A 71,711-nucleotide genomic window follows, 5' to 3' on the forward strand; every position below is an offset into this window, starting at 1 on the left:
CCAACTGGAAGAGCTAGCAGGCAGCCCTTCGGGCTACGCATTAGACTATAGTCATAGTTGAAGTCACCCCCGTGACAGCCAACACCGTAAGGCTTCAGGCTTCGGGGGCTGCTGAGGGTGTTGCATGTACCCTTCATCGCCCCCGAGCACCACCACCAGACGCTCGACATGCGGCTAAGCCCTATGTTTGTCGACACAAAGCTCTGCTCCTGGACTCTGACTCACCCCTGCAGGAGGGCCTGCAGGCTATGCCCTTCCTAGACGGGTTCCAGACCCCCAAACTTCCTAAATCTAGGGGCGATTCGGACCCAAAGGAGTTTGTCTGCTCATACATTCTCGACATCAAGGCCAATGGAGGCGGGTAGGCCACAATAGCCAAGTGTTTCCACCTCGCCTTAGAGGGGGTGGCCCTCTAGCGGTTCTGCGCATTGGAGTCGGGGTCCATTTACGCCTGGTCTCACCTCCTGCAATAACTTCCAGACGATCTTTGTTGAGCCAGTGATCTTAGGCAGCCTATTCACCGTCAAGCAACAACTGGGTGAAACCCTCCGAGATTACTTTTGGAGGTTCACCGAGACCAAGGCCCAGATAAAGGGCATATCGAAGTCTTCAGTCATAGATGCGGTGACCTAGGGCCTGGGATCCGACCCACTCTTCAATTGGTTGCACCAGTGCCTGGTGCGCATGGAAAATGCCCTCATGTTCAAGTTCAAGAAACGCTAGAGCTGCGGAGGAGCTGCTCCACCGTGATACCGCAGAGGCTGTCTTGGACATCTTTGTCACACCTACATGATCAAGTTCGCAAGTAGGGTCATCCCAGGCCCCTCCATTTTCTCCGACGAAAAGGAGCTCTGAGGAGGTGGAGGGCTCCAGAGGGCGCAGGCCCCGGTGGTGCCCACGACTTGGCATCCACAACATAGACCACACCTGAGGGGCTCCGACCCCACCATGGGCCAGGGGATGTGGCCACAGAAGCCTCGATGTTATCCCCTTGTGGCAACGTGCCCTCGACCAGTAGCCTGAAAAAGGGTACTAGTGCACCCTGCATGAGGTCGGGTGAGCCCACAACACACAGGACTCCCAAATCCTTATGACATTCTAAAGGGAATACCTCGAGCAGCAGGCCACACGTGCAGTAGGAGATAGGCCTGGAGACGAGCAAGCTGCAGGTCGTAGGCCTGTAATGAAGCCACCAAGTAGATCACCTGGCCTTGCCAAACCCTCCTCAGTTGGCCTTGTCCCATCCGCCTCTACAACCCACGGTACATCATGTAAAAGGAGGGGACCGGATCAGAAACATGGTCCTGCCCATAACGGGAGGAGGAACCTCTGGGGGGCTAGTCGAAGCGGCAAAGGCAGGACTACGTGCATGATTTCAACCATGTCATGATAACCAGTGCTCATCGTGAAGACCTGGAATGGGACGAAGCCCCCGCGAATTTCACCCTCAACGATGCTGATAGGGTGAAATTCCCCCACACCGATGCCCTTTTCGTCATTGTCAACATTGCCGACATCGAAGTCCAAATGGCACTAGTTGATCGTGGGAGCTCCATCGATCTTCTCTTCATGCATGCCTTTGACCAGCTCTGCATTATGCGAGACCAGTTCATTCCGTCCCGAAGGACCCTTCAAGGGTTTAACAGCCCCCCCTGGACGCCACAGGACATATAGAATTTCCAGTCACCTTCGGCGGATGCCCAGTTCGCAGACCGAGACAATCACATTTGACGTGGTGAATGTACCCTACGCGTACAACGCTATCCTAGGCAGGGGGACTCTGAACAAGTTCGATGCAATTCTCCATCACAACTACCTTTGCATGATGGTACCTGGTCCTCAGGGGCTAATCTCTATCCACGACTATCAAGACATGGCCAGACACATAGAGTACAAGCACCCTGCCCCGCTCAACAACCGTAATGTCCATAATGTAGCCAAGGAGCCATTCGAAGACCCCCCTCCAACATACCGGAGGCAGTAGAGCGCCCTAAGGCCACGACCGAAGGGGGACGTCAAGCAAGTTTTATCGGGTTCAGGCTATCCTGACCGAACTCGGGGCGAACCTCGCTCCGAAGCAGGAAGCTTGACTCCTAACCATCCTATGGGACACCATCAATGTCTTTGCATGGTCTCTGTAGGACCTCCCCGACGTCGACCACCGCATTATCAAGCATGTCCTTTGAGTTGACCTGTAGGCCAAGACTATGCGCTAGGGGCTCCACAAGCTATCCTTTGAACAGGCTGCGGCCGCCAAGGAGGAAATCCAAAAACTGCTAAAAGTCAACGTCATCTACATGGTCATCCACTGTGAATGGCTATTAAACCCTGTCCTAGTCAAGAAGTCCAATGGGAAGTGGCGCATGTGCATCGACTTCACAACGCTCAACAAAGCATGCCCCCGAGATTCGTATCCACTCCCTCGCACTGACCAGCTCGTGGATTCCACCGCCAGCTGCGAGTTGCTAAGCTTCCCAGATGCATACTCCGGTGGTAATACTCCGAATACCACCAGGTGTTGATGGCTGCAGAGGGCGAGAGCAAGACTAGTTCCATTACCCTCTTTGGGGTATATTGTTACGTTCAGATGCCTTTTGGTCTCCAAAATGTTGGAGCCACATTCTCCCGCCTGGTACACAAAATCTTGTAGCAGCAGCTAGGCCGCAACATGGAGGCCATGTGGACAACATTGTTGTGAAAAGAAAGCTCGAGGTCGACCACATTACTGACCTCCAAGAAACATTTGATAGCCTCCGGGCCACAGGCGTACGACTCAACATAGAGATGTGTGTATTTGGCACCAAAGCTGGCAGATTGCTGGGGTACCTAGTCTCCAGAAGTGGCATTGAGGCTAACCCTGGTAAAATCCATACCATCAGAGAAATGTCACCCCCAACGATGCGAAATGGGTCCAGCACCTGGCAGGCCACCTCACAGCCCTCAGTCATTTCCTCGCCAAGTTTGCTGAGCACAATCTTCCATTTTTTAAAACACTACGGGGCTTCGAACCTTTCCAGTGGACGATAGAGTGCCAGGCCTCCTTCAAGGCCCTCAAGGCTCACCTCGCTGACCTCAAGACATTGGCTATACCCCTCTCGATGAAGGGCCCCTCTTGTACTTATCGCCTTTGCCTCCACGATAAGTGTGGTACTCGTGAGGGAAGAGGAGAGTGAGGGCCACTCTTAGAAAAGTGCAGTCTACTATATTTTGGAGGACTTGGCTGGGACTAAAATGCGCTACACCGAGCTCGAGAAGATGACGTATGCACTCCTGAGGACCTCACGCAAGCTCCGACATTACTTCCTCGCCCATGACATCATAATACCAACCTCGTACCCATTAGGTGATATGTTCTGTAATCGTGAGGTGATGGGACATATAGGCAAGTGGGCTGTGGAATTAGCACCCTTCGCGATGATGTTTGTGGCTCGTTCAGCCATCAAGTCGTTGATCCTAGCTGACTTCGTTGCTGAATGGACTCCCCCAATGTGGGGCCCCTAACAACCCCTCCCCAAGATATATGAACGATATACATCGATGAGGCATATGCATCCACCGACGCGGGGCCGGAGCAGTCCTCATCTCCCGAATTGGCCCATAAGCTGCATTCACTGCCCTCTTGAAATTCAAGACAACCAACACCATCATCGAGTATGAAACCATCATGTTGGGTCTCCGGAAGGCCCAGGCCTTAGGAACCACCAGGCTCCTCATCAAAACAGACCCTCAAATTGTCACCGGGCATATTGACAAGAGCTTCCAGGCACGACATCTAGACCTTATGAATTTCCTCGTGGCCATATGCAAAGCTGAGGTATCCTTTCGTGGCATCTCAATGCAAAGCATATCACACACGAATAATCAAGAAGTTGATGCCCTAGCGAAGGCTACTGTTGGGAGCAGAGCCCTACCGAAGGGGACCTTCTTCGAAGTCCTCCACAACCTAGCGACAGGTACCCCTGACGAGGCTACCACCACCATCCTCCCCATTACACCCCAGACTGGAGAGCCAAACTCCTCTCTTTCCTAAATAGAACAGAGGAGCCTGACGACCCCATCAAGCTTTGCCACACCAGGCAACGCGCCCGTGGCTACCTCCTGGTTGATGGAGCCCTCTATAAGGATAGAATTTGCACCCCTCCTCTATTGTGTCGCCAGGGGGTAGGGGTTGACCTCCTTCGACAAATCCATGAAGACCTATGTGGAAGCCACCGCGCACCTCGAACCCTGGCCGGGCACTCCACCAGGGGCTATATTGGCCCACTATCATGATTGATGCGGAGGACCTCGTCCGCACCTACCAAGGATGCTAGTCGATGGGGCACCAAAGCCTCCGGCCTCCGACTCCTTTGTAGCCAATCACTCCCGTTTAATCCCTAGCACGTTACAGAATGGACTTGATCGGCCCATTCCCCCGTGCCACGGGCAACCTGCGATATGCCATGCTAACCCTAGAGTACTTTTCCAAATGGATCGATGTAACATCCTGAGTTTTAGCGTGTAAATTTATTATGAAATTCACTCCAAATTAAAAAATTCTAATTATTTAAACCAATATAAAACCAAGCAGTATATATTTGAAATATTTATGCTCGTATGTATATATTCAAATATATTTTGGGCTAAGTATTCCAAATAGTACCAAGACAATTTCTGAAGTAATCCCTGCCTTATTTTGCTTCATATGCTTTGGTTTGTGACCTTTATGGTTCTTTGTGTGGAGATTTGAATTTGAATGTAAATCAAATTCAAATCTACTTTTAGATTCTATTCGGCTCAAATCTAATTAAAATTCAAATTCCTTGATTCAAATCCTCCTAGGAAGATCAAGATTCAAGTTCAAATCAAAATTCAAATATATTTATTTGAAATTATCCAAATCCTAAGTTAAATTTGAATTCAAATCTCTCATTTGAATTTAATCCCAAAACCAAAATTTCCTTCCTTTTCTCCTATTCACCCTAGGCTCAATCTCTCTCTCTCTCCCTCACTATTTTGGCCCAAGCACACTCGGCCCAATCTCCTCTTCTCTCTCTCCCGGCACAGCTCTCCCACGCACTCTCCCGGCCCAACTCTCTCGCGCGCTTTCCCGGCCCAGCTCTTCCGCGCCATGTCGACCCACTCCCGTGCGCTCGTCCGTGCACCGCTCGGCCGTCCACGCGTCGCATGTTGATTGGCCACCGCCGGCCTCCTTCCTCCTTCCCCTTTCCAGCGTGACACTCGTCGACAGCCGTTCCTCCTCTCTGGGAAATATCCGGCGTTCAACCAACCTCCGTTTTTCTCGTTCTCTCTGCTCTCTCTCTCTCTTCTCTCTTCGCCCATGCTCGCGTTGCCCATGCCTCTGTGCTGCGCGATTTTCGCGCCCACGCACGCGCGTGGACGGTGCAGGCGCCCATGCCACTGGAAACGTGGCGAGCTTATCCTGCCACCTCGCCGTCGATGACCCCGTGACACCCATGAACGCACCGTCTCTCTCGAACTCCCTCTTTCGTCTATAAATAGAGCGCCCGACTCCTTCTCCTCACCCTTTTCCCTATTCACCGCCACCACAGCACTGCCTCCACCGTCATTCCTGCCGCTGTGACCTCGTCGTCTCTAATCCGCCATCCATGTGCTGCTGAGGAGCATCAGGGAGCCCTCATCAACCCTGTGGCACCATCCGTTCGCTAGAAGCCCGACAGGAGCCCGCCCGTGCCAGTAGCCGAACAGCGCCGCCACCGCCTCTTCGACGGGTCACAGGCCGCCGCCCCACTCGTCGTCGTTCTTGTGCTTGGTGAGCCTCCCAATCCCCTTGTGCATCCAAGTAGGTAACATGTAGTCACCCTGAGCTGTTGATTAGCGTGTAGCCGCGTGCTGCCGCATGTGTTTGTCTCCACCACCGTGCAAGCGTCGCCACCAGGGTGCGCTTTCCTCTGTGATGTGCCCGGCCATCGTGCCGCGATGCCTTGAGGCGCTAGGCCCCATTTCCTTGCAAGATTGGCCCCTCCCCATGCAGGGGAGGTGCTTCCCAATCCTTCCCATGCCGTTGTCTCCTCTCCGACCATCATCTAGTGCTGCCTCCGTCGCCGGCCGCCGTCAAAGCCCCTAGCTGAGTCTGCGGTATCGTGCTGATGGCCGGCGTCCATTCGTCGTCAATGAACTCCGGCAAGAACCTCCCTCTGACGAGCTTCCCAGGGCTGCGCCACCGCGATCCCTCAATGGAGTTCTCTTTTCCCCTTCCTCCGCCGAGCGCCCCCGTGCACGTGCAGCCCGGCCGTCGTCCGTGCACGTGCATGGAAAACAGCCTTGGGACGTGGCTCGACCTAGCCAGTCCAGCCGCCCAGTGGCTGCGCCCCATGGCCGGCCCAGCTTCCAAGCCTGATAGCCAGTTAGCCCAAGACCCGAGCAGGCCTGCACTGTGCAAGCCCGGCTCATCCGAACCCAAGCCTGGCCCATCCAGGCCCAGGTTGAGCCCAACTTGGCCCAAACTAGTACTGTTCATGTAGGTCCCATCGAGTCACTATTCATGTAGGTCCTACCAAGTCACTGTTCATGTGGCCCCACCTGTGGGATCCACCTATGAATAGTGTTATTTTGTCATTTCTCGATTTAATTTTTGATTAAATCTTTTGGGAGCCATAACTTCTCCGTTTTGGCTCCGATTTCGGCGTTTCTTTCACTATAATTCATATAAATTCACGATCTACTCATCTATCACATTGTGATATCTTTTAGGGCTCATTTGGATTTCCATTTGGTGTTATTTGATTCTTCTCTAGTATAGCCATTATTGATCGTAGTCTCAGAGCAACCAGAGTTCTGCGAGTGTTGTGCGGGAAGTGTCAGGAGCAAGGAGGATCCCTGCTACAACCAAGAACTCGAAGAGAACTTCAGAGAAGGTAAGTCGCATCTCCTTGATCGTATTGAAACTTTGTTTTCAAATAATCTACATGATCAACTTAAAACTAGACTTATTATCGTATGTGCTATGTATTGTGCTATTTCTAAACTACTTGCAATAGTTAAATCCTATCAACATTTGCCATGCCTTAAATGTCATCATCCAAAATACATATCATCATAGGATTACCTGTTATTATTTATATTAATGACAGACGACGTCTTGATATCTAGCATGTTTATGATTGAATACATCTCCTTGGAAACGTCGCTTTTAAAACACTTCTCCTCAGAGATAAGATTTATTGTTATCAATGATAACTCATATACCATGAATCCTTGATGGTTGTGAATTTCATGATGGTTGCGAAATCCTTGATGTCGTGTGCGATACGGTGGGACATGTGTAAAAATAGGTGAAAACTGCTTTGGCAGGGGCAGGTAGAGTAGTACTCTGGACGAGGATGCTCTTGGGGGTTTGAGTTACCTTTGTGGTATTCATTGCTGGAAGATACCTTCCCTGGTCATTTAAGGACCGGGTCATTTCGTAGCCATGCCTTAGCAACCCCCATGCAACCGTGCGTCATGAATGGGCAGGACTTGACTTCTCCTTCATCAGACTGAGTTGGGCATCATACTAGGAGGCTGGGAGTAGCGAGCAGTCAAGTGGCCATCTGTCCCTCTGTTTGGAGGTTGCTAGTACCAGCCTAGGCTTAAAAAAGGGACTGTCCTTCAATACATGGACTCTGACGATTGGCAGTAAATCTCGTAGAAAAGCCCAGCAGGAAAGGTGGTTGAAGTGTCTCGGTATGATTCACTCCTCTGCTTGCAATAGTTGGAGGCTGAGCATATCACGTGGATAAAGTTGTACAACCTCTGCAGAGTGTAAATCTATTCGAATAGTTGTGTCCACGGTCATGGACATGCGAATGTAGAACCTTTTTTTACTAGACTCTGGTACGTGTGTCTTGATGAGTGAGTGTGTGGACTAGATGTCCGTGTGATGAGGTTGCTAGCTGAATCCGCCAGGATCTATGTGGTACTAGAGGTACACCAGATGTGATGAAAGGTACTGTGGAGTGAGGTGTAGCCCCTCCCATGGCCGATAAAAGCCCAGATATAGCTTGTTACTTAGTTTTGAACTATTTAAACTATTTTATAGTCAATCATAGATGATACAATTGGATATCTGCATAAACTACTTTACATTTAGAACTAAACCTTAAAGCCTTATCCTTGAATCACTCCTTTATGCATCTATCAAACACCTTGAAGTAGTATAGGGCTTGCTGACTACCTTCCATACTCATTCTTGCTATTATTCAGATGAGGAAGCCGATGATGACTTCACCAGAGGTGAAGGCAAGGATAAAGAATAGTTTTAGAAGTCGCGCCCGAACCCTAAGCTTCTTGTGGCTTTGGTTTTTACTTTCTGTTGTGTTATGTTGGCCTCTCGACTAGGTTTGTAATATTCAGTACGGTTTTTTAACTTTTATACTATGTAACCTTAATAATTATGTTTGAAGTTTGACTGTGATACTACAACTGTTATACTGTGCATATTAGCTACTTAATCCAGAGACTGATATTGGAGGCACAGAAGACCCCAGGTTTGGGGTCTTACAATCGAGGTTGAACCCCTCACGGCAACATCCAACAATGTCCAGAAATTATTTTGGAAAAACACCATATGCCTCTACGGCGTACTGCGTTAGCTCACCGTCGATAATAGGAAGCAATTTGACTCCGGCCCGTTCCGGAAGTTCTGCACCAACCACGGTATCAAACTATGCTTCGCATCGATTCGCCACCTGCAGTCCAACAGGGCCATTGAGCGCACCAACAGAAACATCCTCTCAGCCTTAACCAGTGCTTCGTTGGCCTCGCTAAAGGCCTATGGGTTGAGGAGCTACCAAAGGTCCTATGGTCCCTCCACACCATGGTCACGTGTCCCACCGGCTTCACCCCTTTCAAACACTAATTTGGCGACAATGTTATGACTCCAACAGAAATCAATTGATGATCCCTCCGGGTGCAACTCTTGGAGACCACCGGAGAAAGGGAACTCTCCCTTGAGGCCTCGACCTCATTAAGGGAACAAGGCTCCATGCTGTTCAAAACCTCGACCACTACATCGCCGAGACCAAGGCATGGTATAATCTCAAGGTCGCATCATGAACCTTTGCACCGGGAGACTTGGTCCTCCGGCACGCACTAGCTTCAGGCGAACTGCGGAACAAATGGGAAGGCCCCTACTTTTTCCTCGAATCCAACAGGCCTAGCTCCTATCGTTTGGCTAACATAGAAGGGACCCTCATCAATCACACTTGAAATGTGGAGGCACTCTGCAAGTACTACGTGTGAAAAACCTCCCATGATATATGTACAGAGGGGGCCAATAGGTGACAACAGTAATGTAACCAGGAAAAACCCTTGGCCACATTTTGTAATACAAGGAGCATTACCCAAGTCTTTCCTAGCTACCTTGACCTCTAAGGCCTCAAGCCTCGGTCGCGTTAAGACTCTAAACCCCGCCAACCAGAAGACCAAAGGACATGCAATGAGCCCAGCATGACTCGAAGGTACGCCCCACCGTTGCCCTCTCCAGTTCAGCATTAGTTGTTTAAATTCGACCTTTACATGGCATAATAAAAGCCTAGGTTGGTGTGTGCTAACATTAGCGATCGAGGTATGTAACCGAGGAACTAATACACACACACACACACACATCACACAGTAGAAAACAAGTAATCCAAAAGATTCATAGAAATCACCACGCTGGTGGTATGTGCATCTAGAGGACGCTTACATAAGCAGGTCAACCCTCTGGGTTCCTGGCTTTAAATAAAACTATGAGGCCCTAAGGGCGATGCAACCGCTTTAGCTGTGTCCCACCTCGTAGGCTGATGTAGTAGCCGACCCCTGAGCCACCGTAGCCATTAGAAGATGAAGACGAACTAGGGGACTCCTCCTTGAACTCCTCTATCGCCTCCCCCCCCTTCTCCTCCTCATCGGCCTCCTTCTCTAGGAGATCCAAGTCAATCTCCTCTTCATTGTCAGATATTTCGATGATTTCGACTGGAGAGACCGCTTGGGTTGGAGATAGGGGGAACGATGGGAGGCACTCCCCTCTGCAAGGACAGATGCACCAAGAGGCGCGCCAGATTCGATCCTGGACACGGGCCCTTGGTAGCCCCCGCCTGTGGTAGCACTACTACCAGTAGAGTCAGCGACGACATCAAGGGTAACCCAGCCCCGGTTGGATCACCTACTCCTAGAGTGGAAAGAGATGCCATGGTCAAACTAAGGAGGATCGCTCTCTTACTCAAAACTAGATGGCTACCAAGGTAAACTTCTGGTTATATAGCCCACCAGCTCGGCCAGTCATTGGGAGAGTCCCGAGGCTTTTTCATTTACTACTCTAGGGTGCGTGGCAATGACCTAACTTTTGCACACATGTCCCATTGCAATTATTGCTCAAATTGCTTTCGGCGTGCGAAAGCGTAGCAAGCGCAAGACCACAAGAGTTAGGCGGAAGCTGTTCCTCTAACATAGCCCCACCTGTGATATGGTCCCTGACATGCGAGGCTCACGGTAAGGCAGCCCACATAATAACAACCACATCACGGTGCTAGTGCAGCAGGAAAATCTCACTGATATCAGGCGTGCTACCATTTTTTTTGCGTCATCATGTCCTTACGCTAGGAAAAAAAACAACAGAATATCTCACCACCACACGGGATCCCTGCTGAGACGATTCAAGGCACGCAAGCCACATGCGTCGAGTTCCAAAAGCATCCGCACCTCAAAGGCATCTGCCTCAATCGCAACGAGGTTCAAACTCTCTGCCATATGTGTCGAGGTTCGAACCCTCCGTCACACACGTCGAGGTCCAAAACCCTCTGCACCTCGAAGGCATCGGCCTCAGTCGCATTGAGGTCCAAACTCTCCGTCATATGTTTCGAGGTCCAAACCCTCCGACATATGTACCGGGGTCAAACCCTCTGCCACAGGTGTCAAGATCCAAAACTCTCCGCACCTCAAAGGCATTGGCCTCGATTGAATCAAGGTCAAAACCCTCCTCCACAAGCGTCGAGGTTCAAAACCCTCCACCACAAGCGTCGAGGTTCCAAACTTCGCACCTAAAAGGCATTGGCCTCAGTCACGATGAGGTTCAAACCCTCTGCCATATGCGTCGAGGTCCAAACTCTCCTCGACACACGTCGAGGTCCAAAATCCTCCGCACCTCGAAGGCATTGGCCTTGGTCGCATCAAGGCTCAAACCCTCCACCACAGGTGTCAAGGTCCAAAACCCGCCGTGCCTCGAAGGCATCGACCGCAGTTGTGTCAAGGTCCAAACCCTCTATCACATGTGTCAAGGTCCAAACCCTCTGCCACACACGTCGATGTCCAAAACCCTCTGCACCTCAAAGGCATCGGCCTCGGTCACACCAAGGTCCAAACCCTCCACCATATGCGTCGAGGTTCAAGCCCTCCACAACAAACATTGTAGTCCAAAACCCTTTGCACCTTGAAGGTATCGGCCTCGATTGCGTCGAGGTCCAAACCCGCTGTCACATGTGTCGAGGTCCAAAACCCTCCGTACCTAGAAGGCATCAGCCTCGCTTGAATCGAGGTCCAAAACCCTTCACATCTCGAAGGTATTGGCCTTGGTTGCGTCAAGGTCCAAACCATCTGCCACAGAAGTTGAGGTCCAAAACCTCCGCCATAGGCATTGAGGTCCAAAACCATCCGCGCCTCGAAGGCATCGGCCTCGGTCGCGTCGAGGTCCAAACCGTCTGCCAGGGGCATCGAGGTCCAAGACCCTCCGCACCTTGAAGGCATCGGCCTCAGTTGCATCAAGGTCTAAACCCTCCACCATATGCATCAAGATCTAAACCCTCTGCCTTGATTGCGTCGAGGCTCGTCGAGGTATAGATATATTCAAGCATCGATGTGAGGCCAACTCCCTCTAAGTTGCATTGAAGACACCTAAGTGTACATCTAGTCGCACCCTCTGGCCGCTAACGACCACAATGTGTGAGGAGGGCAGGGGAATGGGAGGCAACCGAAGCGTCACGAGCAAGGCTAAATGGCAGAAAGGAAAGAAAAGTCAAAATATAAAGAATCTTATTCTTATATGATAGGTACATACATTATGCTCAGCAAATTGCCTTACAATCGATCTAGGCCTAACAAGCGCGCTAAGCCGCCACACCTCCTCGAAACATGATGAGATACGGAGGTACGACTCCGCGAACTAGAGCCGACTGATGCACACCAATAGCAGCGCACGGAGCAATGATGCGGGTAACCTCGGCGTGAAGACCGACCGCTGAAGATAGAATCTCCCTGAACCTGAGGCAACGAAGGTTCCGCTTGGAAGGGGTAGGAGTTGAAGGCCATAAAATCTAGCTCCACCGACAAAGGCGATGCCTCTGCATCCTCCGTCTTGATCTGAGCCATGACGTCCTCAAGGATATTTGCTAGCACCAATCCGTCAGGGCCACGTGGGAGAATAAAACACCGAGAGTCATGCAGGCCAGCAGCCTCAAAGGCCCTCCACCACTCATATACCCCTACGGAACTTGGGCCAACCTCCGAAGAAGAAGAAGGAGGATCCTCCGGCTCCACCTTAACCAAGATGTCAATGACCAGCTCAGAGTCCACGTGCCCTTGGGAATCACAAGGAAGGATGAAGCGCTCCCACCGTAAGGAAGGTAGCAAAGGCCCGAAGGATCAAGGCATGCTGGGCCATCCTCTGGAAGTGGCAGTGCGAGCACTTGGAAACGTCCCCATGGCCTCGGGTCGCCAAACTTAAATACACAAATCCTGCTCAAAAGTTAGTCATGTGGCAATCACATTCTAGCACCACATATAGATGAGCAGATAAAAGCTTGAAGGGGACATAGCTCCATAAGTTTGGTGAGCGCGGTCAAGATACACGAAGCCGGAGGGACGAGTTAACACGCCAAGACTCCGACCCCCATGCAAAAAAAGAAGAGAAACAAAAGATAAAGCCAACCCAGGGCTACACCTCTTGGGGACGATCCTACAAAGCACCACCCAAGGGCACCGACTATCCTTGCAAAGCGGTGTTCGGACAAGGAGGACGCCCAGGTGGTGATAGTGTGCCGGAGGAGGCGTCTGGACGCGGAGCTTGTACTCCCAAACAGGGAGCCCCTCGGGCACCTGACTTCACGCGTTCTGCCATGAAACGCAGTGTCGCAGGCCGGTTGTGCCTCGCTCATACTCCCTGGTGGAAGCCGCCCAAGGTGGCACGAATCTGCACCGAAGGTGCGTCAGGCCAGACGTCCTCGACCGCCAAGCTTGGGTCTGGCTGCTCCAGTGCGCCGAACTGGTAGACACCCTCTCGGTGCAGAAGTGCCAATTGGAGCACCAAGGCAACCCTAACGCTTGAGCTAGCGTAGGTTTTGGCAGCACTAGTCATCGCTCTTGTCATGGACCAGAGCCAACGGAGCGTCGAGACCAGTACACCCGAGTCGTAGGGAAATGGTGGGACTTTAGCCCCTAGGCCATGCAAGGCACTTTCAATGGCATGAGCCGCCTACATAGCGCACTCGGCCAACCCTTGGTGCTCCGCACGCAACGCATCCTCCGTTGCCCGGTCCTCCCTCTGCTCTTGTTGAGCCACGACCATCGCAATCCGAAGGTCCTAGGCTTCTCCTACGGCTGCCATGTGACCCGCGATGACCTTATCAATAGCCTCTGTCACAACTGGCGGGCTTCGATAGCCTCTCGGACAGTGGCCTCAACGCGCTCTCGGCACGTCGTCTCTTCCTGCAAGCGACCCTCTGCTGACTCTACTTGCTTCACAGCCTCCTCTAGGGCTCATCAGAACCCTGCCTCTTCCTCCTGAGCAACGTCTTGGGCTACCTCAAGGGCCTAGCATTGAGAGCAGCTCAGCACCTTCGCCAGTAGCAATTGCTGTAAAAATACAAAGAAGGACCAATAAGACAACAGTCCAAGGCTCGGAGCTAAAAAGACCTACCTCCAGGACATACCTACTAGGCCACCGCTTCTAGGCGCGCCTCAACCTCCTCGAGGGGCCTCCGAGCAAGGGATAGTTTGATTTCTCTACTCCTAAGGATAGATGAGGTTGAAGCAAAGGCGCTCAACGCCTCCAGGTGGAGAGCAAAATCATCCGGAATCAGGGCCTCGAAGCCCAAGCTCCTCCCTGAGGGTGCAAAGGATGTCGTCACAGAGGGTTCAACTCCTCCTGCGCCCGCCACAAGGGCCAGATTGTGGTCTGATGCAATGCCTCGAGGCGTCAACATCGTCTCTTCCGGAGTAGTTGCTAGGAGGACCTCTAGGGTGGTCATTGGATTCTCTGAGGTTGCCTGAACCTCAAGGGCAGGAGCAGAGGCCGGGTCAGCGGCCTCTGAATACTAGAAGAAACACAAAAATCATGAGCCTCAAACTTCGGAGAACCGGAACAAAAATAGAGGGCAAACTAGGATCACACCTTACCCGTGCCGCCAGTCATCACATTGTCGGGGCCTGTGACATCCTCAACATCGAAGGGATCGACAAATTCCCACGCATCGAGGGAGACCTCGCCCTCTCCTTCCATCTAGCCATGGTCAGCTAGGTATAGAGGAGCCGAAGTCCTCCCGGTATCACCACCACCGTATTATGCCTCGTTGTCAGCTACGCAGCCCGTGAACCCTGCGCCCACTGCAAGCCTCTAACGCTTCATTCTGTCCGACGCAACCTCAAAGGACTTGTCCATCGAGCTAGCACACGAGCCCGTGGGACCAGGTGGAGCTCAGGCTCGGAGAGGGATCACGAGCGTCATGGAGGTCACGACACTAACAACCAAGCGCCCTCGCCTTCCGATGACACAAGACTCCACTTGGTCTAGCCAGGCCATACGCTGGTCACGCTTCATAGCAGAGCGCTGGTCGAGGAATTTTTTCACGATCTCGACCGCTTGGTCCAGCATGAGACAATTCTCTGAAACAAAGAGGCGTCTCACATCTGCGAATTCGAAGCTAGACAACATAGTGGAATCACCAGAGTGGATGGTGGGCCCGGAATACGCACTTGGCTCATCCTCCTCACCTTGCTTGAACGCATGATCCCAAACTGCCCAGAGGGACCTGATACATAGCATCGTGAACTCCTCCGTGAGGTCACACATGCTCATCTTCCGAGCGACCCTCCGAAGGAGCGCTACCCTCGAGGCCAACTGAGCCTCAGAAATGTCCACCGTCGGGGTCCAGACGTAATGGATGCCGTGGTTAGTTGAGCAGAGGGGAACTCGGAGCCTACGTCATACTATAACTAACCCTTCGATCACCCTGTGTACCACTGTTCGTTGATGGCCTTCGACAGGTGTAGCGAAAATGGTCCTATTAGACCATGATTGTGATTTTGGTGATTAATGACAAAATAGTCATTGGGACTAACATGTTTGTTAAGAATATATGTTAGTAGGTCACATGGATGCAATACATGAAGAAGCCACCAAAACTGGGATAAAGTTTAGATTGAATTAAACAAGTCCCAGGAAAAATGACCTTACCGGGTAGTCCAGTGCTCAGGACTTTGTACGCACCAGGGTATTCCTTTCAGGTGTGTATACTCATCGGATGGTCCGGTGATGGGAACAAAAGCACACCGGAGTATTTAACAGAAGGGTTGATCTTCGAAGGAAACTGAAGTTAAGTACACTGGATGATTCGGTGTTAGAAGAATAAGTATACCGAGCATTTAATATAAGCTGTGCAAATGAGGGAAGGAAATATTTCAACACACTGGATGGTCTGGTGATGAAGAAGCCAACACACCGGAGTGTTTTACAAGAAGATGTCAAAGCAAATGAAGGTCAACAGACCGGAAGGTCCGATGATCAGAGGGTTTACACACCGGACTAATTGCATAGAGAAGAAGTGGCTCTAGGTGCTACAACTTAGAGAGTGAATCAATGAGTGATCTAACCATATACCGAGAGGTACGCTAGTGCCTTGGAGTCTTGGTGACTCACCGGTAACTTGTTGACTCTCTGACTTGGTATGGAGCAGCAGCAAGAAGATTGTGCAGGGACATAGAGACCCTTATCTTTGTGACTAAAGCTTTGAAGTGAAGACGGTGCATAAGTGACCGAAATAGGTTGGTAGTGAGACCTCGTCTTGGTGGTTTGGTGGCTCATCGTGTTTGAGACCTTGCATTGGTGGCTTATTATCTCAAGAGTCATGACCGAAAGCATATCCTTTGTGGAACTCCAACGTGGACTAGGGGTGACTTGTGAGCCATCGATACCATAGGATAAAAATCCCTTGTACCGAGTTTCCTCTACCTTATTTACGTTTCCATATTTACATACTTGCAATTTACCTTGCTAGAGTAGGTTGCAATTCTCTTGAGCGGTACTAGATAAACCTAGAGCATATTTAAATAGAAATTGAGATAGTTTATCATGTGAAGGTTTTAGAGCCATTAATTTCTAAGTGTCCTAATTTATCCCCTCTCTTAGGACGTCACCATTTCTCACAACGGGAACGCTCACTGGTACTCCTTTCGGAGCTAGAAGTTCATGCTGCCGAAGTGGAGGATCCTTATCTCTCTGTCCTTCATCTGGGTCTTCGACTGGCAGCTGGTCTCATGGATGGCAGTGAAAAGCTCCACTCGTCCCTTGCAGCCCTCCGCCCGTATGGCCCATTCAAAGATGGCCAGACGAGCGATAGCATTGGCCAAGAGTTGGGGGAGTTTCACGTAAAAGTGACGAAGCACCTCTTCAAGGAGCAGCATGGCTGAGAAACCTAGGCGCGTGTCGAAGAAGGCCTCGAAGACCACAGTCTCGTGGCCCCATAGTGCTGGAACTGATTCCCCCCGAGGGGCTTGAGTGGTGGATCTTGAGGAGATCTTCCCCTCCTCAACCATCCAGTCGAGCTCAGCCTCGGTAATGGTGGACGCCCCCGGCACACTGGTCTGCTGGGGGTACTTCTTGCGGGCACGACGAAGGTCCACGCCCGATAGCGGCCCGGGCAGCGATGGAGGAATAGACGCTGCCATAGTCTCCGCCGGCGTGCGCACGTCAGCGGCCCCGCTTGTCACCAGCGCACTCTGACCAACAACGGTGGAGGCCGCTTCCGTGCGACGAGAGGTGGTAGCCAAAGTTGACGACACGACGATGGAGTCCCCTGATGCCGCGCGACCCCCCGTCAGGGAACTGGCTCCACCACGAGTACCAGAGCGAGCCATGAAAGATCCTTAAGGGCGGCAAGGGCACTCGTTGGCAATGGAAGATGGGACATAATATTCAACGGACGCGCGCTTACTAAAACAAAGATAGCTGGAGAACAGGAGCGTCAAATCAGACCGCCGTTTGGCCGGGACCCCGCCTTATAAAGCTAAGGGAGCGGTTATCATCTCCTCGAGGCATGTGCGCACACCCTTCCCGTCACCCATGATCACGGGGAAACGTAACTGCCCCCACGACTCTCCAATGTCGGGACACCACGTGTCACACTACCAACGCCAAAAGGTGACCGCGCCACTAACCGCATATTGCATTTAATGCCCTCTCTCGTAGGTGGCGTTAGGCGTTTGGCTCGACCGTTGGGTTAGCGTTTCAACCGGCTCAAAATAAATGAAGGGTCGTGGGCCTATAGCAACGGAGCCAAGGATCGTCAAAGGCCCTACTTCGAGAACCACGGGGACGGGCGCTCCTCTGCCCATCCTCGTGAAGGGTTGTTGTTGGGGGTTGCCATTAAGGACCCCGTCACCCCTTGACTTCGCGAGCTTAAGATCAAAGGCCATCAAACTCAAGACCCTTCTGGAGCCCCTAGGGTGCGAAGGGGTCTCGACAACCCAAGCCTTCGGAGCCTTCCGGAGGTTACTAACCATTGGAGGCTATAGACCTCTGGAGGCTTAGGGAAGGACGAGGGCCCCCTAGTAAGACCAGCAAGGCCGAATCCAACAACCATGTGGTATCTGCCATGACATGACTAGCATTTAATGCCCGTCAAGTGGCGGTCACCCTGACATATTGGTGCAAATGGTGGTCACCATGATATGCCAAACAAAACTAGCGTCGCAGTTGGCAACCAACCAAGCACAATGGCCACTCGCCACTGTGTAACTGCCACAATTAGGTGATGCTATCAACATGTCGATATTTTAGCCTCTTGCCTGGGCGATATAGTACGAAAGTAGCCCTATAACACAGTTGTACTAGTAGTAGCTCGTGCCTCACTGAGAGGAGCATGTCTGTAACCTTACGCTTAGAAAAACAATATAAATACCGTCTACAGGCACACGGTGCCAGGGACAAAAATTTCTAAAAACTATTATAGACATCCTTTATCTCTCTGCTACTTCTCAAGCTAGAGTAGCTTTAGAAAAACGATTCTCATCACACCTTATTCGTGGAAGAAACTTTATTCCACCAACAATGTCTAAGACAAACCTCACTGTTGCCCTTCTTTTCACATAACCACGGGATGAACAGATTTATCACGATGAATATTTCTGCATATTTTCTCAGTCACTCATGCTTTCATTTTTGTTCTTGACTCTTCATTCCTTAGTAGGATCTTAAATGCCAAATTTGTGATCATATAAACTTCAATGGCTTTAAACTCGTATAAACAAGTCATTTTGAATTATTCATTTTACCCCGTTGATCACTCAGAAGAGTCCATGGACTGCTTACAGTACAAAAATGAAAGGAAAAGATATAGATTCCATTACCAGGATTCGAGATGCGCAAACAGCTCAGACAATTGTAACATCATAACCGACAATGGTTCCTCGTGTTCATCGTGCAATTTGAATTTACTATTGGTACTGTCGCTAAAGTCAAGAATACAAGCAGTAGCGTTATATGAGGAAAAACAGAACATCAACGTTGGGAAAGCTCCTAGAGTCACAGGAGAATTCTGTGACACAGTAATCACTACTCATTCCGCATGTTTTATTGATAAGGCCACCTTTCCTCCAATAAAATGGAAGTAGCCGGTGAGTCTACACCTACAAAAATGCCATGGCAGCAAACCAGTGTAGAACATTTATAGCCAATGTTCTAACCCATGAATTCCATTTAATTTAACACCCATCATAACCTATTTATTATGAAGCTCTAACAAAGGATGCCCGAGAGAGAACTCATTAAACCTTCCATGGGTCGCTCTCGGGTCTTACCTCCGAAGGCTCAATCACCTCTGTCACCATGCCTTCGGATGAGTCAGCCTCTACGCTGGCCTCACCAACGGTTGCTTCAGCCTCCTCTATGTCAGACCTCCCCCATCTCCCGCCGAGGGCAATTGCCATCATCTCGTAGATCTTGCCACCCAACTCTGCTGGACTCTCAGGCTGCACATTTGCAGTAAACAAGAATTTAAACATTTTGGTAAAGTCATTTTCTGCATGACCATGAAACACAGGAATGCATTTCAGCGTACTTACAGTATATCCACTGGAGATCAAAGCAGTATCATACAAAAGCTCAACAGCCCTCTTGGCTTCTGTGCTGTCAGGCTCATTTTTGCAAGCAGCCTGCCAATAATTGTTCCACATTCATATTATTTATTGCTAATACTAAGTACCATGAGGTATATCTATTGTTGATGACTAGTGAGAGGCCGGGAGTAATGAGTCTTACATTCAAGTCCTTGACAATAGGGTGATCAGGGTTAATTTCAAAAATCCTTCTCCCCCTCATGAACTCCAAACTTGATGTGTCACCAAGCGTTTGTGCCTTCATGAGCCTGTCAATTTTGAGAACAATGCATCATAAAACAGGTAATGATTCTACAAAACAATGTTCTAATTGTGCAACTGAATAGTAAGCCTACCTTTCCATGTTGGCGGACCAACCAAACTTGCCAGATACAAGAACACATGGTGAAGAACTTAGGCGCTTCGATATTTGGACCTTCGCAACCTTGTCACCAAGCTGTTGTTTTACCCAGTCACACAGGAGAGTGTATTCCTGCTTGGTTTCTTGATTCTCTTCGTCTTCATCGCCTGTGAAAACAGATACACATACCTATTATTTAATGTGATGCAAATAATCAAACAGTGAATAACCAATCAGAGCAAACTTAAGCATTTACTCACCCAATTCCAGATCCTCTTTGCTGATATCCACAAATTTCTTCTCTTTGTAGGTCTGCAAGTTCTGAATGGTAACCTCATCTATAGGCTCAATAAGGTAGAGAACCTAAATAAAAACAAACAGCATCCTTAGTCAAAGCAATGGAAGAAGAAAAGAACATCTCTTGCTCATAATCACTGTGTCATGTTCATACTTCAATGTCTTTCTGGACCAGCTTTTCCAAGAAAGGAGCAGTCTTTGCACTCTGGAGATTGTCTGTAGCGATGTAGTATATCGCCTTTTGATTCTCAGACATGTTCTCTACATATTGATCAAGACTTATCGTACCTCCCTCATTTTTAGAAGAGTGGAAACGCAGTAGAGGAGCAAGGCGCTTGTGATTTCCTGTGTCCTCAATGCAACCAAGCTTGATAAACTTGCCAAAGCTCTCCCAGAACTTCTTGTAGTCCTGCAGTACAAATTACAGAACTTCAATACCAAGTAAACAGAATAACTGGGGGCAGAATAAAGGTTAGAGAGTTGTACCTCCTTATCATCTTTCTCGGCAATCTCTTCAATCATATCAAATGTTTTCCTGACAAGCCTCTTGCGCATAATTCTTACCTGAATGAAAAATATGAAATTATCTCCAAATATCCACAACAAAAAGTCTCTAGTGAGAAGAACATTCAGAATCTTCAATCATGAAGTACAAAAGCTGATAGGCATTTTACCAATAACTTACAATTCGACTTTCTTGAAGAATCTCCCGAGAGACATTGAGGGGAAGGTCATTGGAATCTACTATACCTTTTACAAAGCTCAAATATCTTGGAAACTGCAAAATACATGCTGAAATCAGTATTTTGATGAATAGTAGAAAATAAGAACAACACATTGTAAAATTATACATGACAGAAATAATTATCATGCAAATTGCAGGATAATGTACCAGTTCACCATCAAAGTCATCAGAGATGAAGACTCTTTTGACGTACAGCCGGATATTTTTGGTCTTGGGATTCATTATCTCCTCATTACTAAGTGGTGCCATTCCTGGAATGTAAAGAACACTCCTGAATTCCACTTCACCCTGTTAACAGCAAAGGTCAGGTTATTGACACTATCCAATGCATGTGAGTTTAATAGAGTAATATTTAATGAGCTCACACACCTCTGTTGTGAAATGAGTGTGGGCAAGAGGATCCAAGAACTCATTGAAAGTCTTCTTGTAGAACTCATTGTATTCGGTTTTCTCGATTTCCTTTGGATTCCTCATCTGCATTGAGGGAATAGAATTCAATTATCTGTTTTCTTCCATAACCTTTAGTATCTCCCGTGCAATTTGTTGATGTGGAGACTAGGGTGACCACAAATACCAGAAAGGTACTGTTCGAAATACACATAAGTTGCAATGAACCAGCAAAAGTAACTGCAGACTTACCCATATGGGCTTTGTTTCATTGGCTAGCTCCCAGTCCCAGTATTTCTCAGTAATAGTCTTCTTATTTTTCTTTTTCTCACCCTATATGTCAAAGTATGCTGGATGAGTTGCAAAAGAAGCAAGGTCACTACAAACATAAGAAAAACTGGAAGCAGTACATTCAGAAAAACTAACCTCTATTGCCTCTTCACCTTCTTTTGGCTCTTCATCCTCTTCAACCTGTCAACCAAGGGGGTTACATCAGTGAAACAAATGAAAAGGCAATACAAAAGTAGCTCAAAAGAACTTTATATAGTCAAGAGAACCAGAAAGAAGCACATCAAGATCTTACCTCAACAGTTCTTGATTTCTCTTGCCATGTGTATATGGGGAAAGATACAAACTGCGAGTAGTTCTTAACTAAGCCTTGAATCCTTGAAGGGTCAGCAAACTCATACTTATCATCAGGCTACAGAAGTAAAAAAAGAATGTAAGAAATCTATTACCAAAAAAAAATTCAAAATTTAGCATTACATGACATATCAGGTGAACGTACCCGTAAAAAGAGAGTAATCTGAGTTCCGCGTGTAAGCATTTTCTCAGGGCTAGTCTCTTCCTTAATGACATAAGAGCTACTGTCAGCCACAGCTTCCCACACATAATGTTTATCTGATTTTGGGCTCTTAGTGGACACCACAACCTGCGACGTGTTTGACAAAATGTTAACAATCTGAGCTTGTGTGCTAAAAGAATAAAAACGTGTTCCATGCAGAATATTTTACAAAGATACCATCCAAGAAATACTGCATACCTTCTCTGCTACAAGAAAAGCTGAGTAAAATCCAACACCAAACTGACCAATTAGACTGTTGTCAGCCCCAAGGTCTTTGTTCTCCTGAAGAGTAATCCATTTCACATTAGAAAAAACAATAAAACAATCACACAGAACACCGCATTTTTGCCCAAACCATATTTATACACATCGATGTATACATAATTGAACAGGAAGGTACGACTCTGCACCTTGAGGGCCTTCAAAAATTTTGATGTACCACTCTGAGCAATCGTGCCAAGGCAGTCCTTGAGCTCGTCTTTGGTCATCCCAACACCAGTATCACTGTAGTAACCAATTACCATCAGCAAACAGTGCTATAAAGTGTCTCCAGAAAACATCAACAAGTACATCTATCAGAAACAACAACTTACGTGATAGTAATTGTTCCAGCATCAGGATCAGGTTTAATCCTTATTTCCAGCTCACCACCATCAGCAAGTAAAGAAGAATCAGTCACACCAAGAAACCTTAGCTTGTCCAATGCATCGCTCGCATTACTGGGTAGAACACCGGATAAATAGCATCCATAAATCAGGGCATCAAACGAATAATTGTATAAACTGAACATTTCCAAATTCCAGCAAGAGCTGCTAACCTTACAAGCTCCCGAAGAAATACCTCCTTATGGCTGTAAAGGCTATGCACAATCAAATCCATTAAGCGGCTCACCTACATGGCACAAACAAAAAACAAACATACATGTCTCAATAGCCAGCGCTTGCACACGAATGAGAGCTACACAATCAGCCATACAGATTTGACACCATTTCTGCCGAACTCTACATAACCTTGTCATATTATCGCCCAAAAATCCTAACAACACCGATTGACAAATCCCATCTGAAACAACTTGAATTACATATATGAACGGTGTTCATGTCTCACCTCCGCCTGGTACTCGAACTTCTCCTCGGTCGCCTCCTCCCCGGCGGGCTTCTCCGCGACGGCTGCGTCGCACCTCACCCCGACCAACCTCCCCCTGCTACTCCCTGACCCCCACCTGACCCCTCTCGCACACCTCGCCACTCCGCTCCCCCGCGGCGCAACCGAGCTCGCGGCGGGCACCCTCCTCCCCGCGCAGGGCCGCAGCGCCGCCACGGACGAAGCGCCCAAGGTCCCGCTCATCGCCGGCGCCATGGGGAGACAGTGACCGCGTAGGTCGCGAGCTGGCGCGGCTACGCTTTGGAGTTCGGAGAGAGAGAGAGAGAGAGAGAGAAGATAAGGGGTTAGGGTTTTTGTAAGCAATGGGGGCGAGGCGGGCTCGGGAGGAAGAAGATGAGGCGCTGGAGAAGCTTCTAGAAGTGCTCACGTCACATCCGACGGTTGCGACGTCTCAGCCGTCCGATGTTGAGTTGGGCGATGGATCGAGAGCGAAGGGTCGATTCAATTTTTTTCTTGCAGGCGTGGGGGCTGAGCCGCTGAGCTGTGGGACCCTTCTGTCTGTGTTGTTCGGGGTAGCGGGCTGGGCTTTCTGTGAGCCGAAGTCGTTTCACTCTGGGCCCAGACGGGCCTCAATTTTTCGGATCGTTTGTGATAAAAACTTCGATCGTGCATCCGTGCGAGCGTGGTTGGGCCACCGAAACGCTTCGCGGCTCGCATTCTCCAATTTCGACGGGTATTCTATTCTCCAATTGTACGATTTCATCACAACCGGGTGTTACATGCCCTTTTATTTATAAGTTAGTTGTCGCTCAAGTGATTCGAGTCGTTTAATCTTCTGGTTGTAAAGGAGTTAGTCTTAAACACATCTAACATGCCTTCGGCTTAATATTATGAACTGCTACCTCCAGTCTTAAACTTTGATATTATGCACAGCGACACGATCTCGAAAACATAACTTTGATCATTATTTTTCTATTGGAACATGACCAATAAGCTTATGATATTGTGAAAATGTTTTTTTAAACAAATCTATGGGTTATGGTTTTGGTGTTTACAATCTAAATATTATAAAAGATAGTGATACTCAATTTTTTTTAAAAATCGACCTGATGTCTGTCTAAAACATAGTGTTTCCGTGACCGAGGCAAGTAGCCTTTTTGTTACACAATGCGTGCATCAAAACTGATTGAACTCCTATAAAAAAAAGTGATTGAACTAAAGCAAAGGTATCCATTGTGCTGCATTAACATTGTTCAATTTCGAAAGCCATCTTTCTTGCCGATACCAGACTGAACAATCATCTGTACAAATCGCAGCTCTGTGTTTACAAACTTGAACCAAAGTACGAGGGCAAAGAAGCTAAAGCTGACTTAAAAATCGTAGTATATTCCTGTTTAATGTTTGTGGACATTTTATGATTTCCATCGCACGGAGCACACAAACTGGGTTGATATCTAAGCAGATTGGGAACAAATCTCAGTCACTGACCTCAACAAGGCTCAGTGCTTTGAGGAGGCTCTTTGAAGCAATCAACATTGCACAGCCCCATTGATCTAATCTTCTCTCCAATCCTGAAAAGGATTAATAAGAATGTTAATACGAAACAATGTATATCACCATTTGACCATCATAATTTGTAGGGGATAATCATAGGTAACGTTAATGCTCTTGACCTCAGTTATAATTTTGTTCCCATCAAACGAATGCAATTGTAGCACTCAGACAAGATATAGAGAAAAAACCAACCTATCAAAGCTTTTCCTTGGCTTTTCTGTTTGCTCATTTTCTTCCTTAATCCTGTCAAACCAGTCGACGCTTCTCCTTGATTTCTCTTTCTTGTCTGTGTTGGATCTTACCTTTTCTCTATGACCCGTGCTTCGCCTGCGTTTATCTACATGTTCGGTGCTCAGCCTAGGCTGCTCATGAATTGTGCTCTCCCTTGATGGCTCTAACCTTCGTGAGGTCATGCAAGGAACCTCCGAAAGAGCTACACTATCAGGTGGTGTTTTGTTTTCAGCTAGCAATTCTTCATTCTCAGCTGATGCTTCTTTTTCGACTGGCAATTTTTTCATGGCCGATAAAAACTTCTTTAAATGCCTAACATACACTGGGAAGGTCTCCAAGTTACCGTGGTCACCCCCCTCAATCCACAAAGGTTCATACTTCTGCTGGCACAGCTCCCAGAGCCGCTTTCCATGGGAGCAGTCCACAATATCATCATTTGTGCCCTGAAAAACAAGGAAAAATGCTCCAGTTCAATGATCTAAAGCTATATCAGGAGAATCAATAACACATGGATGTATATAAAGAACTTACATGAATTACCAAAACCGGACATTTGACAAGAGAAATTTTATCAATGTTCTGCAAAGGAAACAAGTGTTAGCATATATAGAATGAGAAATATTTCTCATGATACTTCAGTCAGCGAAGCAAACCTTATATATGTCAAACCAGTACGTTTTCTTCACAGAATACATGACACGTAAACCAGACAGTATGGGACTGTGCAGAACAACAGCTCTTATGCGATGCAAACGAACAGCTAAATCAAGAGTGGGTCCGCTACCGACAGACTGACCATACAGAACAAGGTCTTCTTCCCTAGTCCCGTAAACGTCCACAAGACACTTGTATGCAGCCTCTATGTCAGCAAAGGTATTAGCTTCACTTGCCTGAAGATGCATTTTTCAAAAAGTTTGTGTCAGTATTGTTTTTTCCTAATAAAATCAACTATTCAATAAACTGAAGTAGCTCAGACCAAAAATCCCCTAATCAAACTCAGTCGAGTGGGAATCAGTCTCATGGCCTCTCTCATAAGGTTTTAGCCACTGCGCTTAAATTATTCCAAGAATAATATTACGTGTTGCGCTTCTACTGAAGGTGACATGATAAGGGGATTAGTTTCAAGAAAGGATATAGATAAATTACCTTGCCTGATGACTGTCCATAACCAGAGTAGTCGTACCTGAAAAGATTGATGAAATTATTCTAAGACAGGAAACTGAGGTGCCAATTATCAAGATTCAAGAATAAGCATGACACAGAACTTGCTAAGGCTTCAAGGAGAACAGAGCTACCGTGTATAGAAAAATTGGCAAAGCAGATAACTAATGCAAAGTAAGTTTCAGTAGACTGAAAAGCATAATTTGCATCTTGATCTCAAATGGGTTTTAAAAACAGAAAAGCTGACAAAAAAAATCAAAAAAAAAGTTAAATTTTAACAAATTGCAACAGCAGCAGCAACAAAATTTACATAGGTTATGCCAATGACAAACTCAGTCTTAACAAAATAACACGCTGAGCTCTCCCATCAATCTGACCAACGTCTCATCTCCCTAAGAACTAAAGCATCAACCACACATAGTAAACCATTAAAAAGAAATCAAACACCATTTAGAAAATTGCTACACTTGACATCTTGACCCCCACAAAAAAAAGTACAGAACACCATATGATCATTGTTTTCTTCACATTTCTCCAATCAAATATAAAATCATTAATCACACAAAAAGACGTCAGAACCAAACAAAAAATATATGTAACCAATTAAGGCACGCCCATTCTAAAGGATAATAAAACAACTAACAGATCAGACTGTGTTCTTTCAAAAAAAAATCCGATCATATTTTCGTAAGATCAGTTTTTGATACTTTTTTCCGCAAGATCATCATCCAGTAACCAAAGCAACAAACTTGCTCGCCCAACCAAGTCAAAAGTAGCCGAGCAAATCAGTCACTCACACAAGCACTTCACTTACCCCATGAGGTTGACGCGGAGGGTGGCGCTGAGCTCGACGAAGATGCCGTACATCTTGCCGAGATCGGCGGCGTTGCCGTGCGAGAAGAGCACGGTGAGGCTCGCCTCGGGGCGCCGCACGTACATGGTGATGATCTCCGAGCCCCGCCGCGTCCGCACCCGCCTCGCCTCCACGCCCTCCCTCCAAGGCACCCCCGTGATCGCCACCCTCCTCGCGGTCCCCTTATCCGCATCGCCCTCCGCCGCCGTGGTAGTCGTCCCCGGTGCGGCAACCGCCGCCGCCGCCTCCGGCGGCGGCTCCTCCTCGTCGACCACGCCGTAAGACGGTGGGTCGGGAGGGAAGAACGCGAGCTTGGAGGCCACCGAGGACGTCACCCCACCCATCTCCGTCGACCTCAGGCCTCCGGCCGCCGCGGCATTAGGGCTTTCTCCGGCCGGGGAGGTGGAGGCGGCGCAGGGAGCGGCTCCAACTACAAGGTCGGATTCTTAGAGGCTTAATTGGAAAGTTCGCAGCGAAGGGTACTAGGGTAGCTCAACCAAAGGGGCTATATGGAGTTGTAACATTCTTCGGGGACCTGAATAGAAATAGTGCAGGTTTATCGGAGGGGAGGAGGTTTGGCGCGGAATTTGGGGGAGGAGTTGCCGGGGGAATTAAAGGATGGGTTGTCACGTGACCACGGAAAGGAGAGCACGTGAGCTCCCGTATTCCTGCATTTCCTTCTCTTCTTATCCAGGCATAATGACCAAAGATTGTGGATTATTACTACACCGATGCTTATTGCTAAATGTGGAGTGAAAAATCAAACGATCACGTTGTAATACAAGATTTGCTCACGCATCTCTATCTTTGAATTCGAAATTATGCAACGCGAGAAGCTCTAGTAGTGTGTGCTCGATGATTACAACCTTGTAATAAGGGAAGGCCGAGTGTATCTTTGGACATAGAGGCTGAGATTTGAGTACTCCGTTATCTAACAAAATAGTATGTGTTCTTCGTTGCAAGGGGAATGTTTGCTCTGATCCAGCGGTGGAGCTATGCCTGTGGGTTATCGAGTGGCCGTCCAACCATGTCACTGACAAACAACATATGTGAAAAAGAAAAGAAAAACTTTTAACGTGCAGATACTGAAATCCAGTCCTACCTCCTATGAACTATTGGATCCGTAAACCGTTGTATCATGTATCACTGAAATGTTATGTGTTTCCTCTTAAAAAAGCAATATTGCGGGTTTGATTTTTGAAACAAGGAATGCATTTTCTCCCTTTTTTATGGTAGAGACATTATAAACAAAATCAAGTATCCATGGTCCATGCAAAGTGGCTTTTCAAAATGTCTCCTGGTTCTACTGCTGAGGACCCGATCCGGTGTAAGCTGTGCCGGCGACATGAATCTGGAGTTGGGTGGTTGGCATGGGCACTCTGACCTGCCACTGGGTCCCTTCACCCAGCTCACTCTTTCCAGTTTCAGACCATACCGCCATGCATGCATGCCATGGCATGTACTTACTACATGCTTGCTCTCATCAAAAGATATAAGGTTGCATCACTAAATATCATCCATTTACAATATGTCAATAATGCTCACTTCTCTTTTTCTAAAACGGGAATGTCAATTCCTTGTACAGCAACAACATGACATAATGCTTTGCACGCAATAAGCTATACATTCTTGCTAATGTACATGGCGATCGAGATCAAATCCACTGAGCTAGCCCATGTCTCAGTGGATGGAATTATTAGGGCTTGCAAAGGCTGTCTCCAATGGAACACAGCAAATCGTGGCTGAATCGACAAACAATTTGGCAACGATATCATTAGCCTTTTGTCAGGAGAAAATAAAAATGCTATGACACTTTCTAGCTCTGCTTTGGATGCAACTAAGCTCTGCAGACCATTAGGTGAAGCTCTTTTTCTAAAGCTCCCAAGTTGAACGCAAAACCCGCAATTTGTAGCATGAATTAAGGGCAGTTCTCACCAGAGACACTTTCTCTAGCCTTTTGGCTTTGCCGATGTTCATTGACGGTTTGACATGGCACATCACTTCTTGCGATCTATCTCCGTTTTCCTTTTCAATTTTTTCACCTCTTCGATTCTTGGCAGTGGAAGTGCCTTTTTCTTTTCATGCTTCCAGTTGGGTGATGAAAAGCTGCAGAGGATGAAAAGATGACCAAATCAAACGCGCATGCTCATTGTCGTGCTCCTTTGTTTTGGCTGTCAGAATGCATGGTTCGTGTGTTCTCCAAAAATAATGCAGAGCTGGATGGCTGGGGTAAACATGCCTGCTGTTTGGGAGGTCAATCATTCGCTTATCTGCTCTTCGTTTCTTTTCCTGTTGGGCCACTTCTGGCACTCTGCCCTACTGTTTGGTAACCATGAGAAATTTGCCTGAAGAACACAACCAAATGGACAGTGACACCAAAATGCAGCCCTGGCATTCTTTTCAGATCATCTTCGCAAGAAGCAACTTACAGTTCACTTGCATTGCATCAGAGAATAAGCATTTGGTGAGCAGTTCGGAACATAATTTTTTGGTTTGACTATGGGAACTATTAGCTTTTGAGCTGGTATTCTCAATGAAAAAAAATGCAAGAGACAGCATCTGTTTTCGGAAACCATGGTAAAGGCTGCAAGAGAAAACATCTGTTTCCAAGCCGAAGCTCAACTAGTAAGAATGAAATACGTGCTGGGCTAACTTTTAGATATCATTCACAACTTAGGGAATCTTTGGCATGCTGATGCTACATAAGTTGGGACATGGGACATTGGGACTGTAGCAGCTTCAGAGTTCAGATTCAGACACCACAGTGGGGGTTCAACTGACAAGTGACAACTGAATACTGTAATCAGCATTAGTTACACAGTCAGCAAAGAACCCATCATTAACCACAATATTTGGCATATAAATTAAAAAGGTTGTTTCCCTGCCAGTTGACCCATACATTGTCTGAACCGTATCTAGGGGATTGTAAACTCACCCAGACATTGTTAATTCAGTTGACATTTGCAGTTGCCTGTTGGTACTTTGTACTACCAGTCTACGAGATCAATGACCACAGTTCATTAGAACGAGCATTAGTTGAAATTTTTAAAAGTTACTAAAGACAAGAGCCTTGACTGATGAGCAATGCAATTGCATGGGTAACTGCAAGTCTGCAAAAACTCTCTAAAGTGCTTTCTTTGAAGGGATTACCCCTAGAAGGTGGTAACAGAATACAACTACTGAAAGACTTGCATGATCAGCGCATGGAGCCGCTCCTTTTCTTTTTGTTTAGTTGTTTTCCTATCAGTTAAGTTTTTTGTTCAGAATGAATGAACGAGTTGTGGTGGTACGGGCGGCACAGTTTCTTAAGATTCTGAGCATCTCATACCTCTCGTGTCCCAAAGGTTACAAAGCTCCTGTGGATGATTCCGTCGTCAGTGGTCATCAGCTCGTCGCCGCGTGGCCCCTCGGCGACCGCCTCCGGCCATCGGCACGGACCCGGCCGCCAAATCTGCAAGCGCTGGATGAAGGCGATTGGCATTGGTCCGCGTGGGCGAAGAAACTGGCGACAGAGCCAGACCCGGCAGGTAAGGGATGGGATGGGATTGGGCTGAGGGAATGGACGGATAAGGACCGGGAAATGGTGGCGGTGGGCCGAGGCGGTTCAGGTTGGGCCATATGAACTGCAGATGCCGCGATGAGGGCCGCGTAAGCTTTGATCGAGCGGCGCTCGTGGCCAAGCGCCGGTTAGCTAGAGTTCACGGCTGCTGATGAGTTTTTTTTTATTTTTATATTTTTCGATTAAAAATTTAAATAAATAGATTTCTCGTCGCAATAATTATAAAAATATCCCGCCACCTCTTCCGTCGGGGGCTCGGCGGGGCCGCCGCGCGGTCTCCAGGTGCCGAGTCAGGCCCCATCCTCATAAGGCGCGGCTCCAGGGCCGGGAACGCCACCACCGCCGATGGCGACGGCGGGGAATCCGGCACGGGGATGTAGATTCGGGGGCGTTTCCCCCGGTCTCCCGGCGCCGCCACCGCTGCGCTGTCAGCGGTGCCCTCTTCTCCGATGCGGCGGCTGCTGCCCGCAGCGGCTCCACCACCGGCATGCGGCTCGCTGCACGCGGCGCCCGGGCCACCGGCCCGCACCGGGCTACTCGCGGTCTCCTTGCTGGCCACCTCATCCAATCCAGGGAGCTCGGGGGCCTCGGGCTTCGGCTCCTCGGCCGGTCAACTAGCCCCTTGGCGTCAAACTCCGGCAACTTCGCCAGGATCGCCGCGCACTCGGGGTTAGCGCAGAGCGCCATTTCCGGCCACGGGAGCTCCGCCCGGCTCATGTCTTCCACGCCGGTCACCACTCAGGTCATGCCCCTCAGCTCCGCTGGGCCCAGGTCCCAGCTTGCGCCGATTTGGGTCCAGGTGATATCTTCGGGCCCGGTGTAGAGCCAGCACGGCCGGGCCCACTCCCGCAGGGGCGCCAGGCGGCGGCGCAAGAAGTCCGCCACCACCATTACCGAGGTCAGCCCGGAGTCGCGCAGGAATCTGATACGCTCGAACACCAGTTCCAGCCTCGCGTCCTCCGGCGGCGGCACCTCCCACGTCGACTTATGGGGCTCCGCCGCCAATTCCGGTAGGGCAAGACGATCATGAGGGTCGACGTCGATGAAGAACCAGTCCCGTCGCCACTCCTCCCACTTGCTGCGCAGCACCTGGGGGATGTACTGCTCCCCCAGGCCGTCTCGCAGCCGAAAATTGCAGCACCCCGCGACGTCCACCGTAGAGTACCCCCTCTTCTTCCCGGCCGACCGCAGGACGAAGAAATGTCGAAGAAGTGTCACCGAAGGCGCCACTCCCACGAACATCTCGCACAGATGCGTGAACACCGCCAGCACTACGACGGAGTTGGGGCTCAGGTGCACCAACTGGATGCCGTAGGTATCGAGAACTTGGAGGAAGAACATTGAGAACAAGATGATGCACCCGGGAATGGTCGTTGCTGCGGAAAGTTCACCGGCGTTACCACCGTGGCCCCCTCCTGGCCCTCGGGGACCAGCAACTTCCTGATTTTCTCCGCCGCCTCCTCGTTCTTCAGGCGAGACTTCGGCAGCACGCTGTCCGGAGTCCTGTCACGGCGGCCTCCCCCGGCTCTCGGCATCTCGGCGGAAGGGGAGGTTGTCTGGTGGTGGAGAGGAGAAGCGCTCTGATCGCCTAAAGGAGTTCTAAGGGCTCCAGGGCACGAAGGAAACGAGAGCAAGATCGCGAGAAGGCGTAAAGAGGAGGGCGGATCGATCCCCTCCCCCTTTTATATCTCAGGGTTCAAACGTCGCCTGCCAACGGTTCACTCGGCGGGACGGTTTCCTCGGTCGACGCAACTGCCAAGCGAATCTCCCGCTGGTCGTGCGGCGTCAGCGGCTACCAGGCGTATTTTCCTCGATCTACGCGGCAGCCGCGCGTGCCGCCCGTACCATTGTCATGCCCTTCGGGAGTTGTGTGGACACGCGTCCGCTTGTCTCCCCGCTGGGCCGTACCAGAGGCCCGGGTCTAAAGGGCCACCTCTTGAAAGCCTGCTATGTGGCGTCCACGCCAACCTCGGCCTCGTCCACGACGAAGGGCCCATCCGCAGTCTCCGTGCCATCACCTGCCAATGGGCCTAGGGGCTACTGTCGGTGTATCAGGAACCGGGGGTCCCTGAGTCCCGAGGCCAGGCCAGCCGTCCGCCACGTGTCACCATCCCGCGAGGTCCCTCCCGCGGGATGAGGAAAATCTAAGTCCCGGGAGAAGGTGCTCGGGGCCACAGTCTCTGGTTCCCGAGCACCCCAGTTCCCCGATGACCCGCAGAGTCTAAGTACCAGGAAGAAAGTGCTCGGGGAGGTGCCCGGTCACCCCCGAGCACCCTAATTCCCCGACGATCAGAAGAGCTAAGTTCCGGGAGAGAGTGCTCGGGGGGCTGCGTGCGGCAGCCCCCGAGCGCCTGGTTCCCCGAGGGTCAGTGTGAAAGTGCTCGAGAGAGAGTGCTCGGGGCTGCACGTGGCAGCCCCCGGGCTCTCGGTTCCCCAAAAGATCTGTGCAAAAGTGCTCGGGAGAGAGTGCTCGGGGTTGCACGTGGCAGCCCCCAAGCACTCAGTTCCCCGAAGGTTCGTGCGAGAGTGCTCGGGAGAGAGTGCTCGGGGAGGTAAACAGTGCCCCCGAGCACCCGGTACCCCGAGGGCAAGGGTAGGCATTCTCAGGAGAGAGTGCCCGGGGAGGTGAACAGTACCCCCGAGCACTCGGTGCCCCGACGACCCAGAAGGGCCCCCGAGGGGCCCGCCGATGAGGTGTCAACCAGTCAGAGGTCCAAGGTCGCATTTAATGAGCGTGCGCGGCCTGACATCCCCAACTGCTCCCGCCGTAGTGTCAGTCCCTGCCATGCTTTGGCAGAGAGGCGTGGGGCCATTAATTGCACGGGTCCCGTCTCGTATCATCCGGTGTGTCTCGGGATAACATCGCCAGGATCAAGGCGTTCCGTCCGCCACCCTGCTGTGGTAGAGGAACAAGACAGGGCGGGCACGCCGAGTTGCTCTGTGGCTGCCCGGTGGGCCCCCTCTACGGCGTCCGTTGCCAGGGCGTTTATGGTGATAGGTGACCGGGCGTGCGCCGCGTTTTCCACCCCCCGGTCACTTCACCCAGAGGAAATGATGACGCCTTTCTCAGTCATGGCGTCTTGGAAATTCTGCCCCCTCCTTCCCGTTCGGTGCATGTCGCAGCCGGCGAGTGCATAAAAGGGTGGGCACATAGAAGAGAAAGAGAGGAGGGACCGAAGATAGACAAAGAAAGAATCAACGAAGAAAAGACTGTAAGCATCGAGCACAGAAGCACGAAGAACAAAACCGTAGTCCTTGCCCAAGAACAAGGAGCCTCAAGCTCTTAGTTAGACACAATATTCTTGTACCCAGCTACATCCTTGAGGGATCACCCTCAGGATAGTTATTGCATCCACACAGGAGTAGGGTATTACGCCCAGCCCCACCACCGGCCGTTGCATTTGCATCCACTTCCATTTATTTCTCCAACGAACTTATTCAGGATCATCCCTCCAGCCGAATCTCTAAAAAAGGGTCTCTCGGGATCCCTGCGATAGGAGTTAATCCTCCGACAGAGTGTAACCACGACGACACGACGAGAAAAAAAAGATGGCATGTACAATTCGCACAAAGACCTACTTAATAGTGCGCCGCTCCTAATCATAACATGCCTTAGGGACTTGAAAACATGTCAGGTTACATTAGATACTCTCTACTGAGTGCACCTAGGATATTTGCCCTTTCGCAGGCATCGGGACCTGCCGTCTTAGCGCGATGAGCCCTCTCCCGCTTCCTTGCCCTCTCAGCCTCCCAAGCCTGAACCGCGGTATGGTCCTACGTTTCCTTCCTCATGCACTCTTCTTCCTGCCGCTTCAGGCGTAGTTCCTCTTGCTGTTGCTCGTACTCCAGACGTGCGTAAGCTTCCCTCCTCCACCTAATAGTCATGTCGACCTACCGCTTCTGGTCCTCATTTTGCTCAATGTTGAGCCATTGAATAAAATCACAGATCGGTGGAGGGGACTGGACAAATAGAACAAGATGAGAGATTAGTAAAACAGGGTGTGAAATGGGAAAGATATGGCTGATATTTGTTGCTATACGGGTGGATACTCATACGGTCCATGTTGATACTTGTCGTATTGGTAGCTGGCACACATGAAGAAGCGCAACCCATAGGTGTATGAGATGTCCTGGGACTCGCGAAGCCTACAACGGTCACCACAGAAGCACATCGGTGGTTCGATCCCCTAAGGGATGAAAATCAACGAAATAACCTGTGGACAATATTAGATATACTGTTGAATATATTGAATACGGGAATGTAGTGTCGCTCAGTACATGAGGGTGTTGGCACAGGGCTCAGTCTAGGTGGTTGTGTCGAGACGTGTGTAGGTGCACCTAATATTTGTTTAAAATCAATACATCAGTAAGGAATGAATATATTTAAACGCCGTGCGAATAAAAAATCCGTACCTATTGGGTCCAAGCCTGCAGGTCGTGGTATAGGGGGGCGTGTGGGTGCCAACACCGATGAACGGCGGTGCACATCAAACCTCCTGGAAAACTCGGCGTGGACCCCACTCAACCTGGGAGGTGCTCCTGCGACGTCTGCGGTGGACCGGCAAGAGGTAAGCTTCAAGGCCCGCGCGGTCTTATCAAAAATCCACTTGACGAACCCCGCTACATCCGACGCACTGAGGTGCACCCCTTATCTGAGGCGTTCCATGGTACCAGCTGCGTCCCTATAGATATCATAAATGATATCGTCCTGTGGAAACAAACAAGAAATAACAATTTCAATTTATAGTCATTTTTATGCGAGTATGTGATACTGAAATGAGATGTAAATTACACATACCGTCAATGCAACGTCCTTGTCCCAATGGCCCGGATACGCCTCCGTAGTCGACGCGACATGGGGCCGGACACACTCTGGGGTGTAAATGACCCGTGTACGTGTATATGGCACGTACCACCGTAGGTAGTCCTCGAAGCTCCGCTCGTCGAAGGGACACGCCTCCTCCACATCATCCTAAAGGGCTTGGGCCCATGCTGAGACGTATGGGGCCAAGCGATCTGCACAGAGGTTGCCAGCCAGCTGTCCCTTGCATGTATACCTGCAAGTAGATGTGGCTTCGATCGGGAGGTTGTCAGTCGGTCCCGCTATTGCTTCCGCAGAGTTTACCTCTGTTTTATCTTTCTGGTACGCCTCAGCTAACAAAATCAGAGGCAACCCACGTTCATAAGATATATTAATATATTGCCTCCAAGTAGACGTGGCTTCGATAGGGACAAGCTCGCCAAAGTATCCCTGACTAGCACAGCTCAGGACAGCTTTCAGCTTAAGATCATGTTGCTGCGGATCCAGTTGGAAAAACCGCATCAGCCACTTGCACACACCCGCAATGGTCCTCTCATTAGCTTTACTAAGACCCTTCATGACATGACGAAACCCAAATAGATCTAGACCGTTAGGACCATACCTAATTTCACCCTCACCATAATATATCTGAAAAATTAATTTATCTATCATCCCTGAGAACATCAGCAAATATAACCAATGTTAAGACCGACGAACTATATTTCTGAGTATCGGAACTAAAAAAATTACCGACACCAATTCATGCCTAACAATAGGTTCTTCAATAATACCCCTAACCAAACTAACCTACAATTATTACTCTATACAATCTACATTTAATAGCTATCCTACCATGTCGGAATTAATATTGACAATAAACTAGCATTTTATAAACCCTAAACCCTAGGTCATACCGCTAAACCCTAGGTCATACAGTGCTAAATCCTATGTCACACAATGCTACCCTACAATTATTAATTTGTACAATCTACATATTCGAAACTACCATACTACAAATAATATTATATATCTAATTGCTATACTACCATATCGTAATTAATATTGACAATATTCTACAAAATACAGTATTTTCTAAACCCTAGGTCATACATATCTAAACTCTATGTCATACAATGCTACTTTACTTATTAACAATAATAAAAGTATAAAAGAAATTACTGGAAAGTGTTCTTCAAATTCACGGATCAAATGCAGCAGGGCTTCGCCGTGCTCTCTTCCTCTCCTCTCCTCTCTTCTTTAGAGTTTTCTCTTTTTTCGGATTAAAATGAGGATTTATCCTCATTTTTCAGGCTTTTATAGAGAAGGGAAGAGATGGGGGCGCGCGGGGCAGCCTCCTTACCACCCCTTGAGAGGGCGGTAAGGGACCTAACTGTCCTCTCAGGGGGCGGTAAGGGTGGCGTGCAGGCGGGAAGCCCCTACCCGCACTCTGAGAAGACGGTTAGGATCCTTACCGCCCTCTCAAGGGGTTGCAGGCGTCTACTTTTGTAATTTTTACGACGAGAAATCTATTTATTTAAATTTTTAATCAAAAAATAAAAAAATAAAAAAACTCACTGCTGATGGCCCCGGCCCGCACGACCGCCGGCACTCAGCATGCCATGGCGGTTAGCTAGAGTTCACGGCTGATGATAGCCCCGGCCCGCCATCGTGCCTCTCACCGGAGCTCAGCATGCCATGGTGGTTAGGTCGTCCATACATTAAAAGTGGTTAGAAATTTCAGATCTAATTTTTCATATCTAACATGTATAACCATTTTTGTATCTAAATGGATTCGAATAAAAACATATTCAACAACAAAGTTGTAGATATGATTGATAGCTATAATTTTTATGTAAAAATCATCTCATCCAAAATTATATAAAAAAGTTATAACTTTTTTAAAATATCATTTGTGAGACACATGACTTGTCGGCACATAAAGTGCCAATAGGCCTTAGGACTCACTAACACGTAGCATATCGGTATAAGAAGTGCCGATAGGTACTTAGTTGTCACTCCACGTGTACATATGTATTTATTTCTATAGATATTAGATTTTAGGTATTATTTTTGTAATTTTGAATAAATTAATGTTATTTAAAAAATCTTCAACGGAAGGCACTAGAGGCCCAAATTTTTATTTATTTTAAAATTTCAAATTTAGTAATTTTAGATGTTCGTTTGAAAAAATAGCCCAAATAGTCACATGTCGTCTTTTTTTTCTCATTATACAAATAACTTTTTGAGCTGAAGATTTTGTAAGAGCTAGATTGTAGCATCATCTACACCATAATTTTTCTCAAAAATTTTAATGACTATTTACATAGTGTTTTGAATTTTGAGAAATGAATATTATTTTTTTAACATGTCGTTCGCTGGAAGGACGACAAGTTTATGTTTTAAAACATGTCGTCCGTTGAAAGGGTGATCGGTAGTCGTCAACCTTCCAACGAATGACACACACCTATGGTTGCTATTTTTTTTTTTCTAAAATTGCTAATTGTGAAAAATCTCTACTATTTAAAAAGGACTAAAGAATTTGTTCGTTTGCCTCCATGGCCGTCGCGGTGTCTGCCTCGCCGAGGAAGAAGGTCCTCGGGGAGCACAACAATGACCCATCGTACCGGCACCACCACCACCACCTCGTACCGCACCCTCGTCCTTCTCCATCTCCTGGTTGAGATAGATCACCAGATCTGATGGAGATCGTCGCCCGAGGCTACCATCCCCGGATCTGGTTAAGACAATGGGGATTCCATTGAGTTTCACTAAACCACCGAGGGGGCCGGCGATGTCTCATCCCCATGGAGGTTGAGATTAAACTCATCCTCCCTGACAGCGTCATGCAACGCAGCCTCTCCTCCTTCTTCGACGCCACCACGCCCACTCCGTCGCAACTGCAGGTGCTCCAGATTCACTTTTACGACCCTAACAACCATGCTCTATGCCCCTCGACTACACGGTCACCCTCATCCCCAATCATTTTGCTCACTACTGGCCAATACGGAGTCAGCAAGATGTCAAGCCGTACGTCTGCCTCGATGATGGTTTCTTCTATGCTTGTCGTGTACAAGCTTGAGGAGGACGGCGAGGGGCTTAGGCTCAATAGCTGTGACGCAGTTGTCATGGGTGTATTCCTTCGCCTTTCACACTCTGTTTCTTTTCTGCATCTCGTGCGCCCTCAACGACAGCAGAAGCAGCAACTCCAATTATGCATGTATGCTCCCTCTCGACTCAATTTGTCTCAAGCAAAATTAGGCTAAATTCTACTCTAGATTTTCTCCTTTTCCATGAGCACATTCTTGATCACCACCTGTTTGCTCAAATGCCCTTATACTGAGAATGTAACACTCTTTAATTTACATACTACAACTTTGCTTCTTGTTTAGTAGACCTATGTACTTATTTATATAAATCTTGATTAGCAGTTTTCACTTAACCATCAAATAAATCATGAGCTGATGATGAGTTGAAGGTTCTTGAATGCAACACAACCAGGTAAAGGAGCAGCTTACTGTAATCATGTGGGATTCATGCTAATTATCAAGGCTGTTGTAGTTTACCGTGCCCACTTGAAGATACTAAGATGAATATGAATGACAGGAAGACTACAAATGGAAAGCATTTGACATGAGCAACATTTCCAATCACCAGCTCAAGTTCGTCCGCTACAAGCCTAGGGCATCAATGCACACTTCAAGAACTACAGGGAGCCCCTCAATCTAAAGGTAACAACGATTACTATCTCCTCTCTCTCTCTCTCTCTCTCTCTCTCTCTCTCTCTCTCTCTCTCTCTCTCTCTCTCTCTCTCTCTCCACCAGACACCACTTTCAAGTTTTCTTGATTTGGTTTCAAATCATATATTTAAATCTGGTTGGATATTACTATTGCAGAAGTAAGAGCAGAGACTGAACTAGACCAGGATTGTGTTCTAGGGCATCTTCAATTGTTGAAGATAGCTACTATCTCTTAGCTAAGAAAGTACACTTCTCAATGTTGTGACTGACACGATTTCTCATACCACACAGAGGAGAGAAGAGAGCAAGTACTAGTTTTTGAAGAGGAGAGATGAAGAGCTAGTACTTGCAAGTCACCTCAACACCTATCTTCTTTGTGAGGTATGGAGAATTGTGAATGGTGAAACCCGTATAAATTTTGAAAAGTGTGCTCTCTTAACTAAGAGATAGTAGCTACCTATAACCATTGGAGATGCCTAAGGGGTTGAAAGGATTCCACGTCTGACGGTCTAGCGTTCCAGGTGAGGACTGCATGTTTCTACCTTTTGGCGGTGATTCCAATGCAATTGTGACAAAAAAAATATGAATGAGGGTTGAGGGCGATCAAAACTTCCGATGCTATTCAGGTATGTTTATAGTTACAAACACAAGGTAGCAGGGACGAACCTCCCTTGATTCAAGGGCATTAAGCTGAATGCTCAAAAATTTGGCAAATAATTAAGCATATGTATATGTATTTGGCATATGTATAGGTATGTAATCAATTTGTTGCGCATGACCAAGATCACGTGCTTATACTTGCTCAGTTTTATCCTATGGATTTCTCAAGCAAGTGTTTGATGCTTCTTAGTTACCAACTCATACTCTTTATTAAAGTTATATGTGTATAAATAAAAGATTTAGAAAGGTGAACAATCTTGTAGGCTTCCAATCATGCTTGTTAAAAGAGATAAGAGTATCATGTATTCTATTATTTACAAGTTTCTTAAGTTGGTGTCAGAAGCTTCTTAAGTTGGTGTTAGTTTTTCCGTGGTAACTGCTAGTGTTGAGAGGGTACTTTTAGCAATTAATTATGCAAAAGATAAGCTAGGAAATAGAATAGGTTACTAATTTTTGAATAATTATCTTGTTACATTCATTGAGTACTAGTTTTTCAGGCAAGTTATGGATGAGGTCCTGATATTGCGCATCAAATTCATGAAGGAGCGCATAGTTAAATTATACTAGTTATTGTGTAATTTGTATAACTATTTGAGTTTGTCTATTATATTATGAAGTTTAATATTATGAATATTTTCTTTTCCATTGAATACTTTATGCTACCATCGAATTTTGAATACCCAACCCAAAAATCCTAGGTCCGCCACTACAAAGTAGCATATCTCCTGAGGCAGTACTTCTTACACATCCTTCATGATCGACTAATGAGACACCCTTTCCTTCATCAAATTGCGAAGAAATGAACTATTTTTCAGGTGGACCCTTTTTTCTATTTGATAGTTATCTGTATCTACACACGTGAGGAGGTTGATCATGCATGTGGCCATGGTAAGTTTTATTACCTCATTGCTAACTTCTATAGAAGTATAATTTTTCAATTAGAGTCAGACAGCTGGATAAAAAATTGTATTAGATATAGGCAGCAATGTTAGCTTTATCCTTGATCATATGTTTTTCACCACCGAAAATTGTATTAGATGTAGAATGCATTTGGATTCTAGATATTTATGTTAGTGACACCTATTAAACTTGATATGTTTAGGTGGCTATGTCGTGGGCCTTAGCTTATACAATTAAGAAGAATAAATATAGGGGCAATAATATTTAATAGAACTCCTAGTCCCAGTATGACCTATCTAAAGTTGGAAAGAAACCACTAAAAATCTTTGCTGATGACTACTAATTTGGTGTTGCACCTGGGGTTTGAGTTGTTGGCTGACCTTGAGTTTGGTTGTGCAACTGTTTCATAGCTCGTCGGCTCGCTACTGCCATTGGTATCTATTTACAACCATAGGAGCCAGTTTGTTGACACGATCTGCAACTGCTGCTGTGTATAGTTCTCCCATCCTGGTCCATCATCTCACCAAACTGCTACCATTGTACAAACAACTTTGGCTTAGGATTGAGGTGTAGATTTCTGATTCTGATGTTTTCTTTCTCTTTGTTAGTAATGGGCCTCAAATTTAGGTGCTTAGTTAGTTTCAGTATAGTGTTTTCTTGCAATGCATGACACATTAATGAGATAGTGTATGAAAGTATGAGTCGTTCTTTTGTAAATGATTTGTGAATACAAGTTTTCCTCTTTTGTCAAATTATTGCTCATGCTGGGTATACATGTTTCAAGTCAGTAAATTAGTTCTTGAAATGAATTTCCCAGAAAAGGTACCAGATTATGAGATGATTTGGTAAAAACTATCCAGTTTGATCAAAGTAGAAAGATTTAAGAGGGAGTTACATGCAATCTTGGTTGGATCTTCTCTCATGGTCATGTTATGTGTTGTAGGTTTTCTCATGGTCATGTTATGTTCTTCCACTGATCCTTTACATCTTTCTCTTTATATTTTTGCCAAATCAAATTAAACGCCTATCTGTGTTGATATGTGTTTTAACTTGTTGCCGAGAAATGAAAGAAATAATTGTACGACTACATTTTGACGTAAGTGCTTATTTCACATTCATTATATATTTTTAATGCATATGCTGGCGTATATGCATACACACACATATAGAAAAGAAAATAAAGTGGGGGGGGGGGGGGGGGGAAGTAGGCCAGCCACTTCTCTTTCACGAGCTAGCCCAAAGCGACCTGACCCCTTTCTTCATTCCTCTCCTTTTCTCTCTTTGTTGGCCCAAACCACCGGCCCAGAGCGGCCTAGGCTAGCGCCCATGCCCCTCTCCTTACCCTATCTCTACCCAAGCACACACCTGGTCGGGTCCAATTCTTCTTCTCCACCTGACTGAGCTGCCACACCTGGCCAGGGGTGCCGCCCCTCTCCTCCTCGATCCGAACCGTTGTGCCCAGCAGCTGGCGCCCCTGCTTGCCTCTCCACCAAAAGCACGCCGCTCCTCCTCTCTATGATGTGGGCCCGAGCTGCTTCCGCATTGCCAGGCTGCAGCGGCCTCGGCCCCTGTCTCTGAGCCACCCGCACCACATCTCTTCCCTCTTTGATGGTTGGGTCCGGGCACCAGAGCTATCCTTTATCTCTATCTCATTCGATTTGAGTCTGTTCCAAAGGATTCGGATGGGGATTAGGTTGTCGGTTTCTCTGAATCATAACAAATTTGGTCTCTATCTCTTCGATGGAGAAGCCCTCGCTGCGGCCTATATATACTCAGAGAGGTCAGCGTCACAGTAGGGTCGAATTTTGGGGAGGAGATCTATTCTGCTCTAGCCAAAGCCCTACTGCATCGAGCTCTTGCCGCCGCCATCAACGAGGAAGGAGAAATCTATGGGGAGGAAGAGGGGAAAAATTTGGGGAGGAGAGAACATGCGGAAGCTCCATTGCGATGCGCCGTCTCTATGTCCTTTCCGCATCACCGCTGACCTGAGCGCACCATCGATCCGTTGCCATCACCGCCATGACTCCAACCCGAGGTGAGGCCCAGCCATGATCCCCTCCTCCCATATGCTCGATGTGGTGTCTGGCCATCGTACCATGCATGTGTTGGATATGGATTTTGTTGTGTTCCTACTTGTCCCTGGCCATCGTGTCGTGGTGCTACCGCTAGCCACCATCCGTTGCTGCACCATGCTCAGCTCGACCCCTGGCCATTGCAAAGTTGGCGAGCCTCTGATAGTGCCGCCATCGTGCCGTAGATGCTCGAGCTCATGCCACATGCCGTAAGAAGCTCCGGGTTCCAACAGTGCGCTGTAGAAGTCTTGTACTCTGGCCACGGGCTAGTGAAGTCTGGGCTCTGGCCGCGAGTCATGATAGCCTTGCCATCGTGCCGCTCATCGCGCATCGTTGTGCCCATGTGCTGGCCTAGTCCTCATAATTTTTTCCTCTGTCTTGGTTATATGCTTGCTGTTGTGCTCCTCCCTCTGGAGCCCAAACGCTGGCACATTGTTTTTCTCTTTCCTTTGTCTTGGCCTTGGTAATGTCCTACGCTTGGCGTTGGGTCAGCTTTGATCATAGCTTGGCTATTGGTGCTATCTTGGGGTGGTTCAATGCTGCTGCCCATGCTGCTATGGTTATTATGTCGGTGCTGGTTTGATTATTGTCATCCGGCTCGTGTTATGATATTGTCGGCCACCTTATTGCCGAGCATGGCGATGTGTATGGCGCCTTGATAGCTGGTGGCTTCTGATGGAATAGTAATGGTTGTGTCAATTACTTTCCAAGGGCCCAGTCAAGAGTGGTATTGAGGCCAGATGATCCTATTACTTATCAAGTTAAGGGCTATGATACTATCCTCTTGATGCCTATCAGTGCTGCTGACATTCTGTTATCATAGATGTGGTTGTTCGTTATGTGATTGCCCTTTTTGCTGCTTACCAGAGATGTGGCTCTCTGCTGTACCGGACCCTCTTGCTGCCTTTTGCTTTTGTGGCTTAATGCTTTAGTGATTGCCCTCCGCCTATGTGGCGTAGTGCCTATATTGCAAAGAATACAGTGCCATTGCGGCAAGAGCCTTTGTGGCCCACAAGTAATCACCCTCACCTTTGTGGCTTTTGCTTGTGTGGTGTCAGTTGCCTGTTGCAATCGGAGATGGCCGGTGAGGAAGTTCGAGGCCTGAAGAGGGGGTTAGTGAGTTAAGCATGACATCGAGCTCCTGGTTGTGGCCAAGCTGCCGCTTCCGATAGAAGCTATGCATCGTGCCGCACTCCTAATTCACCTCTTCTTACATACATACATAATTTTGAGGCTATACGTGGCCGATGATGACCCTGGATACATAAACAGTCTAAAAAACTCATGCTAGACTGTTATCCTGTTTCTTTATTGCTAACATTTACTTTTCTTGATCTTTGTTGCGTGTGACTATAACATTGCAGATTTGAAGATGACCTCGATATGACGACTGCTAGCGTAACTTAATCGGAGGTAGCACAAAAAGGGTGTAATTAACCGGAGTCGCTTTACGAAATCCCAGGAACCAAGATAAAGCAATCACCAAACCATATGAGATAGTCAGATAACGTGTGCGTTGTGGAGTAATATGTATAATGAGAGAAATTGTACTTTATGATCTTGACATGGATGAATAAAGTTTACATGTTTCCGATTATTACATTCTTACATCTTTCGTATACTATGTATACTAATACACCCGTAAATATTACATTAAAAGTTACATACAAGCACATTCAATGCGCGAGTTTCGAATCCACGAAACAATAATCAACCACCTTTATATGGTCTCTTTATTTTCCACCATGTTATCTAATGTTGTGTGTACACCATGCTGGCATTTAATTTGCGTGTTATCGTACAAACCATGAGAAATTTGTGTGTTGTTATTTGTTGAAGTTACACAAGTTGGCATTTAATTTGCGTGTTATCATGTACAAACCATGAGAAATTGTAAAATATGAAGTGGACTTCTCCTACTCATCTTTAAGTGAACTTTGCCTACTCATATTGAAGTGGACTTCTCGACTGACATCCTCAACTGATCAAGACTCAAAAGAAATTGTGAAACATGAAGATTTTTTCATCCAAGAAAATGTGGAGTTTAGTTTACGTATGCTATCTGGATTACTTTTCTATGTTACTGAAACTTATATATCAATCAATTTTATATTATCAAATTAATTATTATTTATTACAATATATGTGTTTTATCCATCAACTATTTTACCTCGTGAGATTTTTACTTCTATTATAATATACGGTATATAACTAAGTAAAAATAAGAAATTCCTAAGGCTCTTCCGGTTCTAGTTGGACCTCGTACAAATTCATGGCCAGTATAGATCTCCACCCACTCATGGGCGTTGGAAGGAGATGCCGTGGCCCGTGCCTCCACTTACCGGGCAGGAGCAGGAGCGGTGTGCGTGCTCGGGCCTCTCGCTACAGAGTGCCCGTCCGATCAAGAGGGCGGCAGGGCGGAGAGAGTGTGTGTTTGTTTGCTGTGGCCGGGGATGACGTGACGGGCCTGGGCTCCCTGGTGGTTTTCTAGTCTGTACGATGGGCTGGCGAAAGTGAACACTAGCAGCTAGGGCTGTAAAAAAGGAAGAAGCTCAAGCTCAAGAGCTATGCTATTCCAGTTTGACTTGTTTTAGTACGAGTGGAAAATGGATAATAGATATCTGAATTATTCGATATTCATATTTGTTAAAATACGAATATGGATATTTGTAGCTGTGTTTGTTTCCAAAATGGATACTAAAATGGATGTATCTAAATTTGTTTTCGAAAATCCGATTCAAATGTGGATATCCGAATTGCTTTAAATTCAGATGTGAATATGGATAATATCTGTGTATCCGCCAACCATGGAAACAAAATTTGCTAATATTTTAGAAATTTTAGAGGTGAATAAAATTTATATATTCCGGCCCAATCAAATTTGACCAAAAAAATAAATATCCGACGTGAATTTCAAATGAAATTTCTAAAATTTTGGTAATTCCAAATGTAAACAATTTATTTGCGCACCAAAATAAAAATTCTTATCATTAAATGTGTGGGATATTTGCTTACAACCTGATTGAGTAGATATTCGAATGTGGATTCGGATTCGAACTATCCGATTCATATTCACATTCGAGGATATTCAAATTTGTATTTGTATTCAAATTAAAATATAGATAGCAATGTAAAAAGTGGACTATTCGATTCATATCCAATCCGTTTGCATTCCTACGTTTTAGACTCTATTTGAGCTTGCCTCCGTCTCAAAATGAGCTAAACTTGAGCTCAGATCAAGGCTGGTGAGCCTCATAAGCTCGAGCTCGATAAGACTTGATAAAACTCAAGTTAATAAGTATTACGATTTTATTTGAATACTATCCTATCATGCCTATACGGTCTTAACTTTTCTTATATATCTCGGAAGCTCAAAGAGATATTGTAAGGATTAGAATGATAGAATCATCCTTAAGCCTACCTAGGTGACCAAGTCACAACAACCAATCAAGACAACAATATCTACTTAAGGTTTCTTCTATTATCGAGCTTAGACGAGCCTATAAAGCTTGATTTGAACCGAATTCGAGCTCATCCCCGACCTCAGTCATCATCATAGGCTCGTTCGAGCTCGACTCGATCTTTTATGGAGAGAGCAAGCCCACTCGAGCTTGATTTGTTGATAGCCCTAGTAGCAGGGAGCTGGAGGGAAAATTGAAGAGAATTCCCCGTCGGCCGTCCGTCCGGGAAGATGCGGCGCCCAAACCTAACTGGGACGGGGGACTTTTCATGATTTGACCCTGATTGCAGCCGAGAACTATAATCCACACGCCTCAACGATTCGCTCGGCTCGGACGGAGGGTGTCCAATCATGCGATGCATGTACCGCCTGCTGTCAGTCTGTAACCGGGTCAGAAAAGCTTCAGCGATACTGGACTGGAACGCGTGTGCGAGACGGAGCAGGCCGACAAGTCATACACGTACAGCGAATGCATGCGCGGGAGATCTCTTGCCTGAACGCGTACGTAACCGATCCTAGCGGACCATATGCGTTTCAGCTTGAGCTTGTCGGCGAGCTGTGTAGTGTAGGGCAAGTCATGCAAGCAGCAGCATCACCCAGTACATATTTCCGATCGATCCATCGAGTCATTGTCTCAGCTCTCAAGTCTCCATTCCTCGTAAAGCGTTGCCACTAACGAGCCATGATGAGTGGGTGTGGCTCTGGGTCGCAGCTGTTAGGTGAGCAGGCAAATTGAGCTCAGCTTCATCAGCACATTTCAAAACAGTCCTTTATAGTTTCATACAACTGGCGTTTTACATGCACCTTACTCATTACTACTAGCAGCATGTTTGGGCATAGAAGCATTAGTATCTAGTAGTGAGTCTATAACATTATTTTTACTTGTAGGTAAGTTTACTTTCCTTTCACTGATGGAACATGTGAAATCATAAATGCTGAAAATTTAGCATTATTATAAAATTGGCAAAGTGTTTGGTATTTTGATGATGATATTTTGATTGATGACATAATAATATTTATGGTTTTTATATGTGCAATACACTTGTTTATGTTGTATTATGCGGATTGACGATAGTCAAGTTTATGAGAATCTGTGCTCAGAATTGATAGTTGATTTTATTCAGTTGCATATGTTAACTAAGGGCAGATGTAATCAGTGACGATATGGACTAGAACTTAGGTTAAGAGAGAAACTGATGTCAAAGCGATTAGGAAATCACACGAACAGTTCAGAATATATGTGAAGATAGATTACACCGTAAGATCATGAGAGTTATCCATCCATGGTGGAGTACCGTGTCATGAGGTGGTGCGTGAGGGGAAGGTGACAAGTTTGAGTGCATGCATGCATGTGTTTGATTTAAATAATTCAACATACAGCGGCTACCATATATTCGGATTAAAAAATATAGGAATATCTAGTTATCTGATGATAGATTTAGATACTAAAATCTATCAAATTTTAGACCCTTTAATCTAGAGCAGACATTATATATATACTCCCGCACTTCCTCCCCACCGTCTCTGTTGCTCCGTCCCCACCCCGCGCACTGCCACCCCAGCGTTGGCGTGGCCTGCTCACCTGCGCCTCCAACACATTACACCTTCCGCTCCCTTCTTTGATGCCAACACGGCTTGCCCTTCTCCGCTGCCCCTCTCCCTCCTCCACCGATCTCTCTTCCTGGCGCCCCTCCTCCCCACACTCCCCTGTCGCCACCGCCTTCCCGACCGGCTTTAGCGACACCAACGCCGCCAGATCCACCACCCTCGACCGCCGTCATCACTAACCACTCCAACCTCGACGCCCCCACTACTATCGTCGACTCAATCGATGATCCACCACTACTGCGGCGAGCGACATCCCTATCTCCTCGCCGTCCCGTCCACCGCCCGCCACCACCGCCAGCCCAATAACCTTCCCCAGAACTCCCTCCGTAGCCGGAGACCTTAAATCCCCCTTGAAACACAAACCCCTAACCCTAACCCTAATTCAACCCTCGTCGGAGAAGACAATAGCCTCGTCGGAGAAGATAAGAATTCACAAGAGAAGAATGATACATGAATCTTTAAACAGGACTTAAGGTAAGAAATTTGACAAATTTCTATCGGCAGATATCCAGCAATTTTAAAAAAAAATATTATGCATGCATGTGCAAGTTGGAGTGCTCACCTGGTGGTTCGGGTGTGCTCGGCCATGAGAGGCAGGTCGGCCACTGTGCCGATCGACGATAAATAAATAGGGAGTCTGTTGCGGATAGGTGCACAGAATCGATCAGAAACTCAGAGAAACTCATCTAGGGTTAGGATTATGAGGAGAATTCTAGAGATGTATCTTGTGAATAGAGATGCTTTGAAAATATATTTTGTGAACTCATCTACAAAATAAAGATTAAATAACTCATCTATATAATAAAGATTAAATTTTGTAAGTTGATGAGCTGTTAATTTCGTTTCTTTTTCGTGCTTTTTTGTTTTCGTCTTGCCATGTTGATTTTTGGTAGATCTTTTTATCGTCGTAATATGTCTTGGTTTAATCCATCCAAAATCATTCAAAGTATCCCGGTAAGGTCTAAAAAATTAAGTAAATTTCATAAATCTATAACTATTTGTAAATTTGTAATGTAAAACTATAACTTCTGAGATATATTTCATAAAACTACAACTAATTATACCATTAGTAACGCAACTATAACTTTTTGTCTGATCTCACCCACCAGCCACATATTTTCAGTATAATAGAAAAAACGAGTAATATGTGGCTGACATATGGGACCAGGTCAAAGGTTGTAGTTTTGCATTAGTAAGGGTACAAGCAGTTACAGTTTTATAAAATAAATCTCAGAAGTTGTAGTTTTGCGTTACAAATATACAAATAATTGTAGGTTTGTGAAATTCACTGTAGAAAATTTGGTTGGTTATATTTTTGTAATTCTCGCATAATTGTATGATTAGGGTCTACTCTATTTTCGCGACCATCTAATATAATCTACCTGTAAAATTCATATCTCTTGATCCAGAGGTCCGATTAATATAAGTTTTATGGGAACAGTTTCATATTATAATCTAGTTTCTACTGTTAAAATTATTATCAAGATTAAATTAAATATTTAATTAAGATGAATTAAAATTTAAATTTAAATTTAGTTTAAGTAATCATTCATCCCACCTAATTACATATTTTGCACGTTCCGACCCTCGGCAACACCACTGTATACGATGCTAATAGCATATTGAGGGCTTAGTCCTGGGTCTTCGCTTTTATCATGGTGGTGGGCGACAGAAGTGTTGTAGCTGCATCCGAGTGCAACTTGCATGCCGTCCCAAGCTTGGCTTCCACTTCTGCTATTTGATGGAAAGGCCTCTTCGATCTGCCGGCGAATATGGCAAGTGTAACGCATACTGTCACATTGAGCACCGTTGGACTCGAGGTGTTTAGAAATGAAAGATGGCACTTCCTTGTCCTCTTGGACGAGAGGTCACTGCCAAACCCTACTGACCTCGCAACTAAATGGGGATATGATCGACCGATTGTGATGATGATAGATGATGCAAGTTTACATCAGACTGTTCCAATCTGTAACACTCGACAAGCTAGTAAGTGTTCGTATAGTGTCGTAGATACATAGAACAAAAGCTGGGAAATCCCTTTCTGTTATTTTCTTTCCCTTATTTGCATGTTACTCCTCTCTTATTCTCTATTTTTTCCCTTTCTGAAAGGAATTATTTGCATGCATGCCTTAACTCTAATAATTATGTGTGTCGCCTTCTAACTTGACCCTTTCTCAGATTGAGTACTTCTTAATTCTCTAGCTGCATGTAGTAATCAAACGATGCAATATTGTAACCAACATATCCTTATGAAGATTGTAATGAAATATCTTTAAGTATATATGTGTGATTTTGATGATTAATAACAACATGGTTAATGAGACTAATATGATTGTCAAGTATATATTTTAGTAAGTCTTATGGATGCAATAAAAGAGAAGTCACCGAAGCTGTAACAAACAGATGAATGAATTGAACTTATTTTATAAATTTTGATATGATCAAATAGGATGGATTTCAATATAATTTTGTAGAGTTCTTCACAAGTTTTCATAGAGTTCAAGATCATCAAAATTAGAGTTCGGAGCGAAAAGTTATGCTCAAAATATATAACACTTTTTTGATGAAATTTGTGCTCACATCAAAATTAGTCTGGTGCTACACTGGATAGTCTGGTGAAAATAATGAAAAACAGTCTGGTGTTTATAGAAAATTTAAAGCAGAGTCTTTTGCCTCACTGGATGATCAGGTGTTCACAAAACATCGAACTATTATTTCCAGAGAGCTCCAAAATGAACTCATTGCACAAGAGAATGATGAGCTCAAATAAGAAGTAGATAAGCTCAAGAAGGATTTGGCAACATTAAAATGTAAGAACCATATCCAACCTACTCAAGATAACTGTGCTAACATGGTGAAGAAGCTTACAGAGAGGTCCACCGTGATATACTTCAAGTGACATCAAGAAGGCCACAAGCCCTTCCAATGCAAGCAAATCAAGAAGAAGATCAAGGAGAAGAAGAAAATCATGAACCTCTTCAACAAGATCTTCAACATCTACACCAAGCTCAACTACAAGACTAAGACCAAGAGCAACCACTGCAAGCTCAAAAAGACAATGACAAAATAGTTACACAAATAGTTGGGAGAAAGGACTGGGGCTGAAACCAACCTATTTAGGTGTCTAAGGAAGTCATCACTAATATGAAGGAGCTCTAATCAGTTTGGGTTTCAAGGAAGACTTGAAACACAAGTTGGCTTAGGGATTTGTAGACTTGGCTCACAAGATGAAGTGAAGGTTCAAGCAAAGAAGTCAAGTATATAAGATTGAGCACATTAATGAAGATCATAACCATCATATACCCCAATTCACATTTAAAGGTAAATAAGGCAAAGGTACTAGATGATAAATCTCTAAATTAATGAATTTATTTGTCTTGTCAAAGATTACATGCTCTCAATTTAATTTATTGCAATATTAAGTGTAGGTTTCTTATATGGTAGGTTGCTTGTGTTTGTCTCTAAACTATAAGAAACCTACATAGTTTATTAGTAGTAGGTTTCTTATTTGACACTAGTTTTTCATTTAATATCTTTTATGTGCCATAAGTCCAATCTATAGGATAAAATATCTATTGTTATCAATAACAAGTGTATATATCTCATAAATATTCAACAATTGTATGCACATATTTAGAGAGAGCATATCCTTTGGGTTGTGATTTTGAGACTAACATGTATTGCAAGTTGTATTTTTTTTAAGTCTCATGGAGCTATCAATATATCCTCAGAGGTAACTAATGCTTAAAGACTTCAATTGGTATTATTGTCAATTTATTTGTTTATTTACGCTACCTCAATCCATAATATGGCTTAAACTTCCATCTTGACATATTATCTAGTTGTGCATATATCTCTCTTTTATCATATGTATGCACACATATAGGGGGAGTTTAAATCATATTATGTAAGTATTATGAATTGTAATCTGTGTGCTTTCATTTCAATTGGTACTGTATTTTCTTGAAGTATTATCCCGACAAGTGATATCCTTTCAATTGGTATCATTTCATTGGATCATGATTTATGAAGTTCTCTCCCATGTGCTTTAAACGCTCTTCCTCGAGTTCAATATGTGTTTATAAAACTTTTTAAGATTGTTGATAAAGAGGGAGAAGTTTTATGACCAAAGCAATAAGCAAGATATAAGATATCTAGGAATACTAAAGTTAACAAAGACGGAGAAGAAGAAGATACAAGAAGCAACATGAGGTACCTAGGTTGATAAAGGGAGAGAAGTTCTTGCATGGATTGATCAAGGGATAACTTATCTTGGTGACTTGGTAACTTAAGAGCTGTGACCAGAAAAGACTTAGCGACCGAGAGCATATCCTTTGTGGAGCTCCAACATAGACTAGGGGTGGCTCGTGTGCCACCGATACCACAAGATAAAAATCCATGTGCCAAGTTTATCTCTCTACCTTATTTACGTTTTCATATTACATACTTATAATTTACCTTGTTAGAGGAGGTTGCAATTCTCTTGAGCGTTAGAATAGATACACTAGATAAATCTAGAGCACATTTAGATAGAAATTGAGATATATTTATCTTGTGAAGTTTTTGAAGCTATTAGTTTCTAAGTGTCTTAATTCACCCCTCTTAGAATATCACCGTTCCTCACAAATATGTTACCAAGTTGGCGCCAAAAGATTGAACTTCAAGCCATATTTGTCAACGAACAAGAGGCAAAATAATTAGCCATTGTTTAAATTTTAAACCATGGTATTTCTTTTCTAAAGTAGTACCAACGGTGAATGTCACCAATTTGGTACTTTTGAATTTCCAGAAAGGCTATAATGACATAGATAAGATATGAAATCAGCAGTCATGCACATCAAAGAGAAACCTAGATCCTTACTAACCATCAAAACAACATAACTTGTTCAAATGGTTCCTGAAATCAGTAATGGACTGTGGAATATATTATATATTTACTAGAAAATTCCAATAGAATACGCTCTCTTCCAAATACCCAAAATTAAAAGACTATTGATGAAAAAGAACATAGGAAGAGATAAGACGGAGCTAGACAATCATGGAGCTCGATCGAGTGCTATCAACCAGAAGACAAACTTGTCTGAAAGTTGCACCGTACCATATTTATTGTATGGTTAGTGAAATAATACTATCATTCCAAAAGAAACTGGATTTCTCAAACATCTGTCACTCAGAAATTACATAGTGGGATGGAACTAGTCATCTAAGCCAATTCAGAACGGACTAGAGATGCAATATAATGTTCAGGTCCAAGAAAATTACATAATGTTCAGGTCCAATATAATGGGTCCCAACACTTGCAAACTACACAAATCACTATCCATGAGCCAGGACAGATGAGGCGATTGGATTGTCCTCTTTCGAGGGGGTGATGGCTGACGATGGCACCATCGATGAACCCGCCGGTGGATGCATCCCTGGATTGGACTCCAATCCGGCGATCATGTGGACATCGTTCTCCTCCAGAGGTTGGTGGTGGTGGTTCAGATCCACTTTTTGATCGCAGGCAGCGTGGCTCGAAATTCTAGGTCTCTCGATGGAAGATGAGTCGGATGATGAGGACATAGCGGTGAAGACTCTAACGACGGCCAAGATCATCACCTCGGTGGCACAGGCGGGTTTCACAAAGGAAGAGGTCCTTGAAGCGGAAGCTTTTTTGGTGGAAATGAAGAAAGAGGTGGAGGTACGTGGTGCTGGATCTTGTGCAGATTCTGGCCATCGAGTTTCAATAGCCAGGAGGATAACTGACGCGGTGGTGCAACAACGACTACAACATAAATCTAAACCATGGCGTGGTCCTCTTCCGCCATCACGGATCTCTTCAACACGCAAAATTGAAGATATGTTAGTCAAGGACTTACGAAGCACAAAGACAAGGGTTCACAGCTTGGTTCCATCTTCGTTTAAGCTGGCATTGCCAGTAACGGAGGTGAACCAGCTCCATCTATCTTTATTGGTGCAAAATCTTGAAGGACCATCATCCTGCATTGTAGAACTAGGGAACCCGATGATGGAGAAGACAACAGAACTTTCACCGGAGTTGAAAGAGATGACGATGGACATTCAAATTTCAAAAGTCATGGAACATGCAGATCTAAACTTGAGTGGGCCATGTACTAGAATTGAAAATGAAAAGATTAAGGATGGGCCTCCAGGTCGAGATATGAATTTGGAGCCGATCACACAATTTAAAGCGCACTCGAGCCCGGTTTTGATCACTAATGGGCTAAAGCAATCCCGGTTTTACCCAAGATGTATGCACAAGCAACCAAATGCAAACCCTAAAACACATCTCAGCCTAAGTCCGTCTAGGATCACGCTGGCTGCTACTCCACAGATAGCTTCAACTCTATGTCGATCATACGCTGAGGTGGCTAAACGGGCGATGGAGCGTGATGCGAATCAACGTGGTGGTCATTACGATGGAAGTGGTAGGAGATCTGACCAGGGCGATCGGGCGGTCTATGGTGATAATGGCAGACAGTTTCATGTCGACGGTGGTGATCAGGCTGCACACAGTGGTTCTGGAGGGCATTACGGTGGCTTTCTGGCGGTAACTTCCATCTGGTATCAGGAGCAGATCAAGGATTAGGGTACGGAAGGGGTTATGATGGTGGTCGTGGAGGGTCGAGGTGCACAGTGTCCTTTCTACAAAGGGAGATATGGTGGCAGTGCGAGTGGATACCGGGGTAGCAGACGTCATATTCCTCACGACTGAGGTGTCGAGAATGGCGAAAAACTGGGAGGACCACCGACCCCTCCTCCGCCAGCTGGCCATGGGTTCCTTTTGGGTGATAACGCATCTCTGGGCGGAAACAAGATGGGGCCTGTGGTTTCTGGTGCTGCTCAGGGTCAGGCTCCCAACAATCAAGTTGATCCGAATGATGAACGCATGTCTGTTGGTGCTGAGGGAGCGAGTATTCCATCGGATGATGCTGCAAAGGCTACTGGCAAACATGCATTGGTGGATGGCGAGGTTGTTGGTGATGGACCGGAACAGATCAAACCTAAAGGCAAGGAAAAATTATGTTTTCGATGCTTCCATAAGGGTCACGTGCCACATGATTGTATTGCTATACTGCTATGTGATATCTATGAGTGTAATGACCATGTTACACACAAATGCCATTACCTCAGGGGCCCAAAGACAGTAGCACAGGTGGTTGGATATGCTGTCGAAGGTTTGGGCGTCTATCATATACCACATGCGACAATCCAAAACATCGTCGGTGATAGTGGTTGGTGGATCGTTGAACTGCAGAGACTTATGCCTGGCAAATGGGAAGGGGAGGCATAGTCACATGGGGATGACAGTTTTTTAGTCCCTTTTCCAACCAAAGCGAACTTGCAGAGAGATGTGGCCTTTGGTAGTGCTGATATTAAAGCACATGGTGTGAAACTACAATTCGATGAATGGAAAGAACCAAATGATGGGATGATTTTACCTAACATTTAGGTAAGAGCTTTTAATGTCCCTAAGAAGCTTAGGGAAGATATGTCTGTTCTTTGGGGCATCGGCTTGATGGTAGGGGCCACACAATCTATTTGTATGAGAACTACTTTGAGAAATGAGTTTGAACGAATCAATGTGAGTGCTCTTGATCCTAAGAAGGTGCCCAAAGTTTCAAATGTAGTAATTGGAAACAAGTGGTTTGATGTTCGACTAGTGGTAGAAGAAGAAGGGCAAGGAGACAAGAGTGCTTTTATGGAGGTGGATGATACTCAGGGGGATGATAATGGCAAAGGAAATCTGGATGATGAAGACATGTCAGATAGAGAAGCGAAAAGAAGCAAAACTAAGGATGATGTGGGGGCAAAGGGAACAAATGCAAGCCAATTATCTCAGTCTACTGAGGATGGTTGCAAAAAAATAAATAATGTTTTGGAAGCTGAGGTTATAATGCAAGAAAATGAGGTATGTCACCGTAAGATGTTTAATGTGCTCCTTGATGGGTCTGTGGAGAAATAGCTACAGGAGGATAAATCCAATATGATGAATGACAGAGGGATAGTAGATGATGTGACATCAGAAGAGGGAGAGCTTGAGTTGTGTTAGATAGTTCAAAGGTTAGTGATCCGGTGTCGGTTCATGTTAAAAGCTGCAATGGTGTATAGCAGATGATAGAGTTCATGACAAATGGGCAAGGGCACTATGTTAAAGATAGACACCTGGTGCAGAGGGACGTTGATCTTGGTCAGCAACATGTTGATCTTAGGCAGCAGAGGGAAGTTGTTCTAGTTGTGTGCCAAGATCTTTTGACTGCTCAGGTTTACAAATTTCCTTCCAAGCTGGGGGTGAAGCAAGGAATGTGTCAATGCTCTGAAGAAATTGACCAGGGAGAGTTTAGTACTTGGGACTTGCACTAGTCAGGAACTGAACCGAAAGGCATGGTTGCTGTTGGTGCGAAACAAGGTAGTGCAGGGCTCCTGGCTCAAGGTATTCAAAAAGAAAATGGGAAGCATGGGCATCAAAACTCTTTACTGTCACCTTCGCGCAGAAGCAAAAGAAAGGAAGCAACAGCCGATGAGCACTCGTTGGAGAGAGCAAAAAATTTGAAGGCTTGGTATAATCTCTACTCTCCAACAGATGGTATGAAAAACACTTCTATTTTGTCTTGGACAGATTATCGTATTTCATCCAATATTCACAACATAGGGATAGCTATGGGGAAATGTTCTGATGATGTGCATATTGGTATTAATCAAATAAAGAAAATAGAGGTGGGTCATCTTACGGTTGCCCCTAAGCACAACGTAGATACAAATAATTTGGATTTGTTAGGAGGTTTAGATAATCCTTTTTTGGAGCTAGATTCTGATAGTGATAATGGATTCAATAACCTCTCCATTAGTCACCTATGTGGTGAAATGATGGATGAGGTTATGGATGATGATGGTTATCACCTTAGTAGTGAATTTCAAGCCATTCGTAGGAAAAAGAAGTCTAGCTCACAGAAGAAACGAAAATCACAGAAAGGGGTTATGGTTAAAAAACAGTCGAATGTTTTGGGATGAAAGGAATCTTCAATCTTTTGGAATAGCATAAGTCTTAGTGACTTGGCTAAATTAGGTTTCTTATCTGACACTACAATTGAACAACACCTAGATTTTATTGCTATTCTGGAAACTGGTAGAAAAGAGTTCTTAGATGTTGAACTTAACCATATTTGTGGAGGTAAATTTTTTTTATGGAGCTAGATAAACCCTCATGGCAGATCAAGAGGCATTCTGTTGGGAGTTAATTTGGACATTTTCCACATTGGGACCATCTCTCATGGCGACTTCTATGTGAAGTTTAAGCTAAATAATAGAGATGATGATTTCGAGTGGGTCCTTGTGGCTGTTTACGATCCTTCACAACCTGAGTACAAGGAATGCTTCCTAGCTGAACTTGTCCATACATATCGATTAGAATCGTTACCTCTTTTGGTCGGAGGAGATTTTAATATTATTAGAGACCCAGATGAAAAGAGTAACGATAGGTATGATAATAGATGGCCTTCTTTATTTAATGTTGTAATAAACGGGTTAGACTTAAGAGAGCTTGAGTTATCGGGCCAAAGATACACATGGGCAAGTGCCGGTTCCAACATATGAAAAGTTAGATAAAATTTTGGTTGGAACGGAATAGGAGCTGAAGTATCCTAATGTAATAGTGGAGCCCCTAATAAGAGACATTTCCGATCATACACCGCTGCTACTTGACTCGGGCCATGCAATCCGTGGTAACAAACAACATATTTTCAAGTTTGAACTTGGTTGGTTTACCCGGGAAGGCTTTTATGAGTTAGTGGCTAAGGTTTGGTAAAATACAAAGATGGTAGAATAAGATACGCCGTCTTCGCCAGTTATTGAGAGGATGGCTGAAAAATGTTAGTGGCAACAACAAAAAAGAAAAGCAAGTGCTTTTAGAGATGGTGAATGACTTGGACCAATTTATTACAGCCACATGAGGTAGATTTGAAACATTGCTTGAAAGAAAGACTGATCCAACTCTTGCGAGAGGAGGAAATTAAATGGTACCAATGAGCCAAAACAACTGATTTATTGGAAGGTGACTGTAATACTCAATACTTTCATTTGGTAGCAAATGGAAGCATAGGAAGACTCGTATCTTTCAGTTAGAACATGGTGATGAAATCATTAGAGGAGATGAACAATTAAAATCATATATAACCCACTATTATCAAGGTTTGTTTGGACCTTCGGATGGTGTGGTTTTTTCTATGATTGAAACCGTATAAATGATATTGTCCAAGTTTCAAATACTGATAACGAGATGCTGACAGATATATTCACAGAAAAAGAGGTGAAAGAGACAATATTCCAAATGAAACATAACAAAGCACCCATACCGGATAGATTCCATGCGTAGTTCTATCAGGTCTTTTGGGAGGTCATCAAAGGGGACTTGATGGTGCTCTTTCACGAGTTTCATAAAGGAAGTTTACCTCTGTTTTGCCTCAATTTTGGAATCATCACACTGCTACCAAAGAAAAAAGACGCTTCACAAATTCAACAATTTAGACCTATTTGCCTCATAAATGTAAGTTTTAAGATCTTCACAAAGGTGGGGTTGCTCACACGTGTTGCGCATAATTTGATTAGACCATCACAAAATGCTTTTATGCTAGGAAGAAATATATTGGAAGGTGTGGTTATTCTCCATGAAACCATCCACGAAATGCAGAGAAAAATGCTAAATAGGTCATCCTTATACTTGATTTTGAAAAGACTTATGACAAGGTAAAATATTCCTTTTTACAACAAACTTTAAGGAAGCATGTGAGCAATGGTGTTCCTGGGTAGAACAGTTTGTAACAAAAGAAAGTGTTGGAGTCAAGGTAAATGATGAAGTTGGACGCTTCTTTCAAACCAAAAAAGGGTTAAGACAAGGAGATCCTTTATCCCTGATTTTATTCAATATAGTAGTGGATATGTTATCTATTTTAATAGCTAGAGGGAAGGTTGATGGACAATTTAGGGGGGTCGTTCCTCATCACATTGATAATGGTCTTTCAATTCTACAGTATGCAAATGATATAATTCTTATTATGGGACGTGATCTTGAACCGGCTAAAAACATGAAGCTCTTGCTATGTGCTTTTGAGCAATTGTTCGACCTAAAGATTAATTTCTATAAAGTGAATTATTTTGCTACAGATAAGCAAAGGACTATGCTGATCAATACACTCAACTTTTTGGATGTGATATGGGGGATTATCCTTTTAGATACTTGAGAATCCCCATGCATCATAGGAGGATTAGTAATAAGGATTGGAAGATGATTGAGGATAGATTTGAGAAGAAATTGAGTAGCTGAAATGGCTAGCACTTGTCGTAGGGGGAGACTAGTACTCATTAACTCTGTTTTAAGTAGTATGACGATGTTTATGTTATCCTTCTTTGAGGTACCAAGGGTGTTCTCAAGAAGTTAGATTATTACCAATCTAGATTTTTCTGACAAGGAGATGATCATAAAAAGAAATATAGATTAGCTAAATGGGGTATACTATGTAAACCAAAAGATCAGGATGATTTGGGTATACAAGATCTACACATCCAAAATAAAAGTCTACTTGGTAAATGGCTATTCGAACTAATCAATGAGGATGGAACATGGCAACAATTAATTAGAAAAAAATATCTGGGTAATAAAACAATAGCTCAAGTAGAAAGGAGACCTACAGATTCTCAGTTCTGATCAGGATTAATGAGTATCAAGGATTAGTTCCTATGTTTTGGGGAATTTAGATTACAAAACAATACTCAAATAAGATTCTGGTAAGACAAATGGTTAGGAACAACCACTTTAAGTGAGCAATACCCAGTATTATATAGCATCGCATATAGGAAGCATGTGACTATAGCTGATGCCCTTAGTTATGATCCTCCAAATATTGCTTTTCGTAGAGCATTAGTGGGAGATAATCTTGTGGTTTGGCATGACCCAAGTTAAATGATGAACATGATGGTTTTATATGGCTCTTATCTTCAAGTGGCCGGTTCTCAGTAAACACTATGCATAGGGTATTACTCAATGGCAACATCATAGCTAATAATCATTTCTTTTGGAAACTAAAGCTTCCTTTAAAGATCAAGATTTTCTTATGGTTCTTAATTAAAAGAGTTATTTTTACTAAAGATAACTTAGTAAAAAGAAATTGGCAATGTAATGAAAAATGTTGTTTTTGTAACTATAATGAGACAATTCAACATCTTTTCTTCGATTGCACTTTTGCTAAGTTCATTTGGAGAACAGTTCATATTACTTTTGGCCTTCATCCCCCTATTAGTGTATCCAATATGTTTGAATCTTGGCTAAACAGGATAAGGAAGAGGCTTAAGGAACAATTTTTTGTTGGAGCCGCTGTCATTTGTTGGGCGCTGTGGCTTAGTCGGAATGATGTGGTTTTTGATAAGACAAATATATACTCTTCTATGCATGTTATTTACAGGAGCATATATTGGATCAGGTTTTGGTTGTTGCTTCAGAAGGAGGAGAACCGTACCACAATGCAATCGGGATGTCGTCAATCGGAGACTACAACGATGGACATCTTCGCAAAATTTGGCTGGAGGTTTAGCAAAAATTTAAGTGTTTAAAATGAACATGTGCTTTTTGTTAAACTTCCCTCCTTTTCTTTGGATTGATGGATCATATGGTAGACAGAGTCTACATCATGATCGGTTTGGTTGTAATAATTGGCCGAATATACGTCATTGTGCAGAGGCTGAGATATTTTCATTTGCTTGATGAAATTAAATTCTCTTTATCTTAAAAAGAGGAAAAGAAATGCATTCCTTTACTTAAACTGTTGGCATTCAGAAAGGTCGACCACATATAGCTGCGATGTCGTAAGTGCAAGCCAGAGCTCCAGGCATAATTTCTCAAAAGAAAATGCAGGTTGGTTTCAGTGAGCGCAGTAAGATAATGCAATACAACTGAATTTATTTTATTTTTAGATGAAAGAAGTTTAACTTCTGATCTCTATCTCGGTTTGGATAAGCTCTTTTGTATAGTTTTCTTTTTATCTTCTTGTTTGGTCTTGTTTCCTTGTACAGTTTTTTAACCCCTTTTAATATATTATAACAGTAGAGGCTTCCATCGCTATCTTTTTAAAAAAAACTTTCAGTCTGTCAAAATATATATAATCATTTGATAGATACGAATGGCCGTGCTAAATCTGAAACTCAAACCTAAGTGAATAGATTCCGCACAAAAATTCTAACCATATATAAACATTTTTTAACCTGCAGTTTTTTTTTTGGTCATATGGAGGCTTTTCTGCCCCGCAAATCCGCCATGCAGCAGCACAACGAAAGCGCGAGCTCAAGAACGCCGTGTTGCACGGATTTAAACGTCAATATGGATGGCGATGATTCGGAGTTGAAAGTTTGAAACGCTGTTCACGAACTGTATGGGACAAGTCATGCAGATACATTGCGCGATTTCATGTCAATTGGACTTGCATGCCGCTCCAAGCTTAGCTACCACTTCTGCTGTTTAACGGAAAGGCCTCTTCGATCTGCCGGCGAATAAGGCAAGTATGTACCACGCGCATCTAGGTTTATAAAATGAAAGATGGCACTTCCTTGTCCTCCTGGACGAGAGGTCACCGCTAAACCCTACTGACCTCGCAACTAAATGGGAATACGATCAGCTCACGGCTTATCATGCATGACCGTTGATGTGAGTTAATTTGTATCATATGCATATCTTTTGTTCGTCGTGTCAATCGTGAGTGCTTAAGATAAATTGTTCCATTCTGTAGCACTCAGCAGACGTGTATATTTAGTCACAGATGCACTGAACAAGCTTAGTAAATCCTTCCCTCTCTGTTTTTTAGAACTTTTTCAGTCTGTTATTTCTTTCACTTATTTGCGTTTTACTACTGCTATAATATAATTGGTCATCCGAAATGCCGGCTATGCCAGAACTGGCACTGATGAAATATCAATACCGGTTCGTAACTTACAGTGCTCGTTAAATGATTGAGTCGGGTCGAACTGACACTGATACTAAGTATCAGTGTCGGTTCTTTGAAAAAAATCGGTATTGATACTTTAGTACCGACTAGTAATCATGAACCGAGACTGATACTTTTTATTAGTGCCGGTTGTAGGTATCAGCCAACACTGATATTACTTCCTACATATCACCACCTCTAAGTTGTCTCCACGCCTCCACTCTTTTTCTCTCCCTATCGCGCTCCTGCTCACTGCCTCCTCCTCGTCATGCGCCTTGGCTCGCCACCTCTTCTTTGTCGCGCCCCAACCTGTTGCCTCCTTCTCGTCGTGCGCCAGCCCGCTGCTGCCTCCTCGTCCTCTACGCGTGTTGGCCCGCAGCCTCTTCCTCGTCGCACACTGCCATTTCCTCCTCCTCTTCAAGCATTGGACCACCGCCTCCTCCTCGTCACCTCTTCGACGTCCCCATGGCCAGCAGCAACAGCAGTGGAGGTGGAGTGGAGGGCATAGATCCAGGTAGCATGGAGGTAGCCGCTGCATCCTATCCGGTCGTTCGGGTCTGGATGACCTCCCTCGCACTCCTAGCCTCCAGATCCTCGATGGCGTATCCATGCCCTACCCGGAAGGGCCACGAAATACCTGGGCTAGTTCTCAAATTCTAGTTCTCCAATTATAGTTAGCAATTGTAGTTAGCCAATTTAGGTTCTAAAATTTGTATTAGCAATTTAGTTGTGCTGTCTTGTTCTTAGAGATGTTTTCTAGGGTTTTTGGTTCTTAAATATGGTGCAACAACATGTGGCTAATGGTAATTCAAAGTTACGTTGTTTTGTTCTTAGACTAATGATGATAATTTGTGAGATGTTTCTTAGGGTTTTGGATTCTTAAAGATGGTGTAACAACATGGCTAATGGTAATTCAAAGATGTTGAAGACCATTGTTGAGTCATTATCCACATGTTGTTGGATCATTTTTATAAAATTTGATTTATTAAACCCTAAACCTCTATGGTAGTCATCATTTGAGGTCAATTTTGACTTAAACTTCAAATGGGTCAATTGATTTGGCATTGATATTTTTTTCTCTAGGCATGTAGCTATAGGTATATCTGTATGCTCAGTGATGAAAATCTCTTTGGTGAAAATTATAAGGTCAGTTAATATTGCAGTTCGCAATTAACAAATTTTAACACGATTAAATTCAAAAACTAGCATGCCAATTGATGTAGATGTTTTCTCAACTACAATGGCTACATGACATTGTTACAGACATTGGTGGCACACCACCTGTTGTGATGACCACATTGGCTGATAATAATAAAATGAAGATCACTATCTCTTTTGAGGTTGCAGTACCTAAAGAAGGATATATCACTTTAACAGCATCTAGCTCCAAAATAGACCAAAGGCTTATGGCTGAAAGATCTAGTGTCCATGCACTTCTACATCGGTTGACCTGCAACTTGGATATATATTTTCATATTATAGCTATTTCAAATTGGAAGCGCTTGGACAGAATGAGGATGTGTTTGCAATGATTTCTAGGCTCTCGCAGTTATATGCAGCTGAAACGGTTGGTGACATTAATATTTAGCTTGTAGATAGGATTATTTCAATAATAATAAGTTTTTTTCTCTATGTTGCTGCTCTTTGCCTATATGATTTTACTAGAACAATAGGGTGCAGACTGATTATAGTTTGACTTCAATCTTACGTCTTCTTGCCTAGTAGTGAGGGTACATAGTGCTTCGCCCGCAATGCAGGAAAGTTCGTGAAGAAAAGTACCAGTCACACCTTGAGTTTTAGTGTGATAGCAATAGTTTCGTTATCTACGGAAGTCAATGAAACTTCCGTTTGAAGCAACAACTAGTGCACTCATTTATGCACTGAACTATTTTGATGTAATATTTGGAGTTAAAATTTTAGATATGAACTATGCATGTAATGGTCTTTAATATAATTTTAGAAATGCTTATAGTTTGAATTAATGTATTCGTATTTATCGTGATTGAAATATCTATTTATGAGTGAAATAGTATATGTGTTTGTTATCTGTAATAAAATTATGAAGGAAATATTTATATATGTGCTTGTTATCTATGTTGTTTCCTGATAAATAGAAACTAAAACTAGTACTGATAATCAGTATTAATACTGGTTCATAATAAATAACTAACATTGATAATGATTATTAATATCAGTTATATAATAAAAAAATAGCACTGATAATCAGTATCAATATTGATTTATAACATAGAACCAGCAATGATAATATCAACCGAAAAACCATCATTGAAGGGGTTTCTGAGCCGGTCCTGATGTCGTATTCAGTTGTAGTGTACTATCATACTTTTCCGACTTGGAAAGAATTTTTTGCATGCATGCCTTAACTCTGATATGCATATGCGTCGCTTTCTACTTGACCCTTTGCCAGAGCCATTAATTTTCTACCTGCACGTAGTGATCTGACGGTGCAAGAACATATCCATCTGGAGCTAGAAAGATTGAACTGCAAGCCGGATTTTTTTTAGAAATAACTGCAAGCCGGTTTTGCCAACGAACAAGAGGCAAATAATGTGCCAAAAGGACATCGGTGATAAAGAGAAGCAGGGCAAAATCAGCCATGTATACAGCCCAAAGTTCAAACCACTGGTGTTTCTTTCTGAAGATTACCAACGCTATTTAATTTGGTGCTTTTGAACTACCGGAAAGGCTGTAATGACAGAGATAAGGGAGATGAAATTGGCCATGTATTACATCGATGAATAACCTCTAGAACCTCACCGGCGTCCAAAACTACATGTGTACCGTGGAGTCCTAAGTTTCAACTACCAGCACTGTCTTTTGCAGCCATCAAAGCAGCATAATTTGATCAAATGATTCCAGAAATCAGAAACAGACGGTTTGGAATATATGATTTGAAAAGAAATAGTGGCTCACGAAAAGATTCTATCACTCAAGAAGAAACTGGATTTCTCAAGTTCTATCATTGAGAAATCAAATCGGGGCAGAGTTGGTCATTTCATTCAGAAAGGGCTATGGATGCAATGTTCAAGTCCAATGAAAAGAAACGCATCCCCAATCATGCTTAAACTGTCATCATTTTATTTGCATTTAACTATTGAGGAGCCATCGATGATTGATGCAGTGGGACATATGGCCATACGCTTGTTTATCAGGTCAATGAACCACTTCAAGTTCGACCAAGGACAGAGCAATTCAGGGCTTGCGCACAGACGAACAGGTGAAGCTGACCGCGAGAAATGGCCAATTTATTCAGGTTGGTTTGGGGGTCCGAGCGCTTGCTTGATTAGCATGGCTTTGCAGCCGACGCAATGACCATATCTTCTTAAGTGCAAGCCAGAGCTCCAGGCATAATTTCAACCAGAGAGCATCCGGTAGGTTTCAGTGAACGCGGTAAATACTTACAAAACGACTGGAAATTGTTTCATATTGAAGAACTTATGAACTCGCGATTTTTTTTCAGTTTTCAGTCCAAATATAATTAGTGATTATCTGCCGCGTAATGCAGTAGGACAACGAGGCTTGCACTCAGGAAGCACACGTCGATGTGGATGGCGATGATTCGAAGTCTGAGCGTTGTGCACGAGCTGTATGGGACAAGTCATGCAAATATATGTCAATTTCTTCTCGAAATGTCCATTTCATACAAGTACACTATTTCTCTAAGATGGTTTGGTGGTCTCTCTCATGAAGTGGAGGAATACATGAGCAGCGTTAGGTGAGCAGGCAAGTTAAGCTCAGCTTCACCAAGACTAAATGCGCACAACCTGACATGGACTTATCAGCCTGCTCCACAGCATCAGATAGGGCATTAATATTTCCTACTAGGGCTGTACTACAAGCTAGCAACTCGAATAGTCAGGTTCATGTCTACAAATTCAAGCCAATGACTACACATATGGGAGCCCTTTTTCTTATGTCCTCTGGTTGGCTAGACATACTCATCCTGCGCCATACTAACTGTCAACAATACATTATGGTGTCGTCTGAACAATTTTATTGGACTCTAACACCATTTGATCTCTTCAGAAGTGATGCATGCAGCTGCTCTGCCAAGTGCCAACTGATGCAACAAGTACTTCAGAAGTTCAGATCTTCGATGCCATCTCGCAAGCTTAGCTTCCAATCTTAAAATTTTTGATGGAAAGGCTTGTTCTACCTGCTAGGTAGCCCATACGAGAAATGTGCAGAGATTGAGCATCTTCCGAGCTTGGGATGCGATATGAACTGAACTGAAACTCTGAGAGATGACACTTGTCCATTTGGACAAGGGGTCACTTGGAACCCTAGCGACCTCGCAACTAGAGGAAAGAAGAATATCCTCAACGAAAAAAGAAAGGAAAGAAGAACCTCACAGTATATGACTACACGATCGAGTCGGTGCATACCTTGCGTTCTTTGTTAAATCTTGACGATTTTTAAGTTCTTAATTACCTAAAGCATTTGTAGAAGTTTGAATTTGTTCAAAGTTGCTTGCTTTTAGGGAAATTTTACCGTACACCCAAATCAATAGGAGTCATTAATATTTCTTGATCTAATCGCTAGTATTTACTATTACCTCTTAGTAGGTAAGAGGTCACCAATGACTATAAGGATAATATCGACTTTTCACTTCGTATAATTAAGGAAGAAAGTAATAGTACCATTAAAGGACAAGATAAATAAAGAAAGTTATAATGATGGTAATTATTGTTAGCTGTATATGCCAAATTTGGTTCTAATTTCTCATGCAAGCACAAACGTGAGCTATGTTACTTTCTTTTCTTGAGACTCCATTTTCCTTCGACATGTTGTGCAAATTACAAATTACGATGTGTGATTATCTCATAGAAAATTGAAATAACGAATTTTCAGTATTAAGGCAAGTTAGATTTAAATTTACACACTATTTCTGACAATACATATAACATGCTTAATGCGTTTTGAAGTGCTATGCTGCAGATTTTCAAAAACAGAATCACGCCCCAAAGTATATATCTAACTTAGATCAAGAGAATAAATTCGTCACTCAACATGTAAATGCACGATTGGTGTAATTAATTGCTCATGTATTAATATCAAAAGGAGAATTAAATTCCTTTAAAACGTTCTCTTCTATAAATAGCTGCTAACTTATCATACTAGGTAGGTACTCCTGTGGCCAAATCTGCCCTTGATCAATGGATGGTTGAGATTTAATACTCATCTTACCTTTTAGGAGGTAAGAGGAATACCGTAGAACAGCCTTGCTTTTATAGTCGTGCACATGATCAGTGCTGAAAAGGCCTGAAAACCTGCATACATATTTGGTGCAACTCAACTACTCCACCTTACCACCATCTCATGTACTGATGTACTATTTTTTGTTAGTGGCAAAAGTTTTCCTCTGCTATTCATTTTGCTTCTTTGGCTGTTTATCATTCAATTGTGTAGCATTTTTCTTTCAATTTCTTAATTCTTTGTTCTTCATCACATATTCACAACCACCCTCTAGGCATTCTGCACCTGTTTCAGGAAAATAGTTCTTTAGGTGCATATAATAATTAATTAATTCAACAAATTCCATGAGGACTTTAAAAACAAATCGAAGAAAAAACATGTGCAGATGGAATATTGATGTGAATTCAAGGAACAACATAATTTTTCAGCCCTGAAATGCAGATTTGCCAGAGAAGCAACAGAAGAAGAAACAGAGATACAAACAAAAGGCTACTACTACGAGTGGTAAAGAGAAGCAGGATAATATTAGCCAAGAAACCCAGGCTTTCGATGTAATAGCACCTTTTGAATTTTTCTAGTGGTGCATTTTGATCAATAAAGTGACAACACCGACGGGTTTGCTGCGCTGCTGAAATATTGAAAACCTAAGGAAAGGCTACGGTGACAGAGATACGAGAGATGAAACTAGCCGCAAAATTCAAGAAGGGTAAAGAAACATTGCTAACATCCAAAACTACAGAAATGTACTTGTACCATGAAGTCAGGCTTAAGCAATACTATTTCCCCCAATTTTTGACGACAGAACTTAATTTTCAAAAGCCAATATTGAACTCCACAATATTGATCGGAAAATGTTTAAAATCATCCTATGGAGGTTATGAAACTATCAAACTGAAGGAGTACTAGGGGATACAAAAGACGGATGAAACTAGCCGTGCATTCAGTGAGAGCACGCTCTGTTGTGTTTGAAATCACCTTTAGTGCTTTTAATTCGCTGATGAAATTAGCTACCTTTCAGGAAACTGGCAAAAGGTAACTTGATCTTATGATGAATATAAGTTGGATAAAACTGGCCAGACAACTGTGGATTCGCAATTTTGAAAACCAAGGTAACAAATGTATCCTACACTCATGTCTAAACCAGCAGCAGCTCTAGGATTAAACTATCAAGAGGCTAAACGTTTTGCATGATTCATGGAAGTAGGCAGGTTTTTGTTTGTCAGGTCACTGAAACCACCTAAAAGGATCGACGACAGAGAAAACCAGGATGAAATTAGCCATACAAATGTACCATGTCGCCTATGTTTAAACCAACATCAATTTTTAGTGGTTTAAGTAACAAGTTACCATCTGCTGGAAGTTTTGCAGTTAGCTCAGAATTTCTCGGCCAAGTAGAACTACCGGAAAGGCGATCATTGAAAATGAAAAGAAGAATAAAGTTAGCCACATGCAATCTTCGAATCATCTAGATGAATCACCAAATATGAGAGAAGGAATGAACTCATCAATGTAGCTAGTTGTTTTTCAAAGTTATCAATATAGTAGCCTGCTACCGAAGTTAACATATCATGACCTGTGGGAAAAAAGCAAAGACTGTTGTGACAAGAGAGACTTTCAGGAAAAAAACACTCACAAAAATTATGACCATCCAGTTATCATTTCTGAATGAAGTCAAAGAGCAGAATGAAATAAACCACGAACTTGCATGTTAAACCTGCACTTGTACTACTGTTGTTTTCTCGTCGATACAAAGAAAACAAAATTATGCCCAGTGAGTTACCGAAAAGGTAATTATTGACAATGAGTAGTAGGAAGAAAATCAGCCATGTAATCCCAGGAACCATGTAGAATGTACCCCCAAGCCGAAACCACCAACATTTTCCACTCACTAAAATATCAAAACCATCACATATTTTTAATAAGATCGAGTGGAAGCTTTCAAGCAGCTACCATGAAGCCCATATGCTACCAAACAAGTCCAGGACACAACACCTTAACCTTCAACCCTTATAATAGACCCACAACCACACACACCAAACCGCGCGCATTTCAAACCCGGGGAGGGGCAAGCAGCACCCTCTTGATTTGCCTCCAAAAACACTAGCCTCCTGCCTCTGAGCACAATGCTCACCACTGCACAAAGCAGGCAGCACCATGCATTCGAGAAGAACCCTGGCCACATGAAGAACATGGACAGGAAGCTGCAGCAGGCCATGAGCCATGCAGGCAGCAAGTACATGCAGAGGATCTACCCTCTGGGCAGCATCCAGAGGAGCAGCTCCAACCTCACATTGTCGTCCCTCTCCCTGTCGCAGAACTCCAATGACTCCTCGCTCAGCAGCTCGAACACCAGCTGGGAGCCCAAGGTGCCGCTGCTCTATGGCGGCACGTTCAGCCCCTGGGGTGATGTGCTGGTGTCTCTGGAGAGGAGGACGGAGGATGACAAGGTTAGTGACCATGATGTTGAAGGAGGGGAGGAGTTTGATTGCAGTGAGCCAGGGAGCTTGCATAGGTGCAGCTGGATCACCAAGAACAGTGGTAAGAAATGCTTACTTGCTAAACTTTTTTTGTTGATCTTCACGTATTTGTTTCGCATGCATGAGCATGATGTTTCTTCTGGTTGGACGGCTTCTAATACGGGACTATCGTGATATCATCTTATCCTATTTAACAAAAATATGCAGTAAAAAAACATACACTTGCTTTCTTTCTACAGGAGAAGCACATGCATGGCACAACGGATAATTGAATGACTACAATAAGTTTGGACAGAATGTTATCCATAACAAAAAACAAAATGGATAGACAATGGGACAGCCTTCTTCTTTAAGGAGTGGCTAAGTCGCCGTCACTCACTAATGATACTCTGATTTGACTAAGCTTCAGTGGTCACTTGCTGGTGACTCGTAGAATATTATTCAGTTGACAAATTCATTAGAAAGGGACCTCTCTCCAGTTCGGTGTAGTTTGTTGAGAAAACATAGATAAATGATGGTTAAAAAAAGAAAAGCGACAAAAGGCTGGTCATTGACTGAAACTAAGCCATTTTGCAGATGAGGCATATGTTCAGTTCCACGACGAGTTCTGGGGCGTCCCTGTGTACAACGACAAGTATTTACCAGCACATTCCTTCTTGTTTTTTACTTGTTACATTTACCATTTCTACGCTTTCGAATTTCAAAACTTCATCTTGGTTTTGTCTTTGGTGATTCGCAGCCGCCTCTTCGAGCTGCTGGCGCTGTCAGGGATGCTCATAGACCACAGCTGGACGGAGATACTCAAGAGGAGAGACATGTACAGGTGTCTCTCTGAACATTTGTGTGTTCTCAGTTTGGAGTGATTTTTTTCAGGTCAATTTTATCCGAATGTCTGTGACCGGTTCAGGGAGGTGTTCGCCGACTTCGATGCCGGCGCGGTGGCGAAGATGGATGAGACCGACATCGCCGAGATAAGCGGCAACAAGGAGCTCAAGCTGGTGGAGTGCAGGGTGCGCTGCATCCTTGAGAACGCCAAGTGCATTCAGAAGGCGAGTCCATGGACTCCAGAACTGTTCAACACCTCTCCACCTACAAAAATGAATTCAATTCCCCTTGAAAGATCAAATAATTGCTGCTAAAACGAAGCAAGAACTGTATAAACAAAACTAATTTCCACTAAGAATTTCCAACCGTTTTAAGCTTTCGGGTGAATTGACCGATACACGCAGGTGGCAAAGGAGTTTGGGTCGTTCAGCGGGTACATGTGGGGGCACGTGAACCACCGGCCGCTGGTGGGCAAGTACAAGCACCACAAGTGCATCCCGTTCCGGACGCCCAAGTCGGAGGCGGTGAGCAAGGACCTCGTCCGGCGAGGGTTCCGCCTCGTCGGCCCCGTCATCGTCTACTCCTTCATGCAGGCCGCCGGCATGGTCATCGACCACCTCGTCGACTGCTTCCGGTTCCCCGAGTGCGTCCGCCTCGCCGAGCGCTCATGGGGCATCACCAACGTCGCCGCGTAGCAGCCGGCCGGTCGATGGCTTACTTGCTCGGCGTTGCAAAATTTGTACACATCTTTTGTTATTTTGATCTTCCTGTTTGGATTTGGTAACGCTTGAATTGTGCACTGTGTGAGATGTAGAGTACTGCTAAGTTATGATGCAATGGTTTTCTCTTCTCTTCCCACTTGAAAAGTAGCGAAAAAATTGATTGTATGTCTTAAAGTTAATCAACTTTTGATAATATATCTGAAGTTAATTATTATTTTATCATATACCTCATACGGCTAGTTTGTAACAAAATTTATCTTTCACCTCTTTTACCCTATACAAATTTTGTTGCAAACTAGTCCTTATAAGACATATGATCAAAACATCATCAGCTTTGAATATATTCTCAAAGTTGATCAACTTTGATACATATAATCAATGTTCCCACAAGCAATAGTAGGATTGTAATTGTTTTGTGTAACAGTAAGTTTTTTCTCTAATTCTACTAGCGTTGCATTAGAAGGCACACGTTTCTTCTCCATAGCATCAAACCTCTGTTCCTTTGAACAGTGAATACGAAAGAAAATGATCAACGAATTGCTTACTTTATCAAATGTAAATTCAGGCTGTTCAATTCAGTGTGTGCTTTCTTGGTAATTTTATAAAATTTACTTTCAATTTCCCTCTGCATCGTCGTGTGCATAGACTGACCAAATCAGATTGGAACTGCAATGCAAACGCTGTCATATACTCATATTTGACCAAGAAGGTCACGAACCGAACAAATAGTCCCAAGTGTCCGACAACGGAAAATAAATCGAAACAAGAGTTGCCTTTGGATTTCTGTTTTTCTTTCGTCAAGGAGGAACGATGGGTTACCTG

General features: G+C 44.8%; 3 protein-coding genes across 4 annotated transcripts; 1 reads left to right on the forward strand and 2 right to left on the reverse strand.

The window, feature by feature from the left end:
- Nucleotides 1–18,660: 18,660 nt before the first annotated feature.
- Nucleotides 18,661–23,447, reverse strand: LOC133898886 (heat shock protein 90-5, chloroplastic-like). The gene is made up of 19 exons (XM_062339691.1): nucleotides 23,086–23,447; nucleotides 22,796–22,869; nucleotides 22,572–22,697; nucleotides 22,389–22,482; nucleotides 22,177–22,260; nucleotides 21,922–22,065; nucleotides 21,718–21,834; nucleotides 21,561–21,605; nucleotides 21,387–21,467; nucleotides 21,117–21,221; nucleotides 20,895–21,035; nucleotides 20,688–20,780; nucleotides 20,489–20,566; nucleotides 20,157–20,411; nucleotides 19,966–20,068; nucleotides 19,701–19,872; nucleotides 19,508–19,613; nucleotides 19,312–19,401; nucleotides 18,661–19,218 (listed from the first exon to the last, which is right to left on the reverse strand). Exons 1-19 carry the CDS (start codon nucleotides 23,335–23,337, stop codon nucleotides 19,015–19,017), a joined length of 2,364 nt encoding a protein of 787 aa, XP_062195675.1. The 5' UTR covers nucleotides 23,338–23,447; the 3' UTR covers nucleotides 18,661–19,014.
- Nucleotides 23,448–24,303: 856 nt separating this feature from the next.
- Nucleotides 24,304–27,434, reverse strand: LOC133899099 (uncharacterized). Of its 2 annotated transcripts, XM_062340036.1 has the most exons (6): nucleotides 26,843–27,434; nucleotides 26,014–26,050; nucleotides 25,521–25,757; nucleotides 25,399–25,446; nucleotides 24,829–25,310; nucleotides 24,304–24,653 (listed from the first exon to the last, which is right to left on the reverse strand). In XM_062340036.1, exons 1-6 carry the CDS (start codon nucleotides 27,223–27,225, stop codon nucleotides 24,572–24,574), a joined length of 1,269 nt encoding a protein of 422 aa, XP_062196020.1. In that variant the 5' UTR covers nucleotides 27,226–27,434; the 3' UTR covers nucleotides 24,304–24,571. The 2 variants fall into 2 exon arrangements, with proteins under 2 accessions (XP_062196020.1, XP_062196021.1); XM_062340037.1 differs by lacking the exon at nucleotides 25,521–25,757.
- Nucleotides 27,435–68,881: 41,447 nt separating this feature from the next.
- On the forward strand, nucleotides 68,882–71,111 carry LOC133899560 (uncharacterized). Its single transcript, XM_062340558.1, has 5 exons — nucleotides 68,882–69,403; nucleotides 69,919–69,976; nucleotides 70,082–70,165; nucleotides 70,250–70,391; nucleotides 70,572–71,111. Exons 1-5 carry the CDS (start codon nucleotides 68,989–68,991, stop codon nucleotides 70,860–70,862), a joined length of 990 nt encoding a protein of 329 aa, XP_062196542.1. The 5' UTR covers nucleotides 68,882–68,988; the 3' UTR covers nucleotides 70,863–71,111.
- The last annotated feature ends 600 nt before the right edge of the window (nucleotides 71,112–71,711 follow it).

Source organism: Phragmites australis, chromosome 18, assembly GCF_958298935.1.
Source record: "Phragmites australis chromosome 18, lpPhrAust1.1, whole genome shotgun sequence".
NCBI lineage: Eukaryota > Viridiplantae > Streptophyta > Magnoliopsida > Poales > Poaceae > Phragmites > Phragmites australis.

What these genes read in the sequence shown, in the direction of transcription:
- LOC133898886 (XM_062339691.1), bottom strand. Translation starts at nt 23,337, where the DNA reads ATGGCGCCGGCGATGAGCGGGACCTTGGGCGCTTCGTCCGTGGCGGCG. An exon ending in CAAAGAGGATCTGGAATTGG is followed by an intron (nt 19,873 to 19,965) that starts GTGAGTAAATGC and finishes CTGTTTTCACAG; the next exon opens with GCGATGAAGACGAAGAGAAT. An exon ending in TGGTCCGCCAACATGGAAAG is followed by an intron (nt 19,614 to 19,700) that starts GTAGGCTTACTA and finishes CAAAATTGACAG; the next exon opens with GCTCATGAAGGCACAAACGC.
- LOC133899099 (XM_062340036.1), bottom strand. Translation starts at nt 27,225, where the DNA reads ATGGGTGGGGTGACGTCCTCGGTGGCCTCCAAGCTCGCGTTCTTCCCT. An exon ending in CTCCGCGTCAACCTCATGGG is followed by an intron (nt 26,051 to 26,842) that starts GTAAGTGAAGTG and finishes CAATCTTTTCAG; the next exon opens with GTACGACTACTCTGGTTATG. An exon ending in ATGGACAGTCATCAGGCAAG is followed by an intron (nt 25,758 to 26,013) that starts GTAATTTATCTA and finishes ATGCATCTTCAG; the next exon opens with GCAAGTGAAGCTAATACCTT.
- LOC133899560 (XM_062340558.1), top strand. Translation starts at nt 68,989, where the DNA reads ATGCTCACCACTGCACAAAGCAGGCAGCACCATGCATTCGAGAAGAAC. An exon ending in CTGGATCACCAAGAACAGTG is followed by an intron (nt 69,404 to 69,918) that starts GTAAGAAATGCT and finishes GCCATTTTGCAG; the next exon opens with ATGAGGCATATGTTCAGTTC. An exon ending in ACGCCAAGTGCATTCAGAAG is followed by an intron (nt 70,392 to 70,571) that starts GCGAGTCCATGG and finishes CGATACACGCAG; the next exon opens with GTGGCAAAGGAGTTTGGGTC.